The sequence below is a fragment of the Tinamus guttatus genome, unplaced genomic scaffold (genome assembly GCF_059628265.1).
Source record: "Tinamus guttatus ecotype Peru unplaced genomic scaffold, ASM5962826v1 Tinamus_guttatus_pri_ptg000372l, whole genome shotgun sequence".
NCBI classification, from domain to species: domain Eukaryota; kingdom Metazoa; phylum Chordata; class Aves; order Tinamiformes; family Tinamidae; genus Tinamus; species Tinamus guttatus.
Genome location: NW_028288906.1, coordinates 970,905 through 1,032,740, shown reverse-complemented (window position 1 = coordinate 1,032,740; position 61,836 = coordinate 970,905). Strand labels below are relative to the sequence as shown.

At 41.1% G+C, this 61,836-nt stretch overlaps 1 protein-coding gene across 1 annotated transcript; it reads right to left on the bottom strand.

Moving 5' to 3' along the window:
• Positions 1-1,122: 1,122 nt before the first annotated feature.
• Positions 1,123-31,169, bottom strand: RAD23B (RAD23 nucleotide excision repair protein B). The gene is made up of 10 exons (XM_088530423.1): positions 31,066-31,169; positions 19,095-19,176; positions 17,075-17,154; positions 14,878-15,143; positions 12,052-12,107; positions 8,333-8,460; positions 5,626-5,728; positions 4,226-4,353; positions 3,648-3,818; positions 1,123-1,885 (listed from the first exon to the last, which is right to left on the bottom strand). Exons 1-10 carry the CDS (start codon positions 31,129-31,131, stop codon positions 1,772-1,774), a joined length of 1,194 nt encoding a protein of 397 aa, XP_088386549.1. The 5' UTR covers positions 31,132-31,169; the 3' UTR covers positions 1,123-1,771.
• Between the last annotated feature and the right edge of the window lie 30,667 nt (positions 31,170-61,836).

Sequence of the window (61,836 nt, the reverse complement as noted above, 5' to 3'; positions counted from 1 at the left end):
CATTGTAGATGTTTAAGGCTACAGAGAAGCAGTGAAAGGTTTTATTATGTTCCATTATTTTATGCAAATAATTATTTTACATATTAAGGCCAACCAATGAAGAAACAAAATATGAATACAAGTGTTTCCACCTTTTTCTCCTTCTCTTTTCTCAGATACATGATTTGTACTTTGAGCATAAGCAGTAGTTAAATCCAATTCTATATATTCCAAGCAGAAGATCATTCTTTAGTTGCACCACTAAATTATTAGTGTTATTAGTGGCACAACCGTTCGGAACTGTACCACAAATGGTGCTAATATTGTCTTAGTTATTATAAAGAAAAACTTGTAATCAGCTAACTGAAACACAACAGTAAAAAAGTTACAATATCCCCAACGTATGTTCAAGAAATTTTGCACAAAATATCTTTAGCAGAAAGCATTTTTTTTATCACTAGCAGTGCATTGACTAGCAAGGTTTTCTCTACAAGTCAGTGAATATTAAAAATGTTAAATCTTCTGATCACTAAACAAAATAATAACAAATAGGTACCAAGAAACAAGATTTCAAACTCTGTAATCAGACCTATTTTTTAAAAAAGAAAAGTGTTTGTGTGTTATCTTTTGGGTTGAGATGTTTAATTTCTCTCTCTTTTTTTTTTTAAACTTTTTTTTTCTCAAAAAGTAAATAAATCTTAAAATGGCCTTACTGAATAGAGATGCCTTGATCATTGCAACCTCTTAATCTATTCAAGAGCAACAGAATGCCAAGAGCTTCAGAGTGGTCATCCATTCCCAAAGACACAAATAAAAATAAAATTTAAAGTACTACAGATATTAGCCACCTGATTCTAAGATGCTAAAAGCTGTATTTGTTGGACCAGCCCTTACAGGAAAAAAGGTAGGAAAGTAAAATTTGAGTTGATAATAAAGTATTACTGGGATGGATTAAATATTCGTTGCTGTCAGAAAAGAAAAAATACTCTGTTCACAAGAGTGACAAAACCAAGCATGCAATCTTTGCTTTTCAAACCTTTACTGTAACATAGCAATAAAATAAACAGTAATTAGATATCTATATTTTTTTCCCCAAAATAAGAAATGTAAACAGGAAAAAAAGTTTACCTGTACACATAACAGCTTCCCATATTCTTTGAGAAGGGAGGGGGGCTTTCAACTTATGATCAAGATACTTTTAACTAAAAAGAGTTTCCATTTAAAGGGATTCATTTTTTAATTGTTGAACAAAATAATGGGCTTCTTGCATTAATTTAATAAATGTCAAATAGCAAAATAACTATCCATATTTTGGCATTCATGTTTACATTTGCTCAGATATTTTAGGTTTCTCAAAGCCACTATCCAGTGTTGCCATGAAATACAGATTGCAGATTCTAGGTAGCCAAGGCAATCTCCAACACCACGGTTAAAGAAAAAAGGAACATGAAGCAGGGCCTTACACTACATTTCTGGAACTAGTATAGTAAGAGTGAAAACCTAGAAAAAGTAGCCTACAGTTTATAGAAGGAACTAAATACCTGCAGAAGCTGATTTTTGGTTGCATATTATCTTACACTGTGTGATTTGATGTATCTGCAGATTTAAAGGAGATATTCTGGTATATTCATTTGCTGTTTCCTATATTTTCATCTCTCTTCCCCCCACCCTTCCATATACCATACACTGAGCATGATGGATGACAGCCCAAATATTCCAGACAATCCAGTGAACAAAGTTGTTGTAATGCACTGGTGTGAGGTGTGAGATAAAAAAAAAAAGTCTCTCCTTTTCAATCTTCATCAAAGTTCTGTTGTAGAAGAAAGTTGGCAGCCAAGTTTTCATTCTTCTCACAAGCAAAATACGCCTGTATCACAAGTCCTTCAGGAAATCCTAACGCCTTTAACTGAAGAAAAGAAACACATTTAGAATTTACAGTTTGTCCAGTTAGCTTCTCTGTATGCTTAATATCTTATTAAACACCAACCCAGACATTAAACTTAAGCTATTTTTGTTTTGTGGAAACAAACTTTGCTGCTTAGACTTGTGTGTAGACTGTTTCTTCAGGAAGTGAAATTAAGTTCTCACATGGAGAAGTGCCTTGAAGCAGTGTTATGAAGCACTGAAAATCACATCACTTTTACTGCCACAGTGAGGTACTAAGATAGCACCAGGTCACAGTAATGTTGCAAAGTAAGTACACACTGCACCGCTGCAGAAAAATAGTAATGAAAAAATCTGACTATGCACATTTTAATCTAGTAATTAAAAAAAGTTCAACATTTTTAACAAAAATGCCTGGAGCTCAATGTGCAACGTGTGATTCACACACCACTGTTAAGTAGTCCAGCACACCACATGAAGGTGTACTTTTTTTAAAAAAAAAATCTGATTAAAAATTGCAACCATGAAAAGCAAGTCGAGAGAAATCTGTTTTCAGCAGTTCTGGGGACTAACAACTCCGACACAATAAAACTGGGGGATGAGACTACAGGAAAAAGGCTTGTTCCTGTGCCAAACGAAACGGGATTAGCCTGCATTTAGGCAGTCTACAAGCAGATCTTTGTTTTAGCCAGAGGCAAGTAAATGCCATCTTCTTGTGGAGATTTTCTCAAAGTCCTCACGACACCTGCAAGGCATTCTGCATCCAGGGCAGATCAAATCTCTGTGAGAAACCAGGTTCTATTATCACTTATCATCCACTCTTAGATTTAGGATCAGGCTTACAAACAGAATGAATGTGCCAGTTGTTGTACTATGTTTTCAGGTCTGTCCTTCATGGAAATGTGAAGAAGCAGACATCCTTCTCTCCCTGTGTTTTGGAGCAGCATTTAATGATAATGCTGTAGTGCATAAACATGGCTTTAAAGGGAAATGAAGCAGAATGAGAGAGAATAATCTGTAAAGAAGTAAATGGGCAAAGAGACTTGTTTTATTAACTATCAATTTCCTTCAGATGCAGCAAATTAAAGGGTAGACTAAAGAGCTTTTTGGGTAACTCTTACATTAACCTGTGCTTTTCCAGTTAAGAAAAAAAATGTCTTTGATATCTGTATAGCACGGCACTGAAAATCCCTGTAATTGGATTTTAGTATGTAAAATCTCAGAGTCAGTGCCATCTGTGTAAATCCAGATTTAGTCAGTATTGCAAATAATATTAATGCGTTCATGCAGTATATCCCTAAAATTGATTATATATTGAATTTTTACCCGTATTTTTCAAAAGATAAAACTAATTCTTATACTAACTTCAACTAATCTATTTCACTGTGAGATCTCTGACCATCCAAGTACTTTGCAAAGTGTTCATCCATATTCCTTAGAATCTGGCCCTATCTTGAAACCTACTGTCTGAGGCTTTTGCATAAGGTCCTTGCTGAAGGTCTATTTCCTCAGAGAAACTCATTCAAATCATCCGTTACTACAGATGGACTCTGATCACTTACAAAGCTCCATGCTTTCTAAGGAAGACAGATTCAGGAGAGTTTAGATTCAGTCGCTATGCAGCAAAAACAGACGTGATTTGAAACAGACCAGGGTAGCTAAGAAATACCACAAATCAGTTATAGATGATTAATATTGATTTAAGACATAGCTTAACAACGCACTAGGCAGAGTCAACACCCTACAGCAGCAGTTAAACAACGTCCCAAAGCAGAAAGGCTCACCCTTTCTATAGCTTCTTTTTCCTGAGGTGTTACTTGAATGTAGTTCATGGGACCACTTCCAGCTTCTGCTACTCCATCAGTGCTGCCTTCACCACCACTTACACCTTGACTAGATTCTTGAACTGGCTCGTTCAGCATCTGAATAAAATGCTCCTGATGTTGGCTTATTTGCTGTGGTATATGGGAGAATAAAAGGAAACAACATATTGAAATAAAGCATGTTTAGCCCTGCCAACAAGCAGCTAACTTTATTTATTTTCAGTGACTTAAGAAAAGCACTGTAGCACAGTGTAGAAAGCACTTAAAGTGACTAAATCTAACCATAAGAAATGCAATTTCATGACTAAATCCAGTTGCGGTGACCTCCCCTCTTCTCATGCCCTCTGCACCTCTTACAAGGGGATTCAGATCCATTTCTAACGCCATAGAAAATATGTTCTGCATAGCAGCAACTGCTGGAAAGCCACCAATGGCATGGTAAAACTAGCATTAACATGTTATTCTACTTAATGTCAACATTTCAGTTGCTCTAAAAGCTACAGACTTAATAATGTTATTTTGTGTCCTTAAAATTTCACCTGCAGTAGTTGAGGGTTTTCCCGTCCTATCTGCTGTAGCAATGCTGGCAACAGAGAAGGATTTTGCTGAATAATTTGTCTCATCTGCTGGAACTGAGGCTGATTTCGTAAAAACTCAAGCGGATGTCCTGAAAAATCAAAGACAGAAACATTTTTTAAAAGCGAGTTACCAAGATTTCTTTACCAAAAGTAACGTACATCACAACTGTGAATAGAAATATGACTTTTCCAGGGTCAAGTTAAAAGGCAAAAGGGTACATAATGTAACTTGAATTAAATTTTACCTTCCTACTTAACCTGAACTGGAAGATTCCTTTCAAATCAGTGAGTTTTACCAAATAGCTGGTATTTTAGCATACTCCTTCCTTCAGCAACTGGGAAGGAGTGGGTTTCACAGTTTAACTGGTGTTGTATATGAAATGGACACCACCTGACACCTTGGAGATGACCTTGCCTTTTCGGTTTGATTTACTCTAACTTTAGCTTAGTATCTTTTCTAACAAAGTTAAATGAAGTACATTCTTCACACTCCAGTCTCTCTGAAAATCTCACAGGCCTTTCTCCTAGATCTCCTGCACTTTTCTCTTTAAATCTCATCTCTGAGTAATTTCATCCAGAAACACTCAGAAGCTTCCGTTTCTGTACTTAAAACAGAGGCATATCTTCTAATCAGGTCCACTCTATCTTCCTCAAGCAAGTCTTTGCATCCCACATTTCCTGTGCTAGGAGCTATTGCCTTCAACTTGGCACAGTCAGAACTCCTCTGGTATACACTGTCACCTCTGTCATTCTTTACTTATGGATGTCATGACTGTCTTTCACTCCTGCCTGTAGGTTTAGCATTCTGGCCGCAAAGAAAGCTTAAATCTTGGAAATTTCTCTGTCACAAATTGAATAAGACTCGATTATGCTCCTTTCATGTATTTATTTCTTCTTAGAGAGCATTCTTTTCGCCAGGCACTAACCACTCCCTTCAGGAGTGAGGGGTAGTAGCTGATGGATGGGTCTCAGGGGCTCTATGCCTCAGCTCCTACTGCACGCTCCCCTCTTGACATTCCAGCTCTCCCAGCAATAAAGGCATTAGGATAACCGCAGTTGGCGGAGCACTGTTAGCCACAAAATAGGAAGACAGATTTAAGTGAGAGCAAACACAACCCCATCCACATTTGCGGTCTTGTATTTAAAACTGAAACAAAGGAATGGCACGAGATCACAGCAGTAATAAAAATGCAATGTCTTACTACGGGTATATCCACATACGACAAGTCATTTCTTCCAAGCGGGACCACGCTCGTGGAACTTACGTGTTATGGCTCTCACCCGATTCACTGTTACCAGTTCAATTAAACTCACTCCAGCACGGACGCTCAGGTGCTCCTCTCAAGCACAATCCCTCTTACCTCCTGAAGAGCTCGTAGTTGTCGGCACGGTTCCTGCTGCTGGAGTCTGCGTGCTTGCTACCTGGGGAGGCTCAGCCACGGTCTGGTTATCCCCAGGGATGCCCTAAAGTCACAGATCACATTATTACCTACGGAATGCTAAAAGGAATTTGTGTTATTCCACGGATTATTTAGTTCCCAGAAGGAAAAGACAACATTAAAACTTTCACTGCAAATATACAGCAAATGCAGTCCTAACGACAGATAACAATTTACCACTGGAGAAGAATACTGTGGAGTAGTTTTTGACACAAAAAATATATATATGGCTCATATAAATATGTATTAATGCAATAAACCCTATCCTGTCTCTGTTTGTCCAAATGAAAATGCATTTACTCCACGAACAGAAACTTGCGTTGATACCTGTACTTATATGATGTTGCGAAAAAGTTTAAGTATAAAGTTATAACTTTATGTTATGCTATTATGCAAATAAAGTTACATTGTAACATAAAATGCTTACAGTGAGGTCACAGATGCTGTATAGTTAAGGAACTAACAATTTAGCTATCAGGAAAGTAAAAGAGGGAACAGCACAAACGTCTGGATCTGCTTTTTCCAACTAATAGTTGAATGATTGTCATTCATTGTATTGCGAGTGTGAAAAGGTCTGCATATAATCAGATTTCTAACAAAAAATAGTTAACTTGAATTTTGTTCCATTTTCTGTATGCAAACTTTGAAGAGTGTTAACTACTATTCAGAGGGCTGACCTAAAAAACGTGGGATGCGATTTATACATTCCAGACAGATCATAACATATTGCCTTCCTCTTACATGGAAAACCTTTGAACTTTGTATCCTAAACGTATTTTCCACACTATCACTGGGAACTGTACTCCACACGCCAAATTTGTCTATTCCATCATCCTCCCTGAAGCCTGGAAACCACCTTTGTGCACACTTGAAAGCAATCATTTCCAGCTTTGCGCAGGAGCAAGAGGCTGCAAAATGATGCTGTTTGGACAGGGGAACTGCCAGAACAGAACCCAAAATAGACAGCTTCCACAAAGCAGCACGACTCTCGAGACACACACAGTAATAACTGGGGGATGTTACACCCAGCCCCAAGGCGACAAGACCACACGAGACTGTCTACTCCCCAACACCTCGTCTCCAAGGTAGACAGAGCAACAGGTTTGGTCAATCTAGCACAGGATATACTGGCAGCTGATGTTCTGCTACCTCATCTTCATGTGACACACTCACCACTGTATCTGATGAGGACAAATACACATACAGCTAATATAAAGGCTACATCTGTAGAGGGAGAACTACATAATGCTCCAGAGGCAGGACTTGGCCCTATCTTATACACACCGAGATATATAGCACCACCTTCAACATCAAGTTCATATTTAAGCAACCCATGAAAGTTTTCCCTGTCTCTCCTTTTATTAGCATTTTTATCTGGCTTGATCAGCTTGCTATGCTTTCCTCCTTCCACAAAAAGGGAAAAAAAATCCACTAACGATGCAATCTTATGGTATCTATCTACTACTGCCTTACAGAATGCTACTTAAACACATTTTTCCATCAAATCAGATATTTGGTGGTATGCGAGTACAAATTACAAAAACAGGGTTGACTTTATTCATAGAAGCATATGTGGTCAACGCAAACTATGTCCAGACCAGACAACAAATGTTCTTTAAGTCTTAAGTTTCTTCTTGAATGGAAGCACTAAGGAAACTAATCTAACCAAACTGACTTAGAGATGATTTTTCATATTAATTCCTGAAGCTAAATTTGAGGTATCATTCTCCAAGTAACCAAGGCTATGTAATATAGTAATCCAATGAGACTGATCATCTCTTATCTGATCACCTAGTTTATGCAGGTATACAACTGAATAAAGTACAATGTTAATTAAATCTTTATATGGAATATAGGGTCTAAATTAAACACACTGGAAATAATGATTAAATAACGAATTCTATGTATTTGAACTCGCAGATCCATTTCTTTACAGTTTCAATTCACCTACCAGACTATCACATGCAATGAGATTTAATTCGACAACAAAAATGAATCCTAAAACAACTCCCAAGATTCCTGCTAGACTGAAGCTATTCTTTGTTGTCTTTCAAGCAGTGAAGCTTGTTTCAGCTTTAAAACTAAAATTACCTATTAAGAGCTTGTTTCTTGTCCAAAAGATTACTTAACTAAAATGCTAGTTAACCTAAGCATACCATAGTAATTTCAAATCTTTCCATTTGGAAAATGTATTAATAAGAACTCTGTGTATGATTAGTAAAAACAATGAACAGGAGCTCTAAGAAATCTATTGTGAAGTTAGAATCTAACACGAAAATACACCTACATTTGTCACTAAGACATCAGCACAAGCAGAATCATTCTTTGAGCTACTCATTGCCAGTTATAGTTTATCATTGAAACATGGCATTCTTTACATATATAGCCACATAAATCCATGTAAAATAAAAGATACAGCTAAGGATGATTTTGGGATTTCCTGTAAAACAGGAACCTCAAAACTGCATCTCACCATTCTATCCTTAGACCTGCTGTTTCCTTTGAACACGCATTATTTTCATTATTATCCAATCAGGAAAAAGCAAGTAAATCAAAGTCAAAATTTCCCTTTAACATGGGCATAACAAAAAAATGAAAGGGGAGAGTGTAAACGAAACAAGCAGCTCACCATCAAAAGGTATTCCACCGCTCTGTCAGGATTGTTGAAGCTGGCTCTCAGCGCGGCAATTACTTGCTCCCGTTCATATCCCATGGACATGATCTCAGTCACCATATTCTCATAGGATTGACCTGTCACTAGAAGGAAGATGACCACCATTTTAAGAGTGTGAGGCAAAAAAACCCAAAACAAAACAGAACCACCCCCCCAATGCATTTAAATAGAGAAATACCATTTATACCCTAAATTTGAATCACTATTCGGAGAGTGAAGAAGAAGAGCTCATACTAAACTTGCCATGATTCTGTTTCAGTAACTTAAAATATATACAGGGTGTTTCATAATGCACTCAACAGGAATGGTAAGGTCCAGGGAACAGAACACGATGCAGTCTCTACTGAAGAAAAAAGCCCTGTATTTATGATCCACTGTATCCCATAACTGAGTTCTCCTCCCCATATTTTCCTCTAAGGTCATGGGCATCCTTGCAGCTCGTATTCAATTCCATACTTAATTAAAAATGTCTTCTGCAGTATAAGGTTGTAAGGCTCTCCAGGCAGAAATCTACTGGCCAAGCTCTTGTTAAGCGTTATAATTTGTGAAATAAAATCTTAACACTTCCCTACGGCTAGAAAAATGACAAAGAGTGAAGGCTACACTATAATTGTGTATTGCTACATGCTGGTGACAAGAATCAAGATAATGGGTCCTATGGGTGAATTCAAAACAAGCAGAAGACTCGAAATTATATCTAGAAAGTCATTTAGTTCTCAGTGAGGATCAAGGAAAGCTAACTTAATTTATATATTTTTACTAGACAACGTTCATAATGAATTCCCCACCACCTTATAGCACAATGGGCTAAAACTGGCCCATATTTGCACATGTCCCATCTCAGTAGGACTGTACTGTCGACAGTTTAACACTAGCAAGCAATTATCAGGAAAGTTAAATAATTAAGTTTTCATTTAAAAAAAAATTACAGAAAAACAGAGGAAACAAATACTAGATCCATTCCTTTAAGACAAATACATCACAATTAAAAGAATCAAAAAAAGTTTAAAAATAGTATTTGTTAATATTTGTTTTTAAAAACATTTCATGTTCTTGGTATTGTCTTGAGTTAAATTCCTTCTAACACAGTCACACTGTTCAAAGTTAACTTTTTTTTTTTTGGTGGTGGTGGTGGGTTTTTTTAGTTTTTGTTTAAGACTACTTCCAACTGATCAATGGCTGTATAATGCAGGGCAATATACCCAAGCACAGCAAAATAATATTAACTTGAAGATAACTGCTTTTTCCAAGAACGAGGAATTAACTGACATCACTTAACTAATTGGAATATTTATTGTTTAGACTACAAGACAGAAGCTCTGACTTGAGTTTACGGAATGGTATGTGCAAGTCTGTATACGTACAACTGGAAGATTATCCACATCAACCTTCATCCTTAAAAAAAAATCCACAAACTTGTGCTTTAAAGATGTATATTTCTGTGCACCTTTTTATAGAAGTAAAAAAAAAAAAAAAAAAAAAAAAAAAAAAGCCAAAATAATTGTCCCAATAGAGCGATTTTGATAAACTTGCTGGCTATGGTCTTTCTTACCCACCACTATTTTATCCTTGCTACTGCTAACAACTAATTGAGCTGAACAGCAAAAGGAATGCCTTTTGATTTGAGTGTCTGTTGGTTAAGCAGTTCTGTGGTGGTCCTCCAACACGGCCAGAACACTACGAAATAAGTTACAGGAAAAGGAAATTTGAAAGCAAGAAGGTCAGTTTATCCCTCACTCTACATTAAGCACAAGTAAAAGCCAAGAAGGAAATACAGGTACTGTAAATGGAGGCATGTGAGGTTCATACACAATATACTTAGCCAAGTAAGGCCAAAACAAGCTCAAGAATAAATAAATGAGGAATTACACACAAGTTAAGTTGGACACGTTCGAGCTCATTACTCTGCGACTAAAAGTCTGTGAGGTCACCACTAAACTGATTTTGTTCTTTTGGTCTTCCAACATTTTAAATTTTGACTCATCCTGGAATCCAGTTCCTCATGCTTCCTACATAATTCCTGCCTCCTGCCCTACAAAAACACAGGTTGTACCCAGGAAAGAGTTGGAACTGCAAAACACAGTTTATACTACACACAGTCCAACTGATTTTCAGCCAGCTTAGCTGACAAATTAGAGTAAATCATGAGAAATCAATCCTGCTTTTTAAAGTGAAGTCAAGTCTCTTCAGACAATATTACTCAGAGACCGGACATGCTAAAGATTCTACTTAAGAATGTAAAAAAAAACCCTCGCAAAAACCTACTTCTTCTCAAAGGAGAAGGACCACAGAGCTCATAAGCTCATGCCTAGTGGCTTTAAAAAAAAAAAAAATCTTTGCAGGATATTTATCCAGAAAATTACTCTTAATACCTGCAATTTCTGAATAACTGAAAGGCATTTAGGTTTGCTATAACAGAAACAAACAAACAAAAAAACTCATCAAATGGACAATTCTCTTCTGCTACATTAAAAAAATACACATATTCAACTCTGAAGGTAACAAACTATTAAACCAAACTAGCACATATAAACTTTATCATCACTGTTAAAGGATGTGCGATGAACACATCTGAGTCACCAGGGTTTAATAAGTCATTAATGAACCTGTATCACCTTTGAAACACAACAGAATACTTGACTGGTTGCCTCCTACGCTACATATCAGCTACCTTTGCTCCAGCATTTCTTCAACCTTTAACAGCATTTCTCAACACACAACTGCAATTAGATGAATTAAACCCGGTGACTACTACCAATCCCAGTTAAGAAGTGCTGCTCCCAAGTGACTCTGAGCTGCTTGTTCCTCTGAGCTGCCTCCAACATGTGCACCCACCACTTCACAAAAATGTAAGCAGTGATTCCTGCTTTGTTTGGATTAACTACTTGAAGATACAGCTTCATGTTTACAGAGATGAGAAAGGCAACATAAAAAAAATTCTCTCCCTCCTAATGTCTATGCCTCAATTTTCTACATTCTGAAAAATTCTCTCCAACAAGCTTTATGTTTACAGTTCTAGTGACAGGAGTTTGTGGGTTTGTTTGGTAATTCCGTAAGTATCTGCATCATGACACTGAGGAGCAGAAAACCCTATTGTTTTATCCCATTTGTTTTACCTTCTCAGTGGCAAAGACATTAAAACTGTTAGAACAAAAAAGTGGATCAACTCTTAAGCACTCAGAGGAACTCATCCCACAGCACGGACAGCACCAGACATGGTGAATTTATATAAACACAACTTAAAAGTATCCTGGATATACTCTGACAGTACTGCCAAAGCTGGAACAAGTGAGTAATAAAGCTACCATATTATCAGACCTGCTCACTGGGAAGCAAAGGTAAAAGAAAAACTTACACATATTTATGGCCAGTCTTCTATCCAAGCCACTTTAAGTTGAATAATTAGAAGAGATATCAAGGCAAAGAGGGGAAAAAAAAGAAACAGGAAGAATAAGAATTTTCTTTTTCTACAGTAAAAATATATGAAGTGAAATATTCTTCAGCAAAGAAATTCCTGATACTAGTTCTATGGTATGGACTTCTTTCCTCAGAGAAGAGTACTTTAACTTTAAAAATGACAGACCCAGAGGAGAATGTCAACATCTGCGAATCCCTCATTTGTTCCTGCTGCACCAAAGTAACATCTACATTCAAAAAAAAAACACTCAACTTACCAAGTGCACTTATAGCATCCTCAAAAAGATTTGATCGAGATGTATCACCTGCTGTACTGTAAGATGAAGACAAGTGCAATGGTAATTACAAAACTTTGGAAAACTTCCTGTTTTTCAAAACAGAAGCAGCAGCTGTAACTGTGTCAGTGGCACCTTTTGTTTTGAAGAACCTTTCTGACGGGCCGTCCCTCCTGGATTTATAAGGAAACCAAATTTTACAAAATTCAGTGCTATCATTTTTAGTGCTTAAAGGCCAAGCCCCCACCCCACATTTTGGCTGCTGCCCACCTGCTCATCAGCTTTCTTGAACGCCGTAAGCAGAGGGAGGACAAGATGGGTTTTGTAAAGCACACAGCATGTCTTTAACTGCTTCACGGAAGTCATTGGGGCAGCTCAGGTCAGTCTCAGTGAAGACCTAAGCGGGTCCTGGCCAAGCACTTTTTAAAATCTCAGTGTTGCCCCTTCCCAGTAAGGCAAACTGCTGATGTAGGCAATGATTCCCTTTCAGAATACAGCGGGTAGGTTAAAGGAATGAAGGCCCATCTCCATGAGCACAGCGTAGCTCAGAGAGGAACCCCAGCAACCTAACCAGACGCAGCAGAGCCCCTGCCCTAGACCACCCCAGCCCTGTCAGCGGATGCCAACCAGCCCCATGGACCAGCAATGACCCTTCTCTCCCTTATCCTGACAGATGAAGAGGGGAGGCTCCTTGGCTGCCATACAGACTGGGGAGCTGCTGCCTTCAGGGCTTTGGGACTTATCACCAGATACCAGGAAAAAATGCTCTGGGATTGTGAAAGATTCATTATGAGACGTCTAGGGGAAGGACTAAAGTCAGGCCAACGTGCTGAGGATCAATATAGACTAGGGATGAAAAGGATGGAAAACAGAGGTGAAAGTGGGGACAACAGTCATCTGCAAAACTGGTAGCTGGTCAGTACATATGTCTGGACATGCCCCGTGCCTCATCAGCAGATCTGGTCTTGTTAAGGATTCACTTCTAAACATATTCCTGGGTGGCAGGGCTCTCATGTGTGTGTTTGGAGGTCTAAGTGCGCAGCTGGAGAAGGGGCTCTAGGTCACAGCCAAAGAGAGGAAGCAGACAAGACTGCTGGTGCTGTTTGTATTCACGTGGGTGCTGCATCCTCCCCATCTCCTGGGGATGCACCTTCAGCCTCAATACTAGGTGGACCTGGGCTCATGGAGCTGCAGCAGCTCCACAGTCACTGGGCTGCCGGAGCTGCCAGCTCCTAACAACAACAGACAAAAGATCATCAGATTAATCAAAATCAACCGCCGGAAGAGGCTGTTTTAAAAAAAAAAAAATTAAAAAAAGTCTGTCAAGGTATTTGCAGAAATATATCCTTTTATGTAAGGGAAAAAAAAAAAAAAAAAAACTGTTCCAGCAAGAATATTTCAGTAGTATTTATCACTGCCAAGGTTTACCACAGCTGAAAAAGAGCAAAGATGAAACAGGACACCAGCTTGACTGGTCAAGGCCACATGAACCTTCACTCACCCCTGAAGCAGTAATTACTTAATTTCTCAAGCAAATCTAAACAAGCAGTGCTCACTAAAAATCAAGGCAGGCAATACCTACAAGGTATTCACCAGATTACTCCTTTGCTTTCTGTTAGAATTAAGTATTCACATTGAGACCCCTTCTCCTGCACTGCAATTTGTGCACAGAAAGCCTGCAGAACGCTGTTTCAGAAACAAAGATTTCATCTAGGCTTTGAACTTGCTGAACAAACAGAGGAGAAAAAAATCTCACCAACAAAGAAAAGGAAGTTATTTCACTGCTACCTGAAGCCTCATTTGTATCCCCTAATTCATGAGACTAAAAAGACATGCCAATTTCACAAAATAGCAAAAATAAATCAATAATGAAAGGCATTTAGTGCAATAAATCACCACTGACATTTTAAGGTAATTGTAAATTTTGCAAACAATTGCAATCTTTGTTTCTTCAGTCCCATATCAAACCAACATTTGATGGTATACAAACAGTTAAAAAAACATTTTGTGCAACACATAGATAATAAATAAATAATAGATAATAAACTATTGTTTAAGAAAAAAAGATCTGATGCAATGCAGCACTTTGCAGGCCATTCAGTTACAGACTTTTTTTTTTTCATCTCATGTAGTATTTAGCTGAGCAACAAAAGTACAAGCAAAGTACAAGCAACCACGAAACTTTAAACTTGCACTTGCTTTTCTTGATTGAGAACTGAGGTTAGAAGCTACCCCAGCTCTCACAGCTATTTCCAGATCGGCCACTGGCTTGCTTATAATGGATAATCTTATAGCATTATTATATTATCAAGAGTAATATGATAAACTATATTTGGGGGAAAAAAGTTGACTCTGTGAACAGATCTTTCCAGGCCTATCCAAAAATCTTTCCAGTAGCTAAGGGACTCTTACTGTAGTAAACAAGTTCTTAGCACAATTCACACCAAATCAGTGTAATCTTAAACATAATCAGAGATATTTAAGGGGGAAAACAGCTATTTAAAGCCTGAAGAGCCTCCCAATTTTGAGTGCAAGTGATAAAAGAGCACGTGGGCCACAGTTAACTCAAAGGCCTGCAGAGAATGCAATACTAACTCTGCACTCCCAGCTTAGTTCCAAACCATGCTTCCCACAGGGAAGGGTGCAAAGAGGTGAGCGTATTACCATCAGTACCGTGCACAGTTAGGAGGGAAGAAAAGTTATGCACAAAAATGATTGGACTGACACTGTAACGCAACAAATCAACCTGAAACCCAAACCAGAAGCAACAAAGCGGCAGAGAATGGACTTTGGGAGGCTCATTCGTACCTGTCAGTCGACGACGGGCTGATGGCAAACGGGGCCTCAGGTGTTTTCTCGGCGGGCGTCTCTTCTCGAGGAGTACTTACAGGCGCCGGGTCGGGAGCAGCCGCGGCCGGCGCGGGAGCGGCGGGGACGGGCGCTGGCACGGGGGCCGCAGCGAGCGCCGGCGCCGGGACAGGAGCAGGGGCTGCAGCCGCAGGGCCAGCGGCGGCCGCGGCGCTCGGCTGCGGGGCTGCCGCGAGCGTCTGCGTCGGTGCAGCTGCTGCTTTGGGCTGGGGGAGGACGGGAGAGCTCAGGAAAGGCACACAGCTGCTGCAGCGACGCTGTCGAGAGCCACTTTGTTGGCTATGCTCCGTTAAGAACATTTGTGTTTTGCCCTGTGGCCTCAACATCAAGCACAACGAAAACATTCAGGAGATAACCCAAATCTACAATGCCTTGTGTTACGTGTAAAGCACTTGTTTAGACACCTAAGCATTCACACTGTCTGAATACAAAGTGAAATCTACAAAGAAAACCTAAACATTTATAGAATAAAACACTAAATATCCCCCAAAAATGTTGCATCATAAAAGCACCTTTTTTCAGACGAAACTAAAACAGCTGTCAAAAGACATCTAACAAGTATAACAAGTGTAACATCTTCTCACCCCTCATAAAAACATGATAAAGACATAAATCATGTTTTGTTACAAACAGGTCTTCCTGGAAATGAAATACCAGAAACTAGGGCTAAAAAATAGAAATTTAATCTTCAGCAAGTTTTACTTATGCACTCTTTACATATAAAGCACTATGTAATTGGCTTTACACATACATACTGTTTTGCATACAGTCCCAAAATTCCAGAAGAACCAAGAATTATCAAATCAACAGCAACGAATTTAGACTTGCTAATGCAAGCATATAATTGTGATCTCATCTTCCCTGTTAGAAATGGGAATTCTGCCCGGATGTGGAACTAAAGCCATGTACATGAGTTACACTTTTCAGAATGTATATGACAACTGTGGTTAAAGCATGTAGCTAAGTATTGGAAAGCTGTAACATGGTTATCTGCACATATTCATACAGTTTAGTCACTTCCATGCCTGTGCAACAACAATAGCTACTTTAGCAAAATACAACTAGTTATACAAGGTGAATCACTTTCTGACAATATGGAAACTACGAAAACTAGGAAAAACGTCTTTCCTCCTTTTGCCCAAAAAGAAAGCAAAGAGGTTGGGAATAAGCAGTTTCCCTTATGACAGCCAAAACAGAGAAGATAAAGGAAGCATTTATAGAAAAGACTCAATGTGCACATAGTGTGAACATCAGAAAGAGTTAATGGGTTTGCTTCTTTGGCAGGGACATATCTTATCCAGAAAAAAAAAGGAAAGGAAAAGGAAAGAAGTCAAGAAAGTCAAGAGAAGGAAAACTAAACTCAAACACTTAAGTGTGCACAGCAATACACACATTGCAGAAGGCTGACTTCAACTCAAGGAATGCCCCAGTTTCCTCATTTCACTCATCGGTTCATGGCATTAAAGAACTATCTAATTCCTACACATAGGTTAGGTATTACATTTAGCAAGTTTAAGTATTCTTAAGTAACGGAGAAGAAAAAAATCCCTGTTCTGAAATCCCATCTGTTTCTCCTGGCTCTACTGACAAAAGTCTCTTTTCCTGAGTCCTAGTCTCTAGTTTGCCTGAAGGTATGTTCAAATAGAGAAACTATCGAGCCCACACCAAACAAAAGCAAAGGACACTTGAGCTACGGGTGTGCTTTGTCAGGAAGGGGACTTCTAATCCCAAAGTTAACCTCTCGGGACAGAGACAAAAGCCAGACGTCTCAGATCCGCAGGCCCTGGGATGCCTACCAGAGAAATGGCTCGAGTCCCGGGAAGCAATCTAGTAGCAGGGCAAGAGGAGAGGCATTTCAAACAAGTGTCACAGTCATTCTCTTTAACAAGCCATAGCTGTCCCTTAAACTTAGAGGTTTGCCGATTTGCACATTTTCTTCCTCTCCCAGTTTAAGCGTTCAGCTTGACACAATAACCTGGGGCATTAAGATCTGCTAAGAGAAACTGATGTTTCAACTCTATTCCCATAATCATTTTACTGCTGACTAAAACTTTCAGATTTTTTTCCAAGGGTATGCATTTACAATCACTAATTATATTGAGGAAAAAAAAAATTTTGAAAAATAAGGATCACTCACTTTTGTCACCATAACCACCACGAAGTTCTTCTCATCTATTTTGTATTCCTTAAGAGCTGTATCATCATTAAGGATTTTACCTAGCAAGATAAACAGATACAAATTAGCAAAAGGTCATTTACCAGATCATTAGACAGTCCTCCTGGGAGTCATTCACATGAAGTTCCAAAATTCAAAAAAAAATAAGTTTTATGCAGATATAAGAACATTAATAATACTAGGAAATGTACTTTAGCCATGAAACCTTAGCAGTTCATCTCTAAGCGACTTACTTTCTATGATATCCACAGTTTTAGCTGCTTGAAAGCAGTACCTTACCCCCAACTTGATAACTTTAGAGAAGGTGCTGGATGCATTCCACATCATTATTTTGAAAATTCATGTTTCTTTGTTGTCTTGTTAGCCCTTCAAATTTAGTAAATGACATGAAGCTCCCTGTAATAGCATAAACTTACCTGCAGGAGACAAATTTCTGATTTTGCACTTTTACTAATTTATACTTAACAGAAAGCTAAAGAGCTATGAAAAGCTAAAACTGTTTTATACACAGATATTTCGGCAGAAGGATAAAACAGAATTATGAGTCAAAATCAGAAACCTTTGTTTGCTATGCTACCAACTATAATACTTGTTAAGCAGAGATGGTATTGTAACAAAGTATGTTTGACTAATTCATAGAAGAATTAAAAATATATTAAACATAGGTATTTAAAATATATTAAATGTAGGTCTATATAATATATATATATACACATGCACACAGATGTTATTTTACAGTTAACTGCCCTAGAAATAGCATTTCTATTAGTAGAAGAAGAATTTTTAGAGAACAGTTTAAAATTTAAACAGAAACATTTTCTGAAGGTGTATCCAGGGTCACTTCCCATTTCAAAGTTAAGATGCCCATTCTCACAATCATTCTCAGCAGTAGTGGAATATACCATGTAAACCAGAATCAGAAAGACACATTTTGGTCCTGCTGACTGCAAAGAATGCAGTTTTTTTCTTTTTGTTTTAAAAAAAAAAGCAAAAAAGACTTGATTGTTTTCCTGCACTATGTAAGGGACTCTTGCCCTCATGGTCTTGATGTGCATTGCCTTCACTCAAAGGTAAGGGGAATAAAATTTGTTAAGCAGCATAATTCGGAGGGTTCCTATAAACTAGGAGAGGTTTCTTGCTTCCTCTTCAAGATTAGCTTACTAGAAGCGGAGAAACAGCAAAAGCTTGTTTACAAGCAGTATACTGGAAAAGTAAAAAGATCCAAACTTCTTTCAAATTTGGCTTGAGAGGAAAAAGCAGCAGATTTAAAAACAAACAAACAAAACCTCAAACTCAGCAGGTTCCATGCCAGCCCTGGGGCAGAACCTTTTGAACCCAGAAACGAATTCACACAAACGTGTGTACTTGTGCCAGAATGGACTGGTCCGGTAGAAGCCAATAAACAAGCCTGCATAAGGACAAATTAAATAATCCTGTATCTTTAAACTTCATCTGACACAGCCTGCTTTTCACCTGCACACGTGGTACGTTTTTTTCTAACCTCAGAAGAGGTTCTAACAGGAAGAGATTGGGTGTAGGGGGGTTTATTTCAGTACATAAGAACTAATAAAGCAAATCATCCCTCTCCCAGGAAGGAAATTTCTATTTTTTCAAAATTCTCTGATGCATATGGATGAATATTTTAGACAAGACAAAAACAAAAGGAGATGATCAAAAACATGAAATTTGATATTTTCACATCTTGATTTTTTTGTTACAATAGCTACTCCTATTACATCTATCATACATGACCCACAAATAAGAGTGATGGTAAGTCATGTTATCAGAACAAAGATAAGAGAAACACGTTCAGCAATATTTCAAAAACTCTGATTCAAAAATAATAGCTCCCATCCCCGAGTCAGTGATATTTTTCATTTGTTTGTGTTTTAGAGAAGGCTTAACCCTCAAATCAGTGTTACAGAAAAACCAGAAAAACACCATTGCACAGTCAGACACAGTATCTCAGAACATCCGTTACCTGCATAGATTAGTTTTTGGCCAGCCACTGGAAAAGCATCTTTCCCCCTTTCAGATTCAATCTTCTCCTTCAGCGCCTTCACCTAAAGCACAGAAACGGTCTTGTTAATTTAAAAGAATTTTCATGCTGCACTTGTACTTTGTTAGTCCTTTGTATTTAATTAGGTTTAGTGTACAGCATTAAGTGTTGTACACTTAATTAGTGCACAACAAAGTACACTTTGTTGTAACTATGAAAAGTGGGGAACATCAGTTTCCCAAACATGCCATTCTAGAAACTTCCTACACCAATTTTTTTCACCCTCTGTATAGACTCTCTCCTGTTTAATTTGATTACTATTTTTTTTCCATGTCAAGTACAAGTTTTGACAGACCGAAAGGTAGGGAAATCTGAGTAGAAAATGCTTTTGTCTGCTCACTCATTTCCCTACTCTGCTTTCTTTGCCTGCTCTGAAAGAGTATTTCCAGGTGCTAAGCGGTGAACTTTTACTACGTATCAAAAAGGTTGACCTTCTACTCCAAGCCAAGTCTTTCATCCACTTGCTATATACCAATCACGCTTCCTGCCTCCACATCACTCTAACTGATGCCAAAACCCTCGTGCTCAGTATCTTTTTCTTTGTTTCCTTCTTCCTTTCCCTTTGTTCCTCTGAATTCGAATTGCTCAGTTGCTTTATCAGGCTCTTTACCAGGCTTACTCTTTCAAAGCCTGGAAGTTTTAAAAGAGATGAATCCAACGGTGACATTCACGAAGGAGCTGCAACTAGTGTGAAGACAAGTGATTCTGCAGAAGCCAACGTCCTCTCTAGGCCTACACCTGACTTCAGCCATCAGACCCAGCAGGACTACAGAGAGTGATTTAACCACTCTAGGGATCCAGAACACAAGAACACTGTTGTCTATGGGACAAGACTGAAAATAAGAAACCCTTTTTTTTTTCCTGACAGCTGTAGAAAGCAAGCTGTTGCTATTTGTCAGCCTGCAGCTAACCAGCTGCATCTCTACAGCAAAACTAACAGCAGTTCACAATATTCCTAACACCTTCCACAAGGATAAAGTTTTAACTTAATGCGAACAAATTGCCAATTGTATCATCCTTCCCATGATACCCATTCTATCACTGGACTTACACTCCTTTAAAAGCTCAAAAGCATCTTTCCTTGAAAACTAAAAGTCTAAATTGTCATTTCTCCCCATTCAGTATTTAGGGTGTAATTCACTGTATCTTTGCAAGGTCAGCTTAGGCCACACATATACAATCAAATGATTGTAATTTTTAAAGAATTAGATACATCGAACATCTCCAGGAAATGGTCTGCTTCCACTCAGGCAAATTAGCCTCAGTGAGGTTAAAATCTGTCATATTTTCAAAACCTACCCTTTAACACAGAGCTTACCTCTTCACGTACATATGTACTTATACTAATCACTTAACGGTAATGTTTCAAAGCTTCTCCTTTTACTGATGCTGCCCACAACATCTGCCACAAATATACAATACACAAATCCGGCAATACGATCAGTACATATAATCTGTTTTCATGGAAATAAACGAGATGCATTTCATGTCCACTGCACTCTGTCAAGCAGAGGCAACTCTGTGTTCAGGTGCCTACTGGCCTTTATTTTCTTCATGTTTTACTGCTTGAGTTCTATTCCAGTTACATTTTCCCTACAAGGAACTTAAAGCAAAACCCCTCTCACACATAAATAAGTTTTAAAAGATAAATATTGTGGCATAGATTAGGACAGACTAAACATATGCATTAACTACTATGCAGTAATTGGACCCATGTAACTGATTTCAGATATTTATTGCAGTAAAATATTGGCAACAAAATTCCAACTGGCTGTTAGCATTTGTTATCCACCTCTTGACAGTGCTCCCCATATGAGACTGTCATTTATGCACTGCAAGTGACCTGGGGCACTGGCTTCCAAACATTCTGTATGAGCCCACCACAGATGGTGGGGATACACTTCCCTCCCGCCCCCAGGCAGTTCCAAGTGTATTGAAGCTCTCTCTAGGTAAATTGTAGTTCATACTCAGAGGCCAGAGGAACCAAGAAAAACACGACAGATAGGAGCATGGTCGAGTATCAAGCAGCATTCTGACAACCTTCACTTCAAGCTTATAGCGCAGTTTTGGCATATTTGGTACTGCTGCTGAGGGCAGGAATTAGGTCACACAAACCTAGACAGCCTACAGCTCGACTGGAAACATCATGGCATTTTTGCACTGTCCAAACGAGGACACTGAAGGGGTGAAGCAGCCATCCCCTTGACTTTCCAGTTCTTTGACAGCACCACGTAGACAACCAAGAATATCTTGGTTGGCTTGTAATAGTCAGTGCACCATATAAGCTGCAACCAGCATCAACGGAGGTGCTATCTCCAATTCTGAGAGGCCAAGCAGTTGAGACATCAAAGGTTTCCCCTTACACTTCTACAGCAGTAATGACGAGTACTCACTGATGTCTTTCTGAATCCCTTGAGTTTTCCCTCAACAAGTCAACACCCAAGATGCAAGGGGTACAAGGCCATATTACAACTTTATGGATTTTCCAGTTTCCTGTAATAAGAACAAAACCAGCTTCTACTATACAGGGCTTCTGCTGGCCCCTATCAAGTGGGAGTTGGTGCTAGCCTCTATATATGTGGTTAATACACTACCCCCAAAAGTACTACTTACACTTCCCACTAGGCTCCTAATCCTGAGTTAGGAACTCTTGGGTTTCACAAGAGTACCCCCGAGAAAATTTAGTAGGTGTTATCGGCTGCCTCAGCCTCACAGATGTTCATCAGACAGCACCACAGATATGCAAACCTCTTCTCACAGTCCTAAAACCTCCTTTAGATCCCACTCTTGACACCATTTTTACTAGCTCTGCGAATTAAGTCAGGACAGACTAAACGTACACATTAATTACTACACAGTAATTAGACCCATGCGGAGGAGCCTGGATGTTCATTGTCTCTCCACGAGGGTGATTAATGATGTCAAGAGCGCTACAACGCTGCAGAAAAGCGATCTCTCTACTGCTCCTTTTGCTGTCTGACAAAAGCAGCGGTGCCAGTGGTCAAGGGGGGGAGGTGCCGAGCACAACGCTTGTGGCTGCACAATCTCAGTGCCAGGCATCTCCGGAGCTCCTCCATGTCCAGATTTTGACCAGGTGACATGTCCCACGTTAGGCAGAGGTGAGTGAAGCTTAGGACAGGCAGAGCGTCTTCCCAACCCGTTGAGAGATTGCTCCAGGCTGCTGCTCCATGATCAACAACTGTAATTTCAGTTCTGCTGATTCTACCAATTGCGTGTTTTTCATCACAGCCACCTAATTGTGCTTTTTCTAAAAGAAATTACACCTACGACAACTACACAGCAACACAGTATAAGACTCTGGCAATGGTCTAACTACCGGAGCGATGACAACTTGGTCAGACAGGATGCTAAACAATCCCTTCGACTTGAAGAGCTTGCAGAAAAATAGGGATATTAACATAGTAGAGAATCACAAGAAGCCATATAAGTTAACTGAGAACTGAATGCAGAACCAGACTAAAGAAGTGACATAATCTCTGACTAAGACAAGCCAATACAGGCAGCCATGACTAGTTGCCTACAGGAATTCAATATATATATATAAATAATGAAAAATGGAAGTGCTATAGAAACCAGATCAGTTTTCAACACTGGTCTACATTCTTCGAGCTTGCCATACAATCAATTTAAGAACAGACTAACTTCAAACACAAACTAATTCAGTCCTCAGACACATTTCTTCAACTGATGTTGTACACACACCTAAATAAAACTTAAGCTTAAAATAGTTCAAATAATCTACACTAGCTTTCTAACTAACTATATACACATACACTGTTATTTGCAAAAGCAAGGATGATTAACTTTACCCTCTCATTTAAACAAAATTTCATGGTAGTCTAAAAACTAAACTGTCGCGATTCAGAGATTTAATATATTCCTCTGACTGACAGTAACTGAACAGATCATGAGTTCCTAATTATATATTAAGAAATTATGTAATGTGGCTCAATTTGTTCCAATAAAACAGGACATATATAAAATATGTAAGGGGAGTCTCCATCACATCTCAAATGGATTCATTTAAGCAGTTATTTAAATTGATAATTTCATTTGCATTATTTATTGAAAAGTCAAAAAAAATAGTTTGTTCAATTTAAAAATGTAATATTGTTGGTAATATAATGTAAAAATTATTGTAAAATTAAAACAGGTATAGCTAAAAATATTTATTTTCATTTAAAAAGTAATTCCACTGTTTCACTGATTTAAGCAACTGTATCCATTCAGAGCAGTGAATGAAAAAACGAAAAAAGTTTAAAACTCCTACAGCTTGAATAAGTGAAAGAATTCATTCTGCTATACATGCAAGGATTCTGCCACTAGAGGCACCAGTTCAAAAAACACTCAGGCTAAAATTAGTTTCTGTAAACAGCGTCTGTCTGTTCTTTTGGCTTTCATGCTGCCTAACCTGACAGACCAGACACACTTCACCTGCAGAAGGCATTCTAGTTATTAGAATTGAAAAGTATTAGGTAGCATGTGATACACCAAATTTACCAGTGATCTGTTATTGGTAGATAAACTTGCTTTGCAATTCTAGTTGGAAGGGCTGAAAAGTTAATAACCACTAATGAAAATATATTCATACTCTTAATTTAACCAGCAAGAATAAATAAATAAAGAGAGAAAAAATCATCTTCAGGGAAAGACAGAAGCACCCTCACTGCTCTTTGGAAAAGAAATGCCTTGCAGCTAGCAGCTTGACGAGCTGCAGTTTACCGCAGTTTCTCAAACTTTGCCTCTAGCAAACCAGGTCTCCTAACCATGTACAAGATCTCCCGGACACCAGTATCACCATAAGCTCAAGGTTAAGTGAGAGTTAATTTTGGTAAGCAAGCCCAGATTTGATGATTTTAGAAAGCAGTTTAAATATATAGTCACCCCTCTTCATCCACAACACTATGACATGTTTTTCCCAACTGAAATAAAGCATATACATAAACCATACCTCCAGGCTACCTAGCTTAACTCCACCTAATTAGGACTCAAATGTATTTTAAACTCTAAAAGTCTCCTTTTTCTTTTGTTCTAATAAATACAGAATCAAAGAGATAGCACATATATTATAGGACAACCCACATTTAAGGATAAATATCAATGTATGTGTAAATAACCTAAAGACTCAAAAAGCCACTGCAACAGCACTAGAACAAACTGGTTGACTGCAAACATTTGCACCTTCTTTAAATTAAGATCTGTAACTCTTCCTGTTTTTCAGAGTCTACACTCAGTACACTCTGCTCAAGAACAAGATGCCCTGCAATGTGTTTTTCTGAGCCACAGCTCACCAATACACGAACAAAAAAACTGAAATATTCCAAATACGTACCAGACCCTGACAGGTCCGAGACCTAGACATACCCGGTGTAACCGACATCTAGATAGACAATTCCTTGTAGCCGAGCATGCTAAGCAAACTGCCCCATTCCCTCTCACACATGAGTGTCCACATCTCCCTTTAAAATATGCTAAAACAGTTCCCTGGAAAAGGAAGGAAGAGGAAAGACAAAGAAAACATTCATACAAAGCCGCATTTCTTGATTCCCAATAAAATAAGCAGGAAACAGTATTATTCTGACAGTTTTCTGAATGTGCAATATAATCAAGATAAATCTCTGAATTTCTTAAAATCCAAGGATAAGCTGGATACAGAGCTAAGGTGAACCCCTTTCGGCATCGTCACGTACTCTCCCCATAAACTTTATTATCTGTGGGATCTGATCCATCTTCACCCAACAACTAGTAAGGTTTTTTTTTGCTCCTACTCCAACTACAGAGCCACTTCTGATGTTAGAAGCCTTTTCATAATTTCCAGACTAAATTAATCCGTAGGCTACTACCACTCATCTGTTCCTATGCCAGTGCTATATTTTAGGCATGAACAGCTTTTCTCCCTTCCATGGTACTTGCCACTGTAAACATTTACACAGCACTACTGAATTCTCCTCTCAGCTTGTGAGCTGGTCAGGCCCTTTTAGTTTATTCTCGTACAGTGGTGTCAATATCAACCCAGTACCTCTTTCTCCCACCTCTTCCCTAGCGGAAATCCATCCATGCTGTAGGCAGGTAGCCAGCATCCGTGCAGTACTGTAGCATTCCAACTCTGACTAGAAATTCCAGGATTGGTGAACTACAAGGACTCATCTATTAATGAATCCAAACAGTGAAGCTGTGCTGCACATTTGACGGCCACTTCCAACACATGGCCTTGTTATCAAGGCAACCAAAACAAGTCTTAAACTTTGCATTCTTTGATTCCATCACGTTTCTATTGTCTTAGTACTCCAGCAACATAAAATTCTTAACAAATTATTAAGAAAAAAAAAAAACCTATAAAAAGATTGATCCTGAGACTAACATTTAAAGTCCTTCACTATTAGCCCACCTACACTGTTTGTTCCTTTAATCTGTCAAGCAACCCCCAGTGGAGTGTTTAAATCCATGGTGCAAGAACACTACTCCTCTACAACAGACTATCAGGTTTCTCCCAGCACTGCGGGCAGAAGGGGAGTCATCCTTCAGGTAGAGCTATCAGTTCAAAGTATGAAAGCACGGAAGCCTCCAGTCCAAAGGGCTTTACCCTCCTCCCCTTGTCTCATGAGGGCACGCAGAGGGTAGCAGACCAAACACTTTTGTTTGGACTTTACATTTAACATTCCAAAGTTTTCACTCCCTCTACCCTTGAGAACATGCTTCCCCACACACTACACTGCTGATACTGTTCAAAATCAGTCTTGAATTGTACAGTTATATCAGATGATAAGCAAGCTAATGAAGAAAAACTATTTCAACACTTTTTACTGTCCTTAATACAATTCAATAATTATCAATAATTTAAAGGTGCATTTTGCAAACTACTGGAGTATCCAGGACAAATGATACTAATGGCCTATGCAAGTAACTGCTTTATAATAGCTTTGTTAATAACAACACACTTGGTTCTAACTACCTCTACAAATAATAAAAGCAGGGTTTTGGGGAAGAAGTCTATGCATACAATAGTAACTTACACTACCTTCCTCAGTGGAGCACAGCTTTTAACCAGGAGACCACCTTCACTGTTGAATTAACAGATTATTGTCCTATTTCAGGTCCCAAAGGCCTAACAGATACAGTAATTAAGAAAATACATAGAAGAAATAAAGTCCTATGAATACAGTCAGGTTTGCTAGCTTACCAAGCAGTCAAAACAGCCAGAGTTAACACTCCATGGCATTTAAAGGAATTCTCTTCATATTTAAAAACAAACTTTGTAGACAGTAGAAAAGACTCCTGCACTTACAGTCTGTGTTTACTACGCTGAAGTTTGTATACAAAGGCAGAAGCAGCATGGCCTGGTAAACAGATAAGCAGTCTAAAATTTGCAATGTACAAATCTAAATTTAGCCTTGACATTTACTCTTGAGCAATTACCTCTACCTTTCTAATCTCCTGTCCAAAACTGGGCTCATCCATATAGGTGAAGTTTACCAGCGCAGCAACTGCTATTATGCATTGTCCAGAGATTAACAAAAGGATTTTCTGACCTCACAGCTGGCCTCTAGGCACTTCTACCCCACATTTCCAAGCGGATCTAAACCTTGCTTGTTTAAATGTGGAAACACTAGGGTCAATTTTATGAAGCTAAACAGTGCCTGAAAGGGCTGCACAGATGAGATTTGCAACAATATGTGAAAAGATAAATGTATTCCAACACAAAGTAGACCCTAACACAGCAGGAGGAGGAAAAAAAAAAAAAAAACAGCCGTCTGTGCATTTCAAGTACTGCAGAAAGATCACATCTGATAACTCTTAGTACTCTCTCTGAGCCCACAATGGTTTCTCTGTAGGAGAAAGCTTATACTCTTGAGTGGTGAATCTTGCATGGTAATGCTTATTAGCTTAACTGAAACCTCGTACACCTTCAAACATACTTTTCTTTAAGCACAAGGCTATTCCTCAAACACTGCTCCAAAAAGAGGATTAAAGCCTCCTGGTTTCAAACATGAGCAGAGCAGGCATACAAGTCAACTTATAAACATAAACAAAATCCCACACACTATAAGCAACATGATAAAAAATATGTTTCAAAAATATTTTTTCTAATGTTAAGCACCTACAAACAGGCTTATCTAGGTTTGCCATAACAGCCTTCATCTAGGGTGACAGAATACAATCAATTTTGTTTACATTCTGTTTGTTGTTAACAAACAGAAATAAGAGGTTTGAGGCACGGACACTTAAGTGGGGAGGAGGAGCCATTTCAGCCCCATTTTTTTTGGTTTCCTTGACTCCACTGTGCATCAGATTCAAAGAGAAGGAATGACAGAGAAGGAGCCAGCAGAGTTAGACAGTCTTCATACTACTTTATATCACACTACTTACAGCTTACAGCACTACAAGCCCATTCATCTCCTTTCTGTGGTCATTTGATGCTACCTGCAGAGCAATATGCAACATCCAGAAGGCTTGCAAGGACTCCTGAATGGCCCTTGCAGGGTCTAGTGAGCCTTGCTGCAGTGTAAAGGTGATATGATAGATAAAATGAGCAAGGACATTAGAAAATAAAGTAGTTGTAAATTTATGTTCATAGAGCTACTGCATTTGGGAAGGGAAAAAAAAAAGTTAACACATAAAAAACACACTCTTAATATGAATAAGTTAGTTATATTTAGAGCTTACGCACCCTTTACTTTTCCTTTACAAAGTTTTATGGAATATGTATAATTCTCCCCAAAATTCTTTGGAAGTTAGGACTGGAACACTCATTTGAACTTAAGGGAAATATTCCTGCAAAAGTGAAAGCCTAGATCTCTTCAGCCAAGAAGCAAAGCAACTTCTCTGACTTGTAAAGTCCAAATCTAACCCTGAGGCAAGAGGGGGGATGGGAAGGGAAGAGAGGGACTAGCTACAGAAATAAAATATTTGTAGAGAAAACAGAGTTAGTAAAACAGGTGTAAATACTTAGGGAACATTAACTTACAAATGCTAGCCTGTAAAGAAAAAGCGTAGGAAATAATACAAAATTGCAACGGCCCTTTAGCAGTCTCCGAAGCTACCGTTTTTGCAGAGTCATCTATCACATCTCAAGCAGCAAGTACGAGCACTGCAAGTTCACAGCTTTGCTGACTGTGCATGTGCTTACGCTCAAGCAAAACACCAGCAGATAAAATGCAATACAACAATCTCCTAGAAGAGCCATAGTGAGAGGCTGAAACAAAAATACTGGGACTTAAGGACATGGAAAGACAACTCTAGAAGCACATTTCTGGATTTTGGAAAGGATCATGAGGGCACTTCTCCTCCAAGTAACCACTCAGAATTCCGACTCTCAGGGAAATATAAAAATAATCCTCTTATCATAAACTGCTGCTGCATTAACAAGTGCTGAAGCCCATGCAGGCTGGCGGTAGCCAGGCTAAGTTCACATTTCCTTGTAAATTAAAAGCCGCATAAGGTCAGACCTTAGCATTTCTGAACACAGCAATATTCTCTGGCTACTGCAGAACTATTACAAGAGTCAGTTCTCCTCAAGAAGACAGGAAAGCAAACTTAAAATATCAATTATTTTTATGTCAGTTATGTATTACTGATTTTTACTTTCTTACAGGATATATCTAATGCTCCTTACAATCTATTACATTATATGCAGAATTGGGTTAACCTTTAAGCTTCAGGTTCAGATCAGTGGGTATATTTCTTAATAAGAGTCCATAGCTAGATCTAGACAGAAATACAAAGTAATGACAAGAGGGTTTGACAAAAAAAATCACTTGTTTCCATATACTTTCTTGATGCAGTCAGAAGAGGAATAGATGAAAAGTATGCTTAAAAAGCATATTTAAATAAAGAATGCTTTATTTTGGTTTCATTGTCCTTGGATTTATTCTATATTTTGCGAGCTAATCAAACTTCTGTTTTTGTGGGGGTTCACACATGTAGGGGTTCACAGATAGTACTCTGGACATTCAGATAAGATTAATTTGGAATTATCTAATGCCAGACAAACAAAAGGTCCTCCAAAGAGAACTAAATCAAATTATTTCTTTATTACAGAACTCTCCCATACATACATTAGAGACAATCTCCTTGACCTGTACTGCTTTCTTATCGCTACACAAGTGATAATTTTTTAAACCCTCTACATAGCAAAGAATGTGCATTTTCTGATAGGACAGCTTCTTTCCAAAAAAATCTTCAGAGCTGTGTCTTTTCTGCTTTGTTTTTCTCTCTCCCCCTAAAGTATACCTATTATAGCTGGAAAACCCAAACACAGGCCACTCCTCACTTTTTCTTTATTATATACCCTTTGTACCACTTCATCTTCCATTTGTTTTTGCTGGAACCCCTACGCCAGATATTTTGCACGTCTTACACTAGTATCTAGTCCAAAGTCCTCAAGTTAAAAACCACAAGCTCAAAACAGCTGGGGGATATTACGTGCACATTCAAAAACCCCAGCACGCACGTTTAACGGTAAACACACATAAATGAAGAATTTACTGGAATATATAGAAGCCCCAACTTCCACAGGGAAGCTTCCTGTTGGCACTTAAGTAGGCAAGCATTTCCCCAGAGGCTTAAACACTGTAACAGAACACCAAAATGTGAAATCCACACTGAAATGTGCAAACAACATGAAGTGGAACCTGCCAAAGGACGACCACCATCATGAATATTCCTGGCGTTCCTCCTCCCCTTGGGGAAAAGCAGGACATTTAGGCTAACAGCACAGAGAAACTGGAAAAGAAAGAGGACGTACTTACTCAAGGCGGGTATTTCACTTTATGAGTTAAGAACCTAACCTGTCGAGACAACAACTTTTTAGAAGTGTATTTTGTGGCTATGCAGTGGCGAACGCAGCACGAACACCAGAATTACAAGCCCACAACGTCATCACACAGATGAGAGGTGCAGCTGCAGATCTGCATCAGCTTCAGACACTGCTTATTAATTACCTGCCTCTAACGCAGAGTGTAACTTACTCCTTCACAGGCAGCCACCACGAGGAGGATGAGCTTTTCACGGCAGGTAAATGCTGTGGCTCATGCTGGACAAGGCTCAGGGAGGTACTGGGCACTGAGAGCTCTGCTCCCAATACCAGGTTCATTACAAACCACCTCCCTAATGAGAAATGTGAAACCCCAGGTGTTTTCCCCAAAACTTAAGAAAATCTATCACTGTTGGCGAGCCCCGTGTATTCCACAGCAGGGCTGTCTCTGGTCCTGTTTAATCAGCCAAAATCCACCAGTCTTTGCCCAAAACGTACACAAAATACAGAGTTCAAGCCTAATACCTACCCAACTAAAAAACACCCCCCAGGCCCCTATCTCAAAACACAGCTTGATACCAACCAAAGGCAATGTTGCTATCAAAACATGTCCCCAGTTATGAAATTCAACCTGGTGATAAAGCAGGAAGAAAAAACATAAAGTGCTGATGCAAAAGCTGCAAAACAAGAACATGACCGCTTAATTATAACGAAGAGGGCCGCTTCACATTCTGACCAGAAAGCGCATTTACAGCAAGTATTTACAGTATACGGCATAGAGGATAGCATGCATAGAGTGTATATTAGTATGCAGTATGGTGGATAGCGTATATAAACACATGTATTTATGTATATAAATATATAGGGCATATAGCATAGTACGGCAGGCTGGGCAGGCCCAGCGCCGCGGAAGAAGCTGCTGGAAGGACGCGAAGCCGCTCGCGAGCAACAAGTCCCGGGCCTGGCAGCCGGGACCAACCCCTCAGCAGGCGGGAGCCCGTCCGCAGGCGGGTCGGAACCGCCGAACGGCGGCGGCGGCGGGGCCGCGCGGCCGCCCCCCACTCCCCGACGCGGCCCTCGCGCAGTGGGACGGCTCGGGGGCCCCGGCGGCCGCCGCACCGTCAGCTCGGGGTCGATGTCGATGCGGAAGGTCTGCTGCTGCAGCGTCTTCAGCGTGATCTGCATGGCGCCGCCGGGCCGGGCCAAGCCGGGCCGCCCGCGGGACTCGCTGCTGCTGCCGCTGCTGCCGCTGCTGCCGCCGCCGCCGCCGCCGCGCGTCCCCGGAGCGGGGCGGAGGGAGCGCCGCGCATGCGCGGGGCGGGAGCGTCGTTGGGCGGGGGGCGGGGCGATGGCGGCGCGCGGTGACGACATCGCTGGCGGCGCGGCCGCGCGGGCCGCACTGCGCAGGCGCCGGCGGGGGGCGGGGCAGGGCGCGTGCGGGAGCCGTTGGGTGCCGTTGGGGCCGTTGGGGCCGTTGGGAGCAGGCCGTAGCAGGCCGGAGCCCTTCGTAGGGCGCTAAGCCGTGTGCCTCGCCGGACGGTCGCAAAGCCGAAGTTAGACCGCCTCTGGCTGTGGAAAGGTGGGAGTCACTCTGTGGGCGAGGTGCTTTCCCGAAAGCACCAAGGCAATAGGCTTCCAGCAGAGCCATTTCACCATGATTTAAGCCAGTGTGTATAAGCCCCGGGGGCTTAAGCAGGATCCTTGCTCAGAATGGAGATGTTGTGGCCCAGTGATGAAATAAGAATCTATTCCAGTAGTTGTTACTTGCCTGGATGGGTTGCTAGCCCTTGATTCCTTTGCATTTCTTAAAGCAGTGCTAGCATGTCCCTGCTCCAGGTTGGTAATATGAGGCTGTGGGACTTTGCAGCCCCAACAATGGTGGTGATAGAGCTGGCCCAGCTGATTACAAACACTTCTGCTACTACGTGTGGGAACTTGCAGTGCATTTTCTTTGTAACTGAGGCTGCCTCTTCCTGGCCAAAGCAATGCAGATTTCAGGCTAACTTAACACTGTAACTAAAACCCAAATTCATTACTTTATAATCCTGGAAAAGGAATTAATTGTAGTAGACCTACAAAGGTCTCCTTAGCCACTTTGCTATTTTTATTAGCCAAAGACATACTTGAATTCGTTACTGTGCTAAGCTTGGCTTCTTATCAGTGCCTTTTTGGCAGAAGAGACGAGCAGAGAGCCCAGCGGGTTGCATTGCATTACAGAGAGCCGGAGCACACAACTGTGTACGTGTTTGTGTACACAGTCGGTGCTGCTGCTTCTGTCATCATCAACCTCGAGCCCTGACACACAAGAGTGCTACACTGCCAAAGCCTCATAGGGCTTTCGCAACCCAAAAGAGACTGCTGACTCTTGTTGACAGGAATCCAGTACTCTTGGCAGGATGGGGTACACAGAATATAACTTGCAGTGCACGAAGAGCCATTCAAAAAAAAAAAAAGGATGAGATAGAATATCACGTGCTATTTTTATATGGCTGTTTACGACTTAAAATACGCTATTTGGTCACTTTCAGTACTGTTCTGCTACCAGCTCTTAATTCTGTCCGTGCTCTGAAGATAACCACAAGGGATTTTTAAACTTTCCTTTCCAAAATCCAGCATGCATTAATTGAAGGGCTTCACATGCAAATGAAATTGTGAGTTGGTTCTATCAGTTCCACTAAAGAGGATCCGCCCAGACTCTTCTATGTGGTGGCCAGTGACAGGACAAGGGGTAATGGGTACAAGCTGAAAAACAGGAAGTTCCATCTCCATGTGAGGAAGAACTTATCTGCTGTGAGGGTGACAGAGCCCTGGAACAGGCTGCCCAGAGAGGCTGTGGAGTCTCCTTCTCTGGAGATCTTCCAAACCCGCCTGGATGCCACCCTCTGCCTCATAGAATCATAGAATGCTTAAGGTTGGAAGGGACCTCTAGAGGTCATCTAGTCCAACCACCTGCACACGCAAGGTCACCTAGAGCACGTGGCACAGGACTGCATCCAAGCGGGTTTTGAAGATCTCCAGAGAAGGAGACTCCACAACCTCTCTGGGCAGCCTCTCCCAGTGCTCTGTCATCCCCACTGTCAAGAATTTTTTCCTTAAGTTCCTGTGGAACTTTCGATGCTTCAGTTTGTGGCCATTTCCTCTAGTTCTGTCGGTGGCCACCACTGAAAAGAGGCCAGCACCATTCTCCCCACTGCCTCCCTTGAGGTACTTATAGACACTGATCAGATCCCCTCTCAGCCTTCTCTTCTCCAGGCTGAACAGGCCCAGCTCCCTCAGCCTCTCCTCATAGGGCAGATGTTCCAGGCCCCTGATCATCCTTGTGGCCCTGCGCTGGACTCTCTCCAGCAGCTCCACATCCCTCTTGTACTGTGGAGCCCAGAACTGCACACAATACTCCAGATGTGGCCTCACCAGACTAGATGATCTCTTGGGGTCCCTTCCAACCCCAACCATTATCCAACCATTCTGTGATTCTGTGGTATTTGCTCAAATCACAGAAAAAAAAGATGTCAGAAAATGTCACCCTTGGCAGTTAATAGCACTTGGAATCCATATTCCTTAATATTGAGGCCTTTACAAGCTCTCAGAGCAGAGCTGAGCAGCTACCACCCAACAGGGTAGAGCTGTGTCATATCAGCAAAACCACTACAATCAAAATATGGGTAGTTTGCACGTAACACCTTCTAGGTAGAAGGGAACATCACAGAATCACAGAATGGTTGAGGTTGGCAGGGACCTCTAGAGATCATCTAGTCCGACCCCTCTGCTCCAGCAGGGACGCCTAGAGCATGTGGCACAGGGTGGCACCCAGGCAGGTTTGGAAGAGTTTTGAAGATCTCCAGAAAAGGAGACTCCACAACCTCTCAGGGAATCCTGTGACTGAAACTGTATGGGGTTTGCATTAAAAATACGCAAGCTCTTTGCACCTCCTAAAGGCCAGCCCCTTCAGCTTCAGGAATAGGTTGTGGTAGACCTTGACTCTTGCAGGTCTTTCTTTAGTCTGGCCTCTGTAGATTGCAGAATTGGGATTTTTCCATTGTCATCCAGTGTCTGGGCAGTCGCCCTTGAGAGCCAGTACAGAGAGAAAAAGAGAGCATGTGCGCGTTTGTATTTCTGAGTGTTTTGGGTAGTTCTGCGCTCAGACTGAGATATCACAACTAAACATTCATTTCCAAGACCTTATGTGCTGGCTCAGGGCAGAAAGCATTCCTGTGCTAACAGCAAAACGCATGTTGATTCAAAAGAAATGTAAAATGAAGTCTGAAAAGCTGGATATTGAAGGCCTGGGAGGCTAGAGATTGCCTTTTCACAAGTCCTGAATTTTCCAAGCAATCTGATCTCCCTAACAATTCATTACAATGCCACAATGACTTTGTCTTGCTCAGTTTTTTGCCACTGCTTGTTATTTTCCAGTAAGTTCCTTGACCTTCCTCTTTCATATCTCCCAAGGGCAGACATCTGATTTCATGTATTTCAAGACACAGAGTGAAGCAGTTGAGTACATCTGTCTCTTGCAGAGGTGAAGGAAAACAGTAAAGCCAAAGCATAGAATCCTAGAATCATTATGGTTGGAAAAGACCGTCGAGATCACCGAGTCCAACCGTAAGCCCCTCAACACCCTGCCTGCTAAACCATGTCCCTAAGCACCTCACTTACACGTTTCTTGAGCTCTGCCAGGGACAGTGACTCCACCACTTCCCTGGGTAGCCTGTTCCAATGCTTCACCACTCTTTCCGTAGAAATTTTTCCTACTGTCTAACCTGAACCTCCCCTGGTGCAACTTGAGGCTATTTCCTCTTGTCCTATTGCTAGTTATGCTGGTGAAGAGATCGACCCCTGCCTTGCTGCAGCCTCTTTTCAGGTAGTCGTAGAGAACAATAAGGTCTCCCCTGAGCCTCCTCTTCTGCAGGCTAAATAAACCCAGCTCCCTCAGCCCCCTCACTAGCCTCGTTGCCCTTCTTTGGACACACTCCAAAGCCTCCATGTCTTTCTTGCAGTGAGGGGCCCAAAACTGAACACATGCGAGAGAAGAATCTGTGTCTCAGGTGATACTTTTCTATGCAGTGGAGCTTGCTTCATACAGCCTCAGAGCTTGTGGGAGCTGTAAGAGTGCACCTACAGAGATGGGAACAGTGGTCTTTCCCTTTTTGACCAGATCTGTGACCCGGAGCTGAGGGCCTGCGGGTTGTTTTTCTGACTGTACCGAGGTAATGCAGTGGGATCTGCAGCAAGTAGCGGCTGGATTGCATGGGTCTTCCTGGATTGTGTTGTATTTAATGGAAAGAGAGTCTGACAGCTGAGAAAGCAAACAAATCTGATGCAAGTCTGCATATTTACAGTGACTGTACAAGGTCCTGATTTTCTGAGCTATTGGTGGTCCAGTAAAAGCAGAATTGCTGTTGTTAATAACAGACTACGGACCACTTCATGAGTCCTGAGGACTAGGGTCCTGACGAGGCTTGTCAGCTTGTTGTAAGTGCTTTCTACATTAACTGGAAGTTTCTGATAGGTGTCTCATTATTATGTGGAGTTCAGGCATAAAATAAGAGCAGAGGCCTTGGAGCTACCTTTTTTTAGCCTGGGTTTAAAAAAGTGTCCCCAAGGCTACCAAAAAAGTCAATATTAGCCGGTTGCATGGAAGAAGTAGAGCCTTAAGAGCTAAAAAAACTGCTGTAAGTGTCATAAAGAGGGAAAAGGAGGAATAAGGTAAGCAAGAGAAAAGCAACAGGATAACATGTTTAGCTGCATGGAAAGGTCACAGCTTCAAGGGTTGCACAGCATAAATTCCGTGAGGTAGAGGCCTAAGGGAAAGAACCTGCTTAGAGAGTTTAATATCCTAGTAAAAGAGTAAACCTATCCACTGGATGAATTTTCTTTTCATGCACACAAATTCAAATCTCTGAGCGTATCGATGGATTCAGGGCCCTGATTCTTAAGGACTTTACAATCTGCTAGCATTGTGCAGGACTAGGCACGAGCAGGTGTACAGTGGGTGTGTTTTCATCCAGATTCTGTGCATTTCACCTCAATAAATCCCTATTGCATGCAAATGCAGTTCAGCAGTTTTGATGTTCAGAAAACCTAGGAACTGGTATTTGTGTTGTTGGGCATTAGCTTAGGCGCTGTGTGTTGTTAAGGGCACTAATCAAGATTAGTGCTACCATGATTTTGACAAGTCTTAACCACAAATTAGATGGTGGATAATATCACTGACTAGAATTTGAAGGTGAATGTGACCCGAAGAATCAACAGTCTAAAGATAAAAGAAATGAAATAGTACTGGCTAGAAAAGCGCACTTTCATAGCGGAAATGATGTTTTAGACCTTTTAGAGGTGGATGAGATGTGACCTCTCAGAAGCAAGTGAGAAGTGGTAGAAAGAACGGCAGGGCCTGCACAGACCTTTAAGATGGTTAGAGCAGCTTGAATTGGCTGTGCTGAAGTAGGAGGAGATAGGCAGAGTGTGGAGCCCCCCAGGAGAGTGCCTACGGGGCTAGAATTCCTTCACAAGCTGAGGACAACGGTACCGAGAGAGGCAAGACTTCTGTGGGGTTGTGAAGACCTCAGGCAGAACTGTTGGGAGGTCCCAGAGTAGCACCACAGCCTGAAGAAACTTCAGCTCAAATGGAGTGCACAGAGTGGCAAGCAGTAACATGCAGAGCTTTGTCCTTACCCTTATTTCACTAGACTGTGGTTATACCTTCCAACTTGCACAGAGTTTTACCCATCCCATGAAAATGTGTTTCAAAAATGATATTCCACTGGCTGCTGACATTAAACAAATATAAGTTGGAATGAGGTGTCTTGGGGAGCAGGTGTTGATTTTGCTGTTCGGGTGCGGCTTTCCACTGGGTTGGCTGGCCTCCCTTCTACAAGCCATTCTGAAGAGCTCTACTTTGTCTTCTGGCTAACATGTATTAGCAGAAAATGTCATTGTCTTCCTGGAAGGCTTTTCAGTAAGATGAACTGAGCCAGCTGCAGGCACAGATCTGGAAGAGGTGAGCTCCTTCCAGCTTTCAGGAATCAGTATATTGTAAGTGCTTGATACTAACTCTCCTTTCATCAAAATCCGTACTTGCTTAGGAGCAATATATATCTCTTGATGACAGCATTTTTCTTCCCTCAATGGAAAGACTTTGAGGTTGACTTGAGGTCTACACTTTATTGCATACGAATCTTCTACGAACCCTCCACATTGAAAGCAGGCATTCTCATTTATTCTGCAAGGCAGTGCTGAGCCTGTTTCACAGTGTGTTGTAATAGTAAAGACCAACTGTTCAGGTTAATCCTATTTACAAGAGGAATTTAAGGAGCAGTCATTGGAGCAGTGGTAATTTCCAGCAAGGTAGTTAAAGCCACTTCAACCGTTACCAGCCGGGAGAGGTTCTAGATCTAACTTTAACTTTGTCAGCTTTATCAGTGCCTTTTCTATCTCTGCATGCCTTGAGATCCAACCAAGCCCTCACAAGGGGCCTTCAGACTTCAAGAAGTCCAGCTCCTGAGCAGTTGCATTCCTTGCATGCAGGGAATGGTTTGTGTGCATTTTCAGCACCATACGCAGAAGAACAGAAATTCCCGTTAAAGTTTCCATCAACGCTAGGACACCAGAGATGATGGCACTGGAGTCTGCACTAGTTCATATGCACAAACAAAACTGGTGTGGGATCAAAATGAGAGCATTGCAAATAGAGTCAAGTTTCTTTCTCATAGCGATATTTTGCAGGGTTTCCTTTTATTTTAAGGAAGTTGTTTGGTTGTTTGGTTGGTTAACCTTTTAGCACTGTTGGCACGCAAACACCTGGCAAGTTTATTGAAAATTTACAGCAAAATAACAGCATAGAACTGCATTAGACTTATCTCCATGGCAGACGGTTATATGTATTGCATTAGTTACATCTGTTTAATATTTATATAAGAAATATCCAGATGATATTTCTCATGTGTAAAACCTGATACAGAGAACCTTCATTTGGCCCAGGAAAGCCCCCAAAAGACATCTGATTGAGATCTGCAAGTTTTCCTTAAAACAAAACCTCTCACTCTGTATCAAAACCTTCAGATTTTGCTGTTTTATTTTTTTCCTTTGCTAAATTTTGTGTGCAGTAAATCTAGTAAGTGCCTGAACTTCCTAGTCTGAAATCATTTCGGACCGGTGTTACCCAATTTGTAATGGAGCAAGGGGCAAGGGCTGGGGGAAGGAATTCTAGCTGGAGGAGTGTCTGCTAGGCATGCTGCCTCTGCGAGCTATTCCTGGAGCCCTGCTCTCGACAGACCAGCTTTGCACCAGGAGCTGTGCCCGCAGTTAAGATCTAGCCCCCTCATATGTAATATTTGTTTTTGTTTATAATCTCTCTTGCAGTCGTATCAGTGTCGTTTTGCTCTTCTTAGATGTGAAGTTTGCCAAGAAAGGCCATATGGGAACTTGTAATTGAATACCAGGCTCTGTACTACATGATTCCCCAAGCATTTTAAAGCAAAGATCATCTTCCAGCCTTGGTACAGTCATGGCCAGAGATTCTGGAAGCTTAGCCCGTCGGCGTCAGTTCCCAGGAGAGGCTACTGGCTGAGCATCAGAATTAATCTCTGTAAACGTTTGTGTGCATAAACATTACTTGCCTCAATTCTCTATACTTTTTTTTTTTTTAATAAACAAAACTCTTATCCATAAAAAGTTTTGTCATTTTAATCACTGCTTACTTTGAAGTACTAAAGGTTGAAAAGGGAAGGGAGTAAAAATGAGTTGGTTTTAATGACTGTCAATGTGTGCCTCAGAGGACAATTATCTGATGGCTGGGGCTGCTAGCAGGAAGACCTGTTGTTGCTGTAGGGTTTTTTTTTGTTACATTACAGAGTGCTGACTCTGTTTGCCATCTATTGTAATATTTATGCTTTGTTTGAGCTTCTGTCCTGTTTTTGTCCCTGTCAATGTTGCAATAACGGGCACAAATGGAAGCCGGAAGCTATGCATTGACCTTCTGTAGTTCAGCAGAGCTGGTAGGGAAAAGCCACACATCTGAATATTTCCAAAGCACCGCCAGACATCAGAATGACAATGAACTGGTCAAACTCGGGCAGCCCACCACTATTTTTGTGTTTTGAAAATGTCACAGTAAGAGTCTTCCCAACTCCAGGGCTGGACTGAGCTGTTGTAGAGTAGATTGCTGACTGCACTACAAAGAACTCGTAGGGAAATGACATCAGACATTGGCAGCAATTAATTGGCAGCATTGATTCCAAGAATAATATTTATCTGAAAAAAATAGTGAATCAAATCCTACAGGTCTAACTAGGTCTACTATGAATAAATTAGAACAGTTTATTTTTGTATGAGTCATAAATCATATTACAGTCATCACTGTGGTTATCTGAAAGGTTTTTAATTTAATCAAAATATAGTTAAAACTAATTTGAACAAATTTAGCTTCAGCATACCGTCCCACAGGCAGAGTAATCCTTTCCAGCACGGCGCAAAGAGTTAGGCGCCAGAGTCGGCCCTTTTATAGGCCCTTGGCTGTGGATTTATGCATCACTCCGTGTTGCCCTTTCCAACATACTGCTTTCGGTGACTGCGGGATAAAAGAGAACGATGCGCTGTGCTCCGAGGCTTTTGTCGCCGCGTTCATGGCTTGTGCAGGCCATCTGCCATGGGGTAACGTAGCTGCTGCAGTATGCTGCTTTCCTAGCATATGCATAACCCGACAGCTGGGGAGTGCAGGTTCATCAGAAGGCACTTTTACGCGTGGCTACTTTGTCCACTTAAAGCTCTATGTAAAATGATACTAACTCCAAGGGCACGGAGACCACAGAATCGCTGCAGGTGGCAGAGACCTTGGGAGGTTTCCAGTGCAAACTTCCATGCCGAGCTGTGGCAACAGCAGTTCCAGAGCTGGGTGCCCAGAGCTTTGTCCAGTCTTTGGTTTTTGAAGATCTTCAAGGACAGAGATCCTGCTCCTCTCTGGTGTCCTGCCCCGACTTTAATTACCCTCATGGGGGTCTGCTTTCTTCATACCCAGACGGAACCTCCCATGCGTCAACCTCACCATCCCTCACCCTCCCACCAGGTACCACGGTGAGGAGCTGGCGCAGTCTGTGTCCTGAAGTGGTCCCTGCGCCAGGTGATCTGGCTTGTCCTCACAGTGGCACCAGGCAGCTCGCTCAGCACCCACAAATAACATCCCACCCAAGCCCTTGGGTTTGTAGAAGTCGGATTTCTTAGGTAGCACCTAAGTCAAACCTCTTTCACTGCTGCATTTTTTCTCCTTGAACCCTGTCTTTAGGCTGCTGGAAGACACTATCAGCAGCAACTGGAGGCAAAGGCGGCAGTGAGTAGCATCTTTTTGCATGCACTCTGACTATCACCCAGTCTATTTAAAATGCACATATTTTCCTTGTTTTTTTCTACTCTTCATGTAGCAGTGCAAATGCCTCCTGTTGCTCTTTGCATACCTTGCCAGGTTCAGCTGTAGTTCAGCTTTGATTTTCTTAATCTCATTCCCTATTCTACTGTTAGCACTGGATCTCCATCATGAGTTCCCTGTTTAGCCACACCAGTCTCCTGGTGTATCTGTTTGTTTCCCTAAGCACTGGGATGGACCATTTTTGCTGCTTAGAGAAGATTATCTTCAGATACCTGCTAGCTCTGTTGAGCTCCTTTGCCCTTCAGAGCCAAGTCCCAGAAGAGCTCCCTCTCATGTGCCCATTCCCCAAATAAGCCTGTGTTTTCTCTTCTGAAGTCCCAAGTCTGTAGTCAGCCACCACTCACCTTCCTCATTCCCCCCAGGATCTTAAGCTTCTCTATTTCATGGTCACTACTGTCAAGGCTGCTGTACACAGCATCACACCCTGTATCACACCCTGACCTGTTTTTTGTGTTAGTGAGTAGCAAATCCAGGACAGCATCTGTGTTATCCCTGACGCCCTCCATAAATCTGCTTGATGGCTTGTGTCCCGCCGTGCTTCCTTTGCAGCAGATGTCGTGGAGGTTGAAGTCCCCCAGGAGAACCGAGCTCGCTGACCCGAAGGCACCCCTGCATTATCCAAGGAAAACTTGGGTCACATCCCGCGCCGCGGGGCGCCTGGTAACACACTCGCTGGTGCTGTCACCCGTCCCGCTGCCCTCTGTGCTGACCTGACCCACAGCCTGTCGCCCACCCCATGGAGGAGCCCCGTGCATGCAAGCTGCTGCCCCACAGGAGGTGCTGGCCCCTTCCTCCCTGCTCGCCTCTCCTGGAGGGCTTGTGCCCGTGCATCACGGTGCTTCGGTCGTGCAGGTGAGCCCACCACCTCTGCCACACCAACTACACTGCAGCTCTGTGTCTACGCACGGGCTCTGGCTCAAACGCGGGAACTGGGGAAGTAGCAGACAGGACCAGGGGAGCCTTTCTCAGGGATCATATCTGTCTCATTATTTTTAAAAAGTCTTAAGTAAAATTGTTTTCTTGATCTGGTTATTCTAATAGTAAAGCTTGCCGGGTCAGAACACCCTGTTCTGAAAGTGAGTAACTTCCTATCTTCAGCATAAATGTATCTGTGATTGTTTTAAACGTATCTGTTCCTGGGCCATCGTGTCCTTTCAGCATTGTCCTCTGTGATGTATTCACTTACGGTAGTTGTACCCCTCTCAGCTTTCTTTTTTTTTTTTTGAGAATAAATAGGCCAAGCTCCTCTAGTTTTATTTTTTTTATTCCTCTGATTATCTTAGTTACCCCTCTCCACACTCTTAAAAATTGTTAGACTTGGGTGACCAGAACACTACTTTCCCTCCTTGAAATCTCTCTAATACCATATGTACTTTTGTGTCTTGCTTTGCCCTTACCCGTAAGACCCTTCTCACAGCACTGTCTTGTTGGTGAGGCATAGATGCCTTAGGATCAGCTATGCACTCTTGCCTGTCTCTTAGCTGTTGGCAGTTTTCAATGACTGATCTCCAGCTGAGTGCTGAAATTCTTGTTACTGGTGAAGAAGAGATGACTAGAGTCTGCACTGCTTAAATTTATTTATCTGATTCTAGTTCTGGAAAGTCACGTCTTTGTGTTGAAAGTACCTCCAAACTTTGAGCTAATCATGATGTTTCTGCACAGAGCTTCCACTTTTCGTGGAAAGAAGTCATTAAAGAAAATTTCAAATAACATGGGTCTGAGCAGAAGTCTCTGCAGAATTTCTGAAATAACATACTTCCAGCTTCATAGTCCCCTGTAGGTGTGGACCCCTGTCCACCCCCTTTTCTTTTAATCAGCTTCTTGCCCGCTACACCATAATGGTACTAACCCCCAAGCCTCACTAATTATTTCTAAGGTGCCATCAAAAAGAGTGGTAGAAGCTGTTCCTGCTAGGTTAAGGGGTCAGCAGAACACCCATTAGCCTGCGGTGGCTCTCAGCAGTTAAGACCAATGTTATATATAAATATAATGGGAGGTGGCGCAGCCCGGGCAGAGCCAGCGAGCACCCGGTCCCAATTGCATCGCGCCGCGTGGGCTGCACGGCCGTCTTTTGTCCCACAACGTGAGCCCAACAGAAGCCCAAACACACACGGGGATGACGGGGAGAGACCCTAAGGAGTCTCCTCACCTCCTTAGGTGACCGAGGAGCGTGCTCGGCGAGGACTTTTCGGGGAGGCCTGCACGGCTGGTGGGCTGGCTCTGCACATTCTCCTCGAGCGCAACTCGGCAGCATTTCAAGGTTCGGCAACCAATTCAGCTGGGGCAGAAGTAGTAATTACAGACTCGCGAAGGGCTGAAATGTAAAACAGATGAACAGATTGTTCCCTCCCCCTGCCAACCTTGGCGGGGAAATATTCAGCTTCTAAAAGCCAACTCCCTCAACTCAAAGGGGCCCTCTCTTCCTTCGCAAAAATGACAGCCCAGTGTAAGAGACGGCACTGCAATTTTTATGCATTTTTTAAACCTTTATTTGGTATTTTATATATTTCTGTTGTCCAGTTTGTCGTTATGATTCCCATTCTTTTTGCACCCAACTGCAAAATTCCCTATATGAGAGTACTGCTACCAAACAGCTCTGCAAAGCAAAGCTGGTGAATTCATCTGCTCTTCTGACTATTTGTTATTCTTATTGGATCAATACTGAGCTCTTCAGGAGGATATCAGTAAAATGAAATATGGAAGAAAGGAGAGCTGAGGTTCTGGGGATTTAGTAGTATATTTTCTTTATTTACTAATGACCTCCTGTTTCTTCTTCTACTATCATGTTCCCAGGTACATGAGGTAGTTTAGACCAGTGCATAGGGAGAGTGGTTAGTGATGACTGGGAGGAAAGAGGCCTGGCTGCTATTCCTGAGCGGTTTTTGATGTTAGCTGCATCTTGTTCTGTCTCTATTGGAGATGAGATGAGGGAATCAACAGATCTTTAAAGTGCCAGGATTTAAAAATTAGCTTTGATTTTTTTTTTTAATTAAAGTAAGCTGAAAATCAAATTATCAGCACTGATATCAAGAAGAAGAAAAGAATTATCTACTAATTGTTTGTCAGAAGACAAGTTCATGAAGGGGAAAATCAAATTAAATAGGTATTGCTGGGTTTGCCTTTCCACTTTCTTGGCTAAATGGTATTTTCTGAGACCAAGGAGACGGCTGAACATGGCAGTGCCATTTCAGCATTTATTCAGTGCTCGCTTGCATGTCTGGTACAGATGGCTACAGTAAAACTGTTAAAACACTTTCTGCTAAAATACTGACATAAAACCACCATTATCAGGAGAGCAAAAAAAGGAAGAAAATAATTGGTTTGCTAGGAGAAAGGTGATAAAAGTTACTTAAGAACTGCACAGTTGGACATTAAGTCAGTCAAGTTGAGCACAAATTGCAAACCTGAAATCAGCCAAAGCAAGCAGCATTTAACCAAGCTTCAGCGAGATGCCGTGGGGAGATCCTGTCCTCCAAGCTAATCCACATCGAGGAGAGACTGGCTAAACATGCATCAGATTCAGCCTGCAACATAATACACTTGCAAAATGACCCACCAGCTGGAAATGCAACTGCAAATACAGCTTTCCACAAAAGAAAAAAGAAAAGAAAAAGGATTTAGTTCAGACTAGTGAAGCGGGGTTAGTTTCAAAAGTCTGATCTAAACATGCACAGGCTGACATCACCAGTTAGGCCCTACAAAATAATGTTAAAATCATCATGAAACATGATTTGTGTGGGCATATGAAGGCCGAAACAATATCAGGAGTGATGAACCACTCTTTCCTCTGCTTTTCTGCCGTATTTCGTGGCTGCTGGAGGAGGAGAGGCCGCAAGGATTCCTCCCCATGCAGGTGTGCACTTACACAAGAGGAGAGAGGCGCAAGAGAAGCCAACACCAGAGCAGTGTCAGTACAGGTTCAGTAGTGCTTTCCGTGCAGAGGCAGGGGAGTGAAACAGCCAACACCTTCAGCAGTGTGTGCCTCTTACAGGAGACAGGGATTTCACCTTTTCAGGCTTCACACTCGACGTGAGTCACACACTTGTGCATATGCAAACAGCCCAATGCCCTCAGGATGCAGCAAACCTCTTATAGCCGCTGAGAAAACAGGTCAGAGTGAGTCCAGTGCATGGAAGTTCAGGAGTTTTTATTCACTGCTCTTCATCACAGCAGCTGTGCACAGTCTCTGGTTGCCGTTTCTGGTTGAAATGATGTGGGGCCAGGGTGCCCTGTGGTCTCACCAGGGGATCCAGCAGAGCAGAGGCCACTCTTAATACCAAGTCGGGGGGAAGAAAAAAAAACAGCAAAGAGTAATTGAGAAAACCAGAAAGTTCCACAAACAGAATTGAGACAGAAATTAACTTGCTCAGCTGGAAGATAAATGTTCAAGCTCATGTTCACCACAAAACAAAACAAAAAAAAAAGCTTAGTGTATATTCTGTATGCAGTAAGAAGGTCGTTTTGCTGCGAGAGGTGGTGATTTTGACAGTTGTAACATGCAAATATGGAGTGTTTGGCTTGGAAAAATTGATCAGGCCTCAAAATAGTCTTCTCGAGTACGTAATTGCTGCTTTAGAAGGAAGACTACCAGATCTTAAAGCTCACTCATTACACTATCACCCTTTTCTCCCTAGGTGATACTGACATTTGCTGTTAAAAATAGAATTATCCCAAAGGGTTTACCAGTTTTGCATGTGTTGCAATATTTGAAACTCATCAATGTGAAAGTCCAAAATTATGGAGCAGATGTCTGGAGTCTGGCTAGAGGCTTGTTAAACAGACCAGTAATTTTGTTCTCTTGGGTTTTCATCAGACATAAATTCCTTATGGAGTATTTTAGCATTGATGTTGGGTTTTCCAGTCCCTGTGTGCTTTATACGAAAGACATAAATCTCAAATCATCTATCCTTATCATATTTTTTTGGTTTCTTTATTGTCATCTTTCATCAGAGCTAAGTCCTCTTCCGTAAAGCAAGGTTTTATGAATTTAGTGCCAAATTTCAGGACAAAACTCAGATCTTTGTCTTAAAAAGAGTCTTGTTGGGGAAAAAAAAAAAAAAAACCTTTCAAAATTAGTGAAATTTTGTCTCCCCTTTCCTGAAATGAATATTGGGTCTTTGAATAGAACCAAGATATCAGTTTGCACTTGTACTACCTCTTTATTCAACATTTTTCAATTCCCTGGTTATTTTTGCAGTCCTAAGATATACTTACTTCCTAATTCTGATGTTGTCTTGTTAAGTATCAGCAATTTTGGTGACAGATTCATCGAATTTCCAGGTGGACATGGTTAACATTTGTATGTGAGGTCCATTGCATTCTTTTTACCCATCCAGCAGATGGCATCTAAGCTTTAGAAAAGTTCTTTCTTCAGCCTTTCAGACCCTCCGGGGAATCTTTCTCTTTTTCCTTGACTTTTTTTTTTTTTTTTCAGTTAAAAAGGTGTGATGCTAACAGGATTATTTTAGAAGACTTTCAGTTTAGCTTTCAATTGGTTTAGAAACCACATGCAGTAGCATATTTGTATAATTTTTAAGTCAATGATCTCCTGAAGCCCAACAGTCTTGGAATTTTAAATTTCTTCTTCAGTCTACTTATAGTATGTTTCAGAAAAAAAATATACGTCTTTTGAGTGAAGTTACATTACCTTCCTCAGTTAGAACCTTGTTTCTTAATTTAATTATAGAATTAATATCTGTACTGCAAGTATCTAGCATTGACCTAAGTAACATAGCAAATATTAAACAATGCATCAAAATAATGTAAGTTCTAGTTGTTTTTATTTCCTACTGTTTGCTTTCACGATGGTGGTACAATGAATATCTAGCATTCAATAACGTATGAACACCTAGTTCGAAACTACAACTTATATCTGAACATTAATAAAAAAGCTGATAAAAATGCATTCTATGACTATGTGGTTGCCAATAAATTCAGTTGCACATTCATACGTTTACTTTACCTAAGTTTTATATTGAGTTACAAGAAAAGGATTTGTAATATTCACCTCAGTTCTTATCAGAAGTAAGATATTATCCATTTACTCTTTCATTTTCAGAATGGCAAAACAGTGGGATATCTGTGTCTAATCCTGTGCATAGTAGTCTTCACAGGAAAATTGTTGTGCCAGTTTCTTTTCTATTAAACATTTCTAATGGATGCCAAGACAACAGCAGATAGTACTAAATTACTGGATTTATCCCCATATTTTTCTTTTTAATAATATTACTTTAATACTTCTAACAAAGTGAATGTTAAATTACATTTGAGGGGGTCAAAATGATCCTTTCAAAATGATCCAAGAAACTCTGTTTTGAGTTAAAGTTTTTTTTTTTTCCCTGAATGCCAGAATATGCAATTCTAAAACTGTTTTAGTTAAAAGGTATTGAGATAACTATGTATGTGTCAGTATGTGTTTCCTCACATTATTAAGATATGGATAGCTAATTATATCTTATTCCTAAATTTTAAACCTAGACACTCAAAGTTGATGTCTTCAGCTATGGTCGATTCAAATTTAACTTTTGAGTCGGACATGCTATAAGTCTGCCTGCAGTGCTCAAGTATCTTTTTGTGTCTTCCTGGTGGTAACAATGGGCAACTAAGGTGACAACTTTGAAAAAAAGACATCCATTTTCCTTTAAGTATTATAACAAGCTATCATTTCTGAGAATGAGTGCTAATCTGACTTTCTTAATCGTGTGTTTCTCAAGTTGGGCCTAGATATTTAGTAAATTGGTTTTGGCTTGTTCTTTGCAGATCACCACCAGATGACTCAGATATTTTATTGGTGTACTACATTTTTCTTACCACTTGGGGAACCAGCCATCCATCCAGACGTAGAAACATCTTAGCTGATAATTTTAGACTTTATTCCACTAAGACTTTCATATTACACTCCTGCTTGCAAGATAAACTAAGAAAAGACTTTCCAACGATGTTTTTTGAGATCTGCCCAGTAACTGAGAAACAAGATGAAGCCCAACGATGGTGGTGTGGCTCTTCCTAGAATTACATCAGCTAGCAAGCTCAGGGCAGACATTGTCCTCAGGAAGGTGAGGTCAGGAAGGTGGCTTTCCTCTGGGCAAACTGAAATTAAACTATACTCCATAAGTAGTCTTGCAACATGAAGAAAGGCTCCTTTGCTTCTAACAAAGCATTTTTCCTTAAGGATTATCTTTCACTAAAAAGCATTGAGTCATTTAAGAAGTGATTAAATGACTCAGTGATTACCCAGTGAAACTATAGAGTAAGTGCTTAACTCATTTAATATTACCTAAAAGATCTTTTATTCCTCCATGTGGTTTCACAGATCTTCATGTTTAATTATATGAGATGCATGTCTTACTGTATAAATCTACATAGAGATGTGTAGATTCCTTGAAGCCCAGAAATCTGTATTATAACATGTCATTTGGTAGACTCTGAAGAGCCCTTCAAGCCTCATCTCACCTATACTGTCACTTTTCTTATGGTCAAAGTTCAGAACACTGCCATTTTATTTTTTCACTGGCTTGGATCAATTACTTATTAGTATTTTTTCAGGCATTACTGTTAGCAGACCACTGACCTTGGAGCTGAGCATACTAGTTTCAAGTTAATCAGATTTTCTAGCAAGACCTTTCTGTGTCTGCCAGTTATGAAGTGATCTGCCACCAACCTTACCTAGTGAGAAACTCAGTGGTGGAAAACAAAATAGGATAGACCAAGTGCCGCCTTATAGGACATACATCAAGAAGTTCCACTTGCGTGACAGGCTAAAATGTTTCTTTCAAAAGCTTTTTATTTCTTCAAGAGATAAAAAGTCAAGAAGATTACAGATTTAACAACTTTAGATAGAAAGATTGTATGACCTTAAAAGCCGAGAGTCTAAATGGCATGGGGATTGTCTAGAATGGTTTTTCTCACGTTCTGTTTTCAGGGGTTTTCCATTTCTGTAGAGCTACAGTATCTCTGGGAAGATTGACCATACAGTTAGAGGAAAATCACGAAGAAGATTATTTGTCTGTAGATGGAAAGACACTGTTGAGACAGCTTTGGTGAATCTGTTGACTGTGAGTTCAGTATTATGTCTTTTTACTTGCATTAATTCACTTCTGTTGTGTATGGAAGAAATTTGCACACTTACAGCAATAAAATATTGTTGTCTGGATCAACAAGTTTTCATATCCCCCAGTTACATGGATTCTGGTCAAGATACCATGTTAGGCTATTCTTAAAAGAAATATGGTTAAGGTTTTTGATAGCGCTTTTATAGCACATTCTTTAATTCAACTCTCTTCCTCCATGATTGCTTTCCATTCTGTAAGAGTTATATCTAATATATTTCATTCCGTTTCACTGAGATTACCCATTCTGGTTAACAAAAATAATTTTCTGGTTTTCAGAAATGTAGTATGTCAGAATTTATCTCATTCATAGTAAATGAATATTTTGTAAGGCTAGTAATATTTTTTCAGTGTATATCAATTAGCATGACTGCATACTTAAATTTCTTACAGCTGACACTAAATAGACAAAAACATTTTTTCCTTAAAAAGAGATCTAAAAGGTTTTAAAACTTTAATTACTCATTTAATGGATTTATTCATTTTGTTAATATCTCGTAGCTGAGGTAAACAAAAATTGTAGAAAAAAATAAGGAGAAATTATGCTTGTTAAATATTTAATGAGTGCTAAAATGCATTTTAAAAGATCACATAACTGGCCCAAAAGTTTGTTACTGGAAACCTGTGTTTCATGTCAGAGCAGCATGCAATTCTGAAACAGAAATAATGTTTGGTTGGACGGTCATCAAAAGCATATTTTGTATCCAGCTGCTGGACCAAGTCTCACCTCCTGGCTCTGCAGGCAGTGACTGGACTGGTTTCTCAGGGCTCCAGAGGTGTGAGGGCGTTGGGGGCGGGATAGTTCTTGTACAGCACAACCCCAAGGGTGATCTCCCATTTCCTCATGGCGAGCTCTTTGGACCAAGCATTTTATCCACCCCAGAATAGACAGGATCTCTATCTCAGATCAGTGCCATTATAATACCAATAACAATATGCTCCCTGTTGTTCTGGTGGGGTTCCTGCCTGAATGCATCTCCTAAAGCTCTGGATTTTGTGCACCAAGGGCTTGCAATACCTAAGCTTCCACTTCTGCTTCAGGAGGGCAAGTTGAGCTCAACTGTTACATTTCTGCTTTTATGCTGCAGGCTCTTTTTTTTAAATTATTATTATTCTATCATCAGCATCAGTGAAAGAGTGGGGAGGGTCAAGCAGAGGGGAGGTTTGCTTGTAGCCAAATTGTGCTGATGTTCCCGGCTTATTTCTTTGTTGTGGAGGCAGCAGGAGGCTGCCTGTGACCGAAATGTAAAGGCAAGGTTCACTCAAGTCTTTTTTTGTCTTTTTCAATGTCAGCTATACAAAGTAAGCTGCAATTATAAGGCCCTGTTTGTTCCTTTAGTGAGCAACCTTTGTTTGGAGTCCTTCTGCTTTCCTGCCTTAACTAATAATGAAGAGGTTTTTTTTTTTTTTTTTTTTTTTTTTCATCTGCATGTTTCTAAGTCCAGAGTGTTTACTGACATCCAGAAATTCGGGCTTGGTCTAAGCAGATATCAAAAGCAGATGATGACCTGTCTTTTCTTCTCAGGTTACTAGAGAAATAGCAATCAGGTTTGAAGAAAACCATGCACAGACATCTCAGACAGATTCTGTTTCAATGCCCTTTGCAAAAAAAAAACCCAAAACACTCATGTGTCCGAAGAAGCTTTGTTTGATCATCAGTAGTTCATTTATATCACACATACAAGCAGAGGTCCCTCCTTCAACTACCCTGAGATCCTCTGGGAAAGCAGCACACTGTTGCACAAGCACTTTTGATTTCTGGTGTGTCAAGGACAACTTCCTAAGGTAATTGCTAGATACACAGACAAGGAGGGATGCTTTTCTGGACCTACTGCTTTCAAGCAGGAAATGTATGTTTGAAGATGTGACCATCAATGGCAGCCTAGGCTACAGTCACTGTAAGATCATAACTGCACAAGAAAGGCGAGTAACAGAATAAGGACTCTGAGCAGGGAATGGCATATTTCAGCTTTCTCAGGAAAGTGTAATAGAGATCCCATTGGAGTCTTTGCTGGAGGGTGAAGGAGCCCTGGAGTGCTGGGAGAATTTGGAGACAGCCTTCTCAAAGCATGAGTGACCCATCCCATGCTCTGTGGCAGCTGCAACACTGGATAAACAGTGAGCTACTAAGAGAGCTCAAATGGAAAGAGGAAGCAGAAGTTGTACAACCTAAAGAAGGTTTGGGCTAGATAATCACAGTTTTCAGGATCTAAAAGGTATGCATTCAGAAGACGGATGGATGTCTCTTCACAAAGAGGCCAAGTGATTGTACAAGAAAGAAAAGACACAAGTCTTCAAGGGAAAATCTGTTTAGGTGTAGAAAATGATTTTTTATTGTGGGAATAATAAGGGACTGGAATAGGTTGCCCAGAAAATGGTGGATTCTCCCTTGCTGGAAATATTCTAGATTAAGGTTGGCAGATTTCTGGATAACCTGATCTAAGGCACAGTTTTCAAAAGAAGGTTAAACTAGGTGATCTCAGAGGTCTTTTTCAATGATTTCTATGATGCTCTGATCTTCTTGTATTTTTGTGGTAGGATTACCCTGAATGGAAAACAAGGAATGTGATTCTGAATATGTCCTTTTGCCACTCGGTAACATTTTAATCAGCACATATGTATTCTCATCCCTCTGGATAATACTTTACTACAGTTTTATTTGTATCTTCCGAAATTTTATGCTGTCTCCACTACACACCAGTGGAGATGCTATAAGTAGAAAAAAATCTTTTTTTTTTTTCAGATTTGCATGATTTGCTCATTATAGTCAACCTTTGGCTTCTAGCAATGACTATTGCCTTCTTTTTCAAGGAAGGTGAAAATGAACTCTTCTTAATGACAACACACTGTAGTAATTTGTAGTATTTCAGTACTCACCTCATGCTACGTAAAACAAGGTGATAACATCTTCATAGCTCCCACTTGAATCATTTCTGCTTTTTGGATGTGTTATTTTTGTGCATCCATCTCTGCATTTTGGAATGCTCCTGTACTACCACGTGGAAAGAGCTAGGCAAGCATTTGTACCTCAGTTCCAAGAAATCCAGTGCTCTAAATTCTGCCTCAAATGTTTTGGCATGTCTCCTGACTTTTGAAGTCTTGCTGAGGGACATGTGAATTGCCAGCCTGAACCAGAACAATATCCAACTGCCCGGTACTGAACAAATGTTGCTTTCCTGAAAGCTTTTGGAACCAATTAGGAGATTCACGGGGTAGCACTTGTATACTTGTGTTCCCTAAAGGGAAGAGCTCTGTTGTCACAGATCTGCCAACACTCCCCTGACCGCTCTGCTTTGAGTCCTAATAGACAGTCAATATATCTACATTTGACGCGGTTCCAGGCACCGCTGCTGGCTCCTGGGCAAGGTTTTATGGCAAAAGATCTCACATGGCAGCTTCCAGGAGCAGTGCTGACATCCAGAAAGCTGCAGCCAGCTGCATCCAAGAGCACTCCCAGAGCCCAGGCACTCCAAGCTTACTGCGTGGCTCTCTCGGGACCCCATGAGTTCCAGCAAGCCTCGCTATTTTTTGGCCGATACAAGAAATTTAGAAGGGGGGGGTGGGAAAAAGGCAAACTGTATATATTTGCCTGCCACTACTCGTGCTGCTAAGCAATCTTGGGGTATAGATCAAGGACTTTAAAATAAGAGCTCACCCTCTTTCATTTCGCGTTTGCTGGATGTGTCCTTCTCCTCTCATTTAGGTATTTTTCTGTTCCACGTCTCATTTTTGACATGACTGAAGAGAGAACCCTCTTGGATTGTCACTGATCTTGTTGTCAGGAGCACCCGCATCAGACAAATCAGACATTCAAAATCCATCACCACCTCATCTGTAGGTCACTTGGCACCCTGCAGGGTTTTAAACTGAAACAGTAAGACTGTCTTGAGCCCTGGCCACTCTTTTTTTAATCCTGTATGATTAAATGAGCCCTAATTGAATAGCTGATCACCTGAATTTTGTGACCCTCCCCTGTTAAATCCGTGCAGGTTCAATATTTCTTCTATCATCTTCTTGGAGGACTTCAGCTGAATCTGGAGGCAAAAGGTCGCAGAGGAGATAGGCAAACACCACACTGAGAATGAAATTTATAGTGTAATACAGAGAGTCCTTAATATCAATCAGAATTTATAAACAGTGTTTTACAAACTGTTTTACGTGCACACACGCTGATAAGACAAATGTACAGTGGACTTGTGTATAAGAAACATGTCCTCTCCTAATCAGGAAAGCATCCTTACTTAGCATATAGTTCAGATGGATTAAAGCAAACTCTTACAGAAAATAAATAGTTATATGTTCAGCAAAATGCACTCTCAAGATATGCTTAAGTTCTTTATACTAGTACGAAATAAGTCCATCTTCCAGAACTTCCACATGTTATCTATTTGTATATTACAGAAAGAAAAAAATAATACTCCCAAAAAAGTTTGTTTTTAAAGTATCTATAAAATATTTTATTTAATGTAACTCAGATATGGGAAATGTCACAAAATTAAGAATTTTTTATTACATTTTGGACTGAAGCGTTAGCAGCAAATAATCTACAACCTGAAACAACACACTTGAACACATCAAGAAAGGAAATTAACAGCCCAGTGTCTTGCTTAGGAAAGAAACCACAATGCCCCAATAATACGTTCTGTCAAGCAAAGTTTTCAGCAAATGTTGAGCTACCCAGCTGCATTGGGCATATGCAGCAGCAGCATTGACATTATTGATTTCTACATGTGGAGGATAGTTCAGATCCATTAAATCAATTGTGCATTCAAAGCAGTTCCTCCTGCATTCCTTGATACTGCAAACTGCCAAGCAATGATTCATCAAACTGAAGTCCTTTTGGTGAGAAAATTGAGTCATTGAAGTCTTTTGTGTTCAAAATAATGCAGAAGATGATGCTATCGTTCATTCTCACTCATACAGTTATTCTGGTAACTGTAATAAGTAGCTACTGTCCATGCATGTACAAACATGAAACATGTTCCTTGCTCTGAAATGTTCCTAGTTAGAGGGATTTTCTTTTTTTATGACTGTACCCATGTTAACTACAGTGCAGAGGAGCTAAACTAATGAGGTAAGCCCAAACCACGTACTTCAAGGCTGCTATGGAGTTTTGTTGTTTTTTAAGGGTCTTTGTTGGGCTTTATTCTAGGCTTCATGGTTAGATGCTATGGAAAAAAAAACAGTGTCTATGAAAGAAAGGCCCAATCTCATCTCACAGTCAAAACCTGTAGAATCATAGAATTCTTAAGGTTGGAAGGGACCTCTAGAGAGTCCAACCCCCCTGCACACGCAGGGTCACCTAGAGCACGTGGCACAGGGTGGCATCCAAGCGGGTTTTGAAGATCTCCAGAGAAGGAGACTCCACAACCTCTCTGGGCAGCCTGTCCAGTGCTCTGGCACCCTCACAGGAAAGAAATTTTTCCTTAAGTTTCTGTGGAACTTTTGATGTTTCAGTTTCTGGCTGTTTCCTCTAGTTCTGTCGGTGGCCATCAGTGAAAAGAGACCAGCACCATCCTCTTCACTGCCTCCCTTGAGGTACTTATAGACACTGATTAGATCCCCTCTCAGCCTTCTCTTCTCCAGGCTGAACAGGCCCAGCTCCCTCAGCCTCTCCTCATAGGGCAGATGTTCCAGGCCCCTGATCATCCTTGTGGCCCTGTGCTGGACTCTCTCCAGCAGCTCCACATCCCTCTTGTACTGTGGAGCCCAGAACTGGACGCAATACTCCAGATGCGGCCTCACCAGGGCTGAGTAGAGGGGCAGGATCACCTCCCTCGACCTGCTGGAGATGCTCTTCTTAATGTACCCCAGGATCCCATTGGCCTTCTTGGCCACAAGGGCACACTGCTGCCTCATGGTCACCTTGTCGTCCACCATGACACCCAGGTCCCTCTCTGCAGAGCTGCTCTCCAGAAGGTCGGTCCCCAGCCTGTACTGGTGTCTGGGGTTATTCCTCCCCAGGTGCAGGACCTTGCACTTGGCCTTGTTGAATTGCATGAGGTTTTTCACCGCCCAGTTGTCCAGTCTGTCCAGGTCCCTCTGGATGGCAGCGCAGCCCTCTGTGGTATCAGCTACTCCTCCCAGTTTGGTATCATCAGCAAACTTGCTGAGGGAGCACTCTGTGCCTTCATCCAGGTCATTGATGAATAAATTGAACAGGACTGGACCAAGGACTGACCCCTGAAGGGCACCTCTAGCTACAGGCCTCCAACTAGACTCTGCACCGCTGATCACCACTCTCTGGGCCCTGCCATCCAGCCAGTTCCTAATCCACCTCACTGTGCACTCATCTATCCCACACTTCCAGAGCTTGCCCAGGAGGATGTTGTGAGGGACGGTGTCAAAAGCCTTGGTGAAGTCGAGATAGACGACATCCACTGCTCTCCCCTCATCTCTCCAGCTGGATATACATTAGAATCTATAGAATCTATACATTAGAATCAAATTTAATCTAATGTTAGATCCAGTTGACTTTAAAGAGAAGGGGGCTGGATGATGAAATGTGTTATGGTGGTCATAGAATCATGGAATCATTATGGTTGAAAAAGATCTTTAAGATAATAGGGTCCAACCATAATAAATGTTTGTAAAGAAGTCTTTCAGTGGACAAATAAAACTCATTTCCTATAGTGTTATCCATCTGCAGTTCGAAGAAGTCATGCAGTTGCAGAGACAGTATCATTGATTCTGTCTCCCCTATTAATCCACGTATTTTCTTGAAATTTATGAGAACAGCATGGCCAGATTTTGTGGAAGGTGGTAAACAGTTTTGGAGGCCACAAGCACCGTTTTCACAGAAGCTTCACCCTGAAGTTAAAGTAGGCCCATTGCACCTATAGGTGGCTCTGTGTGCATACCCAAACGGAATTATTCAGAAGCAGGTAAAAACATCTCTGGATTTAATGTAATCACTAGATAAACCAGGATGGTAGTGGGGGTGTTTTTCTGCGTTTTCAGAAGGTGATCTATGCACATCCATCTGTGTGAAAGAAATATGATTCCCTCCTGCGAGCAGATGATAAATATTGTGTAGGCTCTCCTCAGCTGCAGAATCCTTGGCTGATCCTGTTATCTCTGTGTCGTTGTTATGGTCGCTGGCAGCAGGAGCTCTTCAGCAGCCCTTCCTCTGGGACCTGCGTGGGAGGAGGTGTGAGGCGCTCAGCCCCAGCAGCCCCACGCAGACCCTCACCTCTGCTTCACCGGGGACGAGCGCTGGGAACGTGAGCACAACACTTCGCTGTGGTCTGCTGGCCTCTTCTCCACATTTTTCTCTCTCTTGTCTATTCAGCCTGTAATCTTTTCAAAGACAGGGACTGTCTGTGACTGTCTAGACACACAGGACCTAGTACAATGGGACATTGATTTCCAATGGGGTCTCCATCTGCCTACTGTACTGCAAATGATTGCTGCTAACTTTAAAAGAGCTACATTTCAGCATCAGGGTTCAGCAGTAGTAAGAACATTTGGACTTTATTATAAATGCCTCATACTAATGAACAGAGAAATAATTTACTTCAAAATCACTGAAGTTCGTAGGTTAAAGGTGAATTATGTGGCTTTCATGCTTGGCTAATGATGTCTATTTGCCTTTGCTTTCTTTCTCTTCTTTCTCTGCTATACATTGAAGCCAACTGGAATTTTTTACGCACTTAGGTTTACTTTGCAGTGTTTGTAGTATACACTCTCATTTCTTAGCACTGATTTTTTGTTCCCATCACTGCAGTATCTGAACATCTCAGAACAACTCAAGAATTTAGCCATGGTAGATAAATATAATTAAAGGGGGGAATATAGAGGCAAGAAGCGATTTGTCCATAGCCATGTGAAAAATATATCACACTACTCAAAATTGAACTTCAGAGCCCTAGTCTAATACCTTAATCGTGGGTCTAGCCTTTCTATGGTATGGGATTTTATTGCAAAGCCTCAAGAAAATCTCTTAAGATCTCTAGTGTCTCCTTGAAATATGAAAAATATGAACAGTGTAATTATTGCCAAGAGTATTCTTTTTTGTAAGTTTACAACACTATTGCCATCTCAAATGAGTTCACAGACTTGCATCTTCGGTCTGGCTTCTGTTTATGTAGACAGCAAAAAGATTTTGAGAAGATGAAGCTTGCTTTAAAAACATTCCTTTCTCCCCTACTGATGTGGCCACCTAATAGAGTAAAGGAGAGATAAAGAACAGCCAGAATGATTGACGTGGGGTAGATTAATAGCAAGAGATAGCTCCCAGTCTCCTTATAGGAGAACAGCTGCAACAACCTTCGCAGGCTCCAAGAAGACAGGAATAATGTGTCCGTGGTCATTGTTCAGCCTTGGCAAGTGGCTCTGGAGACTGTGTTAGCAGCTATTGATACCCAGAGCAAGGCTCCCTTCCTGCTTTTGTAAGAGTACAGTTCAGATTACCCAGGCTGCTCCACGGCCGTTTTCCTTTGAAACGTGCCCCGCCGACAAGTCATCCCAACCTAGGGAAAATCAGCAAAGCCGCTGAGCGGCACTTGAATAGCCAACTGCCAATTTGACGGGGCAACAATCCGGCATTGAGCCGATTCCCAGATATGAATATCTCTTTCAGGGAGAGCTTCCCAAATGAGGGAATCCAGAAGCCGGCTTTTGAAAGTGAAATTCCCTGGGAATTCAGCATACGGCTTTGCCTGGCAACATTCCCACTCAAGAACCAACAAAAAGCAACTGACTCTAATCCTTCTCCTTATGTATTTTGGCAGCTACCTTCCATTTAAAAAGAAAATAAAAATAAAAATCCATCTTGCTCCCATTTTGGAAGGAGTCCAAGTTACACACATTGGGAATACAGAAACTGGCATTTAGAGCCCCCTTGACACATTTTATTCTGGGTCTTTGGTTACACAGAATAACACAGTTTATTTTTGCCTTTTACAGTCTTAAAACAAAAACTTGCTCTAGAAAGCTGCCTATAATGCAATTTGCCAATCAGCTTTGCTGCTTAAACTGCTCTAAATAATGGCCTAAAGCAAAAAACACCCTAATATTCCTGATTTGGGTCTCCCTAATATCTCTTGTGAACCATAAATTTAATGAGGATTAAAATAAATGTGAGACAAAAATCAGGTTTTGCATTTCTCTTTGCCATATTTTTATCCATTCAATAGTCTAAGACGACTATTCTAAAAAACAGCAGCATTTCAGAGGTTCAAGACTGCTCGGAGGTATAGACATACATGTTTTTAATGTCATAAATGCTATTGCTTTTCTTATAAGATGAGCTCTGAGATAACACCATGAGGAAAATATGGTATAAGTTGATGGCAAAAAGCCATTTATGCCACTTTTTCTGTCCTTTAGGCATGCTGCATGCGGAAAGACATAACAGAAAATCTAACGCTAGATTTTTATAAACTATTGCTTTGTTCAGATCTGATCTAAGTGATATGTTGTCTCAGTCAGACATTCTGTCATACAGGTTATTAACTCCTACTGTTTGGAGATCCTGTATTCATCAGGACACATCGACCTTTATATGGGAGGAAAAATAAGAGAATTCAGTTGTCTCCAAGTGATGGATACTAAAGATGAGCTGAAATTCAAAACTGGTTTCACTCTCGTGCAGCAAATGTCATGTTTTGCATTTCGTCAGATACCACATCTTAATTTGGATGTTATCAAGAAGTCCCTTTCTGTCATTGAAAAAAATTCTTATTTATTCTGGGGTCTTTTAAGAACAGAAACCACCCGAGATTACTAGCTTAAAAAACGGGGTCCACAGATGGTGTAATGATCTAAACTCAATAAGAAAATCATAGATTTTCAGACCTAATAAATGTGGAATGTGTATACCCTGGAATACAACAAGTTAAACAAAACACTGAAAAGAAATGAAACCATTTGGACGATTAATAACATGTGAGCTCCATCAGTTATATTACACATGAATCCATCAAAAATCAGTCCTCCTCTTAAATGAAAGCAAGCAAAACAGGAGGTCTGAGATTTCGTCAAATAGATTTTAATACTCAAACAAGAGCAGCCAAGTTAGACAGATGAAACATGATTATTTCTGCAAGCTTCCGAGACCAGGCCAGTATTCCTGTCTCTGCTGGGATGTCCTGGCCCCTACAGTGGCATCACTCAAGTTGTTAACCCTTTCTTGGGTTGCTGTGTGGTTGTTGAGCATGTAACTTTCTTAGATAAAGAAAAATTAGGCAGGTGTGATTAAAAAATAAATAAAGCACAGTTGGTTGAAATAGCAGAACTAAAGCCATGTAAGAATACTGGCTCAGTGACTCGTGACAGCAATCAACGAGCAGCAGCTTGGAGCGCTCCAACAACTGGCAAGGATCAAACGGCCTGGAATTGCTGTCCCCTCGTAAACCTCATCGACCTTCACCCCGTGGGAGTTGTTACAACTCTACCTTTGGGGAGACGTGGCCATGAAGGACCAAGGTCGCCTAGCCAGAGCCATTGGACTCAGCACCCTGCTCTTGTCAGCAAGGAAGGAGGAAGTAAAGATATCTGCCTTTGTAGTGTTCCTTGCATCATTAATCACCCTTTCAGAGAGACAATAAACATGCAGATTCCGCCACATGGATCCAATTATTGTGTAGCAATTAATGTATGTGTTTAGTCTGTCCTGACTCAAACCATGCTACTGAGATAAAGGCAGTAGCCTGAATGATTCAGCAGCAGAGACCCCAATTCAGGCCACCACTTGCCTGGCTTGACAGGCACATTGCACACCTCCAATGGCAACCTCCCCCTGCACACAGTGAGAACCCTGTGCAGCAGGTTTTCTGTTTCATTTGCTGGTCATAGAAGCAGATTCCGTGTGTTGAAGGCAGCAAGAGGTGGATGCTGTTGTAGGGTGCACCTACCCTGCAATCTGCTGTGTAATATTGAGTTTAATCTCAGCAGAAACCACCTCTGGCTTGAACTAATTATTGGAGAGGGACAAATAAAGCCCAAAGAGTGCACAGGCATGAGGAGCAGGATGGGACACAGTTAACTCCTGCCCTGGATGGCAGGACTGGTTAGGGACACAAGCCAGGAAACATAGCAAGGGGGTGACTTCACATATGTGTTCCCAAGTCATATAGGTGCAGTCTCTGAAAAACGTCCCTGGCAGAAAATGGTGGGGCTAAACACCTGAAGGCTTTGCAGCATCTTTCTTCTGCGCAAAATATGTAGGTTTCCTCTGTGGTTTCCGCTTTCTCAGTAGTGCTTGTCTTCCTTCAGGTTTAACCAAGTCCTGCATGTTTTCTTCAGCCAGTTGACTTGCCAGAGATATTGCCTGACAGTGGTTTCAATCCAAATGAATCAGTACATGTTATGACTATATTAAGACTTGCTCAAAATCGGTTTAACTGTCTCCACATTTTAAGGTTCACCGTCTTCAAAAACCATAGGTTCTTGCTGAAGGAGAAACCACCTGCCAGGCTGATGAAGATTAGGTACAGCTCAGGTTGCATCTTGCTGTGCAGGATATGGAGCTCTTCTTAGGAGGTAATAGTGACCAAGGAAGAGTTGATCTTTTAAGGTCTTTCCGGAAACAAGTTAAAAAATGAACAGTGAGTCTGCTCAGGGCAAGATACAGCAAGAGAGTCTGTTTAAGTTCTAGCAGACGTCAAGATGACTGAGCAGCAAAAAAAACCATGACATCTCAGTGTATCAAGATCCAGTTCATTCTTTATATCTGAGCACACTGCCCAGTTTGGAGCATGCAGAATTTCCAAAATGGAAGGAAAAGAGCAATATGCTTCTATAATGGTGCTCCAAAGAGCAGGTAGTTTTGATGGCAAGTCTGGTCCAAAGCCCGTTGACTCCTCTGTCCTCTCTGTCCTGTTTGCATTCTTTTTAATAATAAAAATTATATGTATACATATATTTAATAGCATTGAACAGCAAAGAATTAGGACTACAAACTGTAATACTTGATTGTGTCCTCTGGTTGGGTTATGCCAGTTCTCCTACTCTGCAACATCCACAAGTGCACTGAGATGTTGATTTCACCATACAGCAAGTATAGGTCTCACGCTGGAGCATAACAATTCCAGTGAGTGATATGGACTAAACTTTGGTTTCACTTCTGCAGGTGCAAATCCAGGAAGTTGCATCTGACTAGCAAAATTTGGCCATATGTTTAGCTGATGTACACCAGAATAGATTGTGTGGTCTTGTTTTCTAACCACATGTCAGCGGTAATGGAATAACATGTCATAGTGTTTGTCAAAATAACACTTTCAGCAAAACTTTTCATAGGTGTAAGAGATTATACATTTAGAGCAGAGCACCTCTTAAACAGTAGCCCCTAATGAAGACTCGGGTGCATTTTACAACTCAAAGTTCAAAACCTTTGTGAGGTTTTTGCAGGCTCTCCAGGCCACCAGCACATGTCAGTTAGTGTGTGTCACCTGAATAACCATTTCCAAGTCCTGCAATTTCTTCTTCAGACCTCTGTGCTATGCTCACCTGATGCTGGTCTCTCGTTCAAAAGCTGCTCTTTAGGACATTGACCGATGTCCTTTCTCCATTCCTGCTGGCCATGGGTTAAGGTATTGCTTTCATTTATCTTTTCAGCCTCCAGAGGTTTTAGTTTCCTTGGAAGGGGCAGCAGACGGGGGCACGTGTCTTTGTCTCAGCTGACACAGTTCACAACGCACTGCTATTCTGGGCACATAAAGCTAAAACGTCGACTAAAAACAGAATGGCAGAGGCACAAACACGTGCACTGGCCTCCTGCTCCTCCACAGTGTGGGCAGCAACCTCCTGTAGAGACATTAAGTTTTAGCCCTTAAGTTACAGAGAAATTCTCTGAGACACAATGGAAGCATTAATCAATATGTACTTCACTTGGCAGAGGTCCGAAGAAGGGAAATTAAGATAAACTCCCATTTACTCTGTGGTGCAGAATCCCAGAGCTTTTACACAAGAGCCTTTTTCCAAACGGTGACAAGTTACATGCTCTGCGGTGGTGGCCTGTTTGAATGTTTCTGCCTGCAGTAACTGCAAGGCAATACAAAGTACCTTATGTTAGTAAAAGAGAAGCAAGTAGTTCCTCTCGCTGCAAAATGCGATGGAAAGAGCGTCAACACTGACAGTTTGTGCTGATGTATGATACCCTTCTTGGATGTCAGCAGTTTCAGAAGCCAGATGACAACAATCTAAATTTCAACATTGCTGGCAATTTCATGAGCCCACATTAAACAAAAAAAAATACAGTAAAAGGTCCAAAAGAGATTTGCTTGGCACCAGGTGGGACCCATGGTATCACGGGCCTGAATCGTCCATGCTTATCTTCCTGGCAGACAAGGAGGAATCTGGCACACTGTTTCTCAAGGAATAGGGCTATAAATACTCTGCTATGGACGGCCTGATTTTGTTTTC

Bases quoted from the DNA above. Each gene is read 5' to 3' on its own strand.
- RAD23B (XM_088530423.1), bottom strand. From the start codon at position 31,131: ATGCAGATCACGCTGAAGACGCTGCAGCAGCAGACCTTCCGCATCGAC. The intron at 8,461-12,051 runs GTAAGTTGAGTG...TCTTCCTTCTAG, and splicing joins GGATGCTATAAGTGCACTTG to TGACAGGTCAATCCTATGAG. The intron at 5,729-8,332 runs GTGAGCTGCTTG...CTGTGACTTTAG, and splicing joins CGGTGGAATACCTTTTGATG to GGCATCCCTGGGGATAACCA.